Source organism: Sorex araneus, chromosome 6, assembly GCF_027595985.1.
Source record: "Sorex araneus isolate mSorAra2 chromosome 6, mSorAra2.pri, whole genome shotgun sequence".
NCBI classification, from domain to species: Eukaryota; Metazoa; Chordata; class Mammalia; order Eulipotyphla; family Soricidae; genus Sorex; species Sorex araneus.
In genome coordinates this window covers 37,890,780-37,962,868 of record NC_073307.1, presented here as the reverse complement: position 1 = coordinate 37,962,868, position 72,089 = coordinate 37,890,780, and positions in this window count along the sequence as shown.

The following is a 72,089-nucleotide window of genomic DNA, read 5'->3' as shown; positions in this document are numbered from 1 at the left end:
GGTTCCTCAAACACATGTGGCTCCTACATCTCCCCTCTTAAGATGTGTACTTTCATGCTTCTGTGTCTAATACTAGGATGTGTGTAGGGCTCTCTCCACCCTTGGAAAAGTCATGTTCTCTCTTAAGTGTGTTCTCTCTCTCTCTCTCTCTCTCTCTCTCTCTCTCTCTCTCTCTCTCTCTCTCTCTCTCTCTCTCTCTCTCCTCCTCCTCCTCCTCCTCCTCCTCCTCCTCCTCCTCCTCCTCCTCCTCCTCCTCCTCCTCCTCCTCCTCCTCCTCCTCCTCCTCCTCCATACCTTCAAAAATCCTCCAAATAAAATCTATTTATTTTACTGCTTGTCTGTTCCTGAAATTCCTTTCTGCAAGACGAGACAAGAACCTAGTAACCCTGGGTTCCGGGTGACAGAGGCGGTTGGGGAGAAAGTGACTATCTTTCTCCTCCCTGTTTCACCTGAGTCACTGGTGGTGCTCACTGACATCACTGTGACAAAAGGCAGAGTGTCCTGAGTCTCCTTTTATTGATCATTGTACCTCTAAAGGGCACAATTCAGTGAAGTCATCAGAAGAAGTTACAGAAAGAACGTTGAAGCAGGCATGGCATGTATTGTTTCCTTGTGTCCACAGGCCAGTGAATTTTGGCTTAAGGAAAGAGATCCCAAACCAAAACTGAAACCTTTCTTGGGCTACAAGTATTTGGGTTTGCATCCCAAAGACTGGGTTGGCACCTGAAATCTCTATCCCAAAGACAAACTGGGCAAGCATCTGAAATTTGCATCCCAAAGACTAGGCTAGACCAGAGCCCCTGGAATTTACATGTCAAAGATCAGGCTGGACTTCTGAGAGAAAAGGAAAACTTCCCCTTTCAATATACTGAAATTTATGAAATTATTTACTGAAGGCAGTTTGAAGGAAAAAAAAGTTCAGCTTCATCCAAACTAGTCAGGACACATGAGAAATCTCGCCCGTTTTCATGAGTCCCTATGTTCCTGCCCGTTGTACGGTGGCAGTCTACGGTGGGCTCATCTTGATGGCTCAGTTCTGTCCTAACAATTTAGTACAGATTTCCTGACTAGAAATCCATTGATCAAGTTCACATTAATTTCATATAAAATTATTTAATAAATATCTTTGACAAAACTCAGATTGCTAAAAGTCCATACTAATCAGAAATTAAATACTAGTGAAATTTTAGTAATATGCATGCAGAACAAAATTAATTTAGAAACAAAGCTTAGAGTTTATTTTAGCTTTGTGACTAATTTATATAGGACAATCAACATTCCACTAGTAAACCGATTTTCTAATTTCCGAACTTAATAAAAGTACAAACACTTATCTAGTGTTTGTAAATACTAGTTCCTAATCCTCAAGCAAATTTTGATATTGTCCTTAAATAGGAAAATATCATGAAAATATAAAATAGTTAAATTGACCTAAAACTAAAAAAATCAGAGCAAAGTTAGAAAAGATTTTTAAATATTTCCTCTGACAAATGTAGAAGAGATTTATATATCTTTAGAAGTATAAATGACCCTTCCAGTTAAACTTAAATTATATCATGATGAATGTGAGGAACTGGCCCAGAACTGACCACAGGAATCAATTTAGCTTTCTCAAGACTCTTTTTACAGGAGCCCACATGGCAGAATAACTTGATTTTCTGCCCCTGAGCAAGGAATTCAGATACAAGCACCCCGGGTCGCAAGAAGGGTGGTGGTCAGACCAGATAACCAGATGCTTCTCACAAGACCTATATCACAAGACCCATATCACAAGACCCAGGACTGCCCCCAGAACCGGGACATTCCTGAATATTGGCGTAAATACTGATCTCTAAAACTATAGGCTAAGGAGTGATGTCCTTTTAAATGGAGTGGTTAAGAAAGTTTGTAATATTATGAATCTATTGACTATGAAATGCGCGGGCTCTGCTGTAACAGCCGGGGAAGGCCTATATAAGATCTCTTTTGGAGAAGCTCGGGGTTTTTGCCCCACCTGCTGGACCTGCGTGTCCACGTAGGCGGCTGGACCCTGGCTAGCCAGTCTTAAAATAAACCCTGCTTACTGTTTGCAGTCTCTGGAGTCTCTTTGTCGTTATAGGGAGATCTCGATCTGCGCCCTAACATTGAGTTATAAAATTTATTAGAAAAATTATAGGTTAGTAAATTATTGGAATAGAATCTAAACAATGGAATAACAGGATTGAAAGACTTTTTTAAGATCATAATATTTTAGAACTTTTAAACTCTGAAAGAGTAAGATGGACCATAATATGGAGAATTTTATTTTCTATGGTATTAGTAATTGAAAAAGTGGTAGCTGTTAAAATTGCACTTATAATACATTAGGACTCAATCTAAATGTGTTATTAAAATCAATTTAACGCATTCAACATTAATTATTATTCAAAGTTACTATCAGCAGGCACTGAGCTCTACACGGGGGTAGTGGGCTACAAAAGAGAAGAAGCTCCAACTTGATGGATCTTAAATTGAAATAGAAGATTTAAAATAATAAAACTAATTAATAAAGAAGAGACTAAAATTATAATACAATAGGTTATAATGTAAAAATATATAGAATACTAAATGCATTTTGGGAACAATATAATAAATAATCCATATTAGAAACAAATATGCAACCTCTCTTTTTAAATTGAAAGCTTTAAAAATAATCAAGTTTCTCCAATGAACTAATTTTGTGCTTTTTGTCTTTATGAGATAAAGTGTGACTATACTGAGATTGTCTTATAATAGTAATCATTAATTTTAACAATAAAAAAAATTTTGTTGAACCAATGTATATAGGGTCACTATACCACTTGTAATAAACCTTCCTGGGTTTATCTTAGCATCCATCTCCCTTTTTGTTTACTAAAAAAACTTACAATTATATCAGCGAATACCCCACATCTGACTCTCTGCTTCAGTATGATGTTGTGTATAGTTTAATAAAATCATTTTTCTACCTTATGGCCACAGTGATTAGTACATCCAGAATAAGTTGGGTTTGGGCAGATGTTTCCTTTGAATTAAAAATTATTTTTCTGTATTATCCATAGTACTGGAATGTTTATGTTATTTTCTTCTGGTTCTAAATATCACCTAACAATATCAACTAACCTGTGGCACTTCTGTAACCAATTTTAGGGGTGATAAGAAAGAGTCAAGTTAAGAATGAAATAAGAGGCCAAGATGTGATCCTGGGGGCCGCACGTGTGTGTGGCCTCTCTGCAGCTGCACGAGAGTGACTCCAGACGCCAGCTAAATTACTTTCGGCATGGGCAGCTCCTTGCAGAATGTCTCCAGACTGAGAACTAAGCCTCGGCCCCACGCCCGCCCAGGAGGGGAAAGGTATTTCTCTCTCTCACCTCTTCCTTGCCGGGGGTGAAGGGCGTGGTGGCCGCCATATTATGACGACCACAGATGGGGTTTACAAGCTTGCAATGATCCAATATCTGGAAGAAATCTCCCTGGACTCCAAAACCTCATATCTCTTCACAACAGGTCTGACTCTAGTGGGGTACTCCTAACAATAATAGTGAGGTTTGTGTTAAAATATTGAATGTAACCAAAGTAAATAGAAAGTAAAGTGAAATTTATCAGTTACAAGGCGGGGGGGGTACGAGGGGGGGTACGGGGGGGCGGGATGGGAGGTGTACTGTTTTTTTTTTTGGTGGTGGGATATGGGCACTGGTGAAGGGATGGTTGTTTCAGCATTGTATAACTGAGACTTAAGCCTGAAAGCATTGCAATTTTCCACATGGTGATTCAATAAAATAAAATTCTTAAAAAAAAAAGAATGAAATAAGAAAATCAAGGAAGCAAAGTGTAGAAATGTATTCTGGCTAGATCTTTTGAACTCTAATATAAACTACTCGCTTAATTTCCTTAAACTGCATTGGATCATATTTCCTAAAGAACCCTGATATTAAGGAGCCTAGTACATAGCAAAATTAACATTAGAATATTTTGTTTACTTCAAATCATTGGTACCAAGGTCTTCTGAAACTTTGGTCTAAAAGACATGGTATAAAGGCACTTTCTACCTTGTAATGTTTAAACTGTTCTCTCTCCCACATTTCATTCTATCTCATTCTATCCCAGATTCCTTGTTTCTATAAGAAATAAGCAACTCACAGCAGTTTAAGACTAAACATCTCAAAGAAGTTTATTGGCAAAACCAATTTTTATAACAGTTTATAAAATAACTTTGTTTAAGAATACTTTCAAAACAATAAAGATTCACCTTTAATTATCGTTCTCAGTGCTATTACATCCTAATTGGGCATTAGTAATGTGAAACACAAAATATCTCTAGGTGTGGGTAGAGAAATGGTTGGAAATTGAAGTTTATGTAATGTTATTACACTAAAAATAATCTTTAATGTTTGAATTTTATGTGGTTTACACTTGTAGAATAGCTTTGAATCACCCAACAGAGTCAGGTCCTATTTAAACAATTTTTCAGTTTAGTGGGTGCTTGATTAATGACTTTTCATGTAATATAATTTCATTATAATGATGACAAGTATCACTGTATCACTCTCATCTTGTTGTTTGTCAATTTACTTGAGCGGGCACGAGTAGCATCTCTATTACACTCAGCCCCGAGATTTTAACAGCCTCTCCTTACTAGTCTTTCCCAACAATTGGAGGCTCTTTCAGGGTCAAGGGAATGAGACCTATCGTTACTGTTTTTGGCATATTGATACGTCATGGGTAGCTTGCCAGGTTCTGCCGTATGGGAGGTATACTCTCGGTAGCTTTCCAGGCTCTCCAAGAGGTATGATGATAAGAAGAAGAAAAAATGTCCCAGCAGGGGCCACTATCTGTGTGGTATTTGCAAGTCCCTCTTATGTCTATGGGGTATTCTCCAGGTACTTGGGTTTCCTCCTACATACAAAAGATATCCCCCAAAGGGCAGACTGCTTGGCTAGTCTAAATTGACCCTGATGAGTATGGATGAGCATAAGAGACCTGTGATGGAAAGGTTTTCTGTACATTCATTTTTCTACCTTGCCTCCAATTTTCTAGGACAGGTTACAACCATCTATCATACTGAACTCAGAGAGTGGGATGGAAATGAATGAATGAGTGAGTATATTGAAATTTTTTCTAACACTATAAATGCTTCAAGTATTTATTTAGATGTTCGGAAATGTTTCTCTGACTAGAAATACAACATAAGAATTTATCTTTTTTTTATATTAAGTGGTCTATGGTAAATTATAGACTGGAGCAATATCACAGTGGGTAGGGCGTTTCTGGGTTGAATTCCTCCATCCCTCGTGGAGAGCCCGGCAAGCTACTGAGAGTATCGCTCCTGCATAGCAGAGCCTGGCAAGCTACCCATGGCATATTCAATTGCCAAAACACTAACAGCAAGTCTCACAATGGAGGCGTTACTGGTGCCCACTCGAGGAAATCGATGAACAAGGGGACGACAGTGCTACAGTGCTATGGTAAATTATATTTCTCATGTATTACTTAAAGTCACAATTTTAAAGACCCTAACACTGGCATTAAGTAAGGACTTACTGTAAAATAAAAGATAGTAAACAATTTAATGGACTCAGAATGGAATGTTTTTAATCAAATAATATTATTTTCTTTTTATCTTAAATAAGTACTAGTATAAATATGTTTAGGTTGTCTTCTCATTTTTCTATACATATATTTTTTACTGTTGTTATATTTCATATTTCCTACTGTTTATTTTTGCTTTAGTGTTTTAGTATTGTATTTTTCATACTGGTACATAGTATGGATCATCACATTTATGACTTTATAACATTTTATGTGATAAAATATATTTAACTCTATTTCCTCCTTTTACCTTACAGAAACATATTGACTAATTTTCTGCAAAACATAATTTTATAATGCAAAGATGGACAAATTCATTTTTACCAGAACACTTACACTGATCATGTATTGAAAGAATGCAAAATAATAAAACTCTAATGATATCATTATTATGATACATGAGTGAATATACTAGACAAAAATTAACCTAAAGACAGTGGTGATAGGTACTGACTCTGGTTGTGGGTGTGGTACTGTTGTTCTGTAAACCTAAGACATTGATATTAATTCTACTAGTGAATCATGATACTTCAATAATATTTTTTTTAATTCACCTTATTACCACTACTCTTCAGAAAACATAAGAGAACACAGGGAAATAGGAGTATATTCCCAATTTATTGTCATTCATGTACCTACTCATCCAATGCTTTCAATAAACACTTGACTATTTACTCTGTACCCAAGATCTTTGCTTCATGAACATCCTTTAAAAATTCAACTTTTGCTTTTACTGTACGAGGAGAGACAGAAATAAAAACAACTGATGATACTAAAACTTTTTTAGGCACTTTATATAGGTAATGTAAAAAGTTTTGGAAGTATAGCAAGAGTTAGCCTGAGACATAAATATTGATCTAAAACATAAATGTCGTGCTTATTTTTTTTTAATCAGTAGACTCAGCTATCATTTTAAAGTTTATTATTCCAAAGACCGGATCAATAATACAGTGAGTAGGGCACTTGTCTTGCATGCAGCCGATTCAAATTCGGTGCTTGGCACACTGTACGTCCCTTGAGCCCTGTCAGAAATGATCCCTGAGCACAGAGCCAAGAGTAAGCCTTAAGCATAGCCAGGTGTGGTCCCTAAGCAAACCAAATAAAGTTAAAGTGTTATGTTCCTTCTAATTTTAGTAAAAAATTTTATTTTACTTCTTTATTTTTTTCCTGCTTTTAAACGCAAAAAGTACACCATTGTATCCTTATTATACTTAAATATATGCACAGTACATATTTGGTAGGTGTGGGAAATGACTCAGTAGGACACAACTATCACTAATCCAACCATATATTCTCTGGAGGTACATTGTAATTCAAAGTTGACTCTGGGAATGCCTCGCAGTCTTAATTTAATTAGTATGGTTCTGATCTTCTTATAGTATTAACATCTAATCTTTTGTCCCTATGGACCAGCCGGTTCATTATGTTTTCTGCCTGAAGCTTAGTGCACATTGATTTCCAATTACCAGTTTATAAAACTGCCAAGTCATCTTTCTCAAATGACTGTTTTCAACCAAGGAGTTTTAAAATTGTGCTAGTCAATTCAAGTAACTGAAGCATTAATTAAAAACTGTAGATTTTATAAATGGATAGATTTGAAGACTATCATGCTGAGTGAAATGAGTTAGAAAGAGAAGGGCAGATATAGAATGCCCAGTATGAAACTAATATCCAAGGCCAGGGAAAATAGGTCAGGAAGACTGGTTAATGGTTGGTCAATGGTATGGGAGATGGAACGTAGATAATATTGAGGAGGGTCCATTATGACAATAATAGTTGGAAATGATAATTCTGGATAAGAACTGAGTCTTAAAAGCGGGTAAAGGATATAGATGATGACCTTTCAGCATCTGTAGTGCAAACCACAGTGCCTAAAGTGAGAGAGAGAGGAGAGAGGTGCCTGCCATAGAGGCAGGCTGGGGTGGGGAGTGACTTGAAAGAGTGGGAGGGACACTGGGGACCCTGGTGCTGGGAAATTACACTGCTGAAGGGATGGGTCTTGGAACATTATATGACTGAAACACAATCATGAACAATTTGGCAATGCTCTATCTCACGATGATTCAAAATAAATAAACAAATAATAATAAAATAATGAAATAGACTTGTAGATTCTAAATAAGGGCTCAGGGATATGAAAGCATTGTTACAGGATTGCAAAAGAGATCATGAGAACGAGGAAAACAGACTCTTGGTTCTAAAATGATCTGACACTATAACAGATATGCCCTGCTCCTGTTGTATTGTGCTGAACTTCAGACTTTGTCATTAATAATATTCTATAAATTTGAGTAAACTACTAATGATAAATGGTTATTTCATGAAAAGCCTATTTTTATTAAGTAACTTACTTGGGAAACTAAAGAGCTTGTGTGATAATTCAGACATTTTACTCATTAACGTAGGTACCTATCTGAATAGAAACATCTGAGAACACAAAGGACCTAAAATAATATTGGTTAAAGCAAGAGAGAATTTTTTTTCTTTTGGGAGCCTTTAGGGGGCCCACAGTGTTTTGGGGTGTCAAGAATTGAATCTGGGTCAGCTGCATGCAAAGCAAGTACCCTACCTCTCCACCCCTGAAAACTTTGTTTCTTAAAAGCTCGAAGGAGGTGGTGGTTCAAGTCCATGAGGTATTCAGGAACTGTGATTTGTTCAAGCCTTTTGTTTAACCCTATGTCTATAGGATCCTTGTCTTTATGGTTCAAAAGATAGTTGGTCTTTATGGAAGTTAGTGCTCTAGGGGTAAGATCTGTGTTTCAGCAGCTAAAATAAAGGGGAAGTTATTTTGTTTTGTTTGTTTTTTAATAGAGGTAAAGTAGGCTATGATAAGTAAAGATTTGCAGATGCATGCACATAGGCCTATTTTTTTTCTGACAGATTTAGTCACACAGCCATGCCTGGCTGCAGTACGAGCAAACCACTGTTCTTTGTATTCTGGCAGTACTCTGCTTCTTCTGGAATGTAGACATCCTCTCCCCAGGGGAAGACAGCACATCAGAAGGCCCACCAGTCTCTGCCTCACGATTTGATGTAAGAGCTATTTGAAAATATTTTGGCAATATAAAAATATGGAAAAAGTGAAAAATTAAAATCAACCTTCCCAATATTAGATCAGAGAGAATGCTTGGGGAGAAAATAATATACTTTTAGTATATGAATAGAAAGGGGGGGAAAAGGCTATATAGATATTTATCAGCTGAGGAAACAAACAGAAACCAAAAAACAAAAATCAAACTAAAGAAAGGAATATTGATCAGAAAAGTGACCAAGAACTTCAGCACTGAAGAAATTATTCAAGGGATCAGGGAGATAGAATTGTAGCACTGCCGTCCCATTGTTCATCCATTTGCTCGAGCAGGCACCAATAACGTCTCCATTGTGAGACTTGTTACTGTCTTTGGCTATCAAATATTCCACGGGTAGCTTACCAGGCTCTGTCATGCAAGCAGGATACTCTCAGTAGCTTGCCTGGCTCTCCAAGAGGGACGGTGGAATCAAACCCAGGTCGGCTGTGTGCAAGGCAAATGCCCTATCCTCTGGCTATCACTCCAGTCCAAACTGTACTATCTTCAGAGAGATAGTACAGAATTTAAGGTGTTTGCCTTGCACACTGCTAACCTTGGTTTGTTCCTGTGTACTGCATAAGGTCTACCAGAGTAACCTCTGATCAGAGCCAGGAGAAAACCCCAAGCATCATCAGTTGTCAGAGCTAAAAGAAAAAGGTAATAAAGAATCTTGCATGGTTACGTTAAGATGTAATTTTCCAAAATCAACTTAATATTTACAAAAATATTATTTGGCCCTTGGCAATGGTCAAAAAGACACCTCATTGATACTTAGTTCTTAGTCAAGGGAAATGCAGATTGTCCTTGGAAGATAAATTGTTATGAATAATAGTGGGAAAGAGTATACTAGATCTTGGCCTTGTTTGGAAATAAAGACATCAATAGGGAACCTATAATGTTGAGATGAGGAGTAAATGGAAAAAAACATCTGTAGAAGTCACTGAACAGCCTCTAATAGGTCTAAAGTATAATCATTTGTGTGGGAAAATGCTATATAACTTCCAAACTAGTCTAAACTACCACTCTCTCTATACTCATATGTCCAAAAAGCTAAGAAAGAAATCATCACTGTTTCGTAACTGAACATCATTCACCGTGGTTTATACCACATTTCCTTTGTAAACATCTTTCAACTGCTGTAAGCTTTCATAAATAATCATAACATAACATGTAAGGACAAATTCAGACCAAACACTCAGATCAGAAGTAGCATAATCCTTAGATCTTTAAAGTCCTTTATATAGACACTGTTTTAAACTATAAAACAGGACATCGACATCCTACTGGGACTAAGAACACTAAAATGTCACCTATCCCCAGTATCCTAAGGTAGGGAATCAGCTCACAAAATTAATATTAAGCATATGAAACTAGTTTAATGGCTTTTGAAATCTAGCAATAGTAAAGGCATAATAGAAATATCATCATCATTATCATTATCATCATCATCATCCCTTTGATCGCCAAATTTCTCGAGCGGTCTCAGTAACGTCTCCATTCATCCTAGCCCTGAGATTTTAGAAGCCTCTCTTTACTCATCCTTCTCAACGATGCCGCATTGAAGTCTCTTTCAGGGTCAGGGGAATGAGACACAGCATTGTTACTGGTTTTGGCATATGAATACACCATGAGGAGTTTGAGAGGCTCTCCCATGTGGGCAGAAAACTCTCACTAGCTTGCCAGGTTCTCCCAGAGGAAGAACTAGGCTATAAGATGTCGAGGAGCTTGATTTTAAGTCTCTGGATATTGGCCATTAGTGGGATTACACGGCGCTGGGAGCAGTCCTGGGCATGACCACCTACCTACTGGAAAATGGGAAATCTGGGCGGAAGAGACCCAGTCTGAATCTGAGCAGGCTTGGAGGTCTCAGACCCATGTCCCACACATCTGGGTTCCTCTGCCAGTACATTCATGTGTGAGGCTCATCCGAACGTTTGGAGAGGGGCCTTGAGCATTGCCCCTCTTATAAAATTAAGAATTTTTATTCTTATAATATAAATATATCTTCAACAAATAAGCATGCATACAAAACAGAATACTATTCAGCTATGACAATGACATCTTGTATTTTGCTACAACTTTGATGAAGCTAGAATTGCCATGCTAAGTATAGTGAGTCAGAAGGCAGAAAACAAATCCTAGTACAAATGAGTGTCTTACTCACACATGGAATATGAAGAAACAAAACAAGAGAACAGATAATGTCCAATAAAAATAAACCCTGAGATACCACCAATAGAACTGAGGCTGCCAATAGGTTAGGAAGTGTTGATGGATGAGAAAGTACTTAAGAACATGGGTGAAAGGATATTGGTACACACGTACTGAGTGTAATGCAATACCATAGTATGCCTAAATCATCAATGTTGATAATATTATAAAATATCTTATATCAATTTATTTTTTAATTTTTACGAAGTAAAGAAGTTACTAAGGTTGTTTTTGGGGTTTTTTTGGGGGGGGGGTGTTGGGGCCACACCCAGCGATGCTCAGGGGTTCCTCCTGGCTCTACACTCAGGAATCACTCCTGGGGGTGCTCAGGGGACCATATAGGATGCTGGGGATTGATTGAACCCAGGTCGGCCACGTGCAAGGCAAATGCCCTCCCCACTGGACTATTGCTCCGGCCCAAAGAAGCTACTAAGATTTTAAAGCAAAAAAGTTTTTGTACAGTTACTTTAAAACTTAGAGACAGCAATAGGATAAATTGGTGCTAATAAACTGGCAATAATCAACCATCTGATTTTTTCATGCTTCTATCAAATAAGTATAAGATATAATCAGTCAAAAAGATGCTTTTAATCATTCTTAGCTGAAATATTTGCTATAAAAACATGTTTTTGTTCTGAAAACCAAATACTATGGAGAATAAAAGAGTAAGATTACAACCACATTAGAAATCAGTTAACTACACGGTGGTTTCAGATACGACATTAGCTTCTAGGGTTAGACTGATTACAAAGCTCCAGATCAGGATGCATACTTCACCAGAACTGTGCAATAAAATCAATCAAGTATGGAGAGAAAACCAAAACTTCATATTTACAAAAAAATTAAAAATAGTTTAGTAAAAAGGAGAAGGAATTTGCTTTGCACATGACTTACTAGAGTTCTACCTCCAGCACTCCGTATAGACCTCTGAGCATGGCCAGGAATCATCCCTGAGCACAGAGCCAGGAGGAAAATCGAGTACAACCAGGTGTGGCCCCAAAACAAAACAAAACAAAATGAAATGCATTTTACATTACTATAGCTAGAAAGAAACGAAGCTTTATCAAGATTTAGCCCATGAACCGAAAATTTGCATGCATAAGATAGGCATATGCTTAACAACAATTAAAACAATTTTTGTGAGAGCTATGCAATAAGAAATTATTTAGAGGCCACCAAACAAAATAGCGGGAGAGCTTTTCCTAGTTTGAGGTTTTATAACTTATTCTTCAGAGGGAGTCATTAAACTTCTCTGATAGAAATAAACCTGAGAGGCATTACTAAAACAAAATTCTACTACTGCCTAGGGAAGCAGTAGATAATGGAATGAAGAAAGTGAGCCCAGCAGAAGGCAATATGGTGGAGTGAAGATGAACTGGAGAAACTCTCCTCATCTAAGTGTAACTATCAACTCTTTAGCCTTAGTTATTGCTGCCTGTAGCCCCAGAGTCCTCGAGAGAATCCAGAAATGTAATGCTCAAGTTAACTTTTCTTTTAAGAGACATTTATGGAAATAAAGACAAAACAATAACCAAACAAAATACTGTACTCTTGACACAACTTTAGGTGGCCTGTGGTTCCAGGACAGAAATTAAGGAGCATGTATGAGAGAGAGCCAGAGGGAAATTAAGTCTCAGCTCTAGTGCCCAAAGTTCCCTTCTCCTGGTTTATTTCCCACTTACTTCCTCACTTGTAAAATAAAATTAAAACTAGAGAAAATCTCATCTGCATTATTGTGTGGATTAAATGACAAAAGGCAGGTAAAAAAATTCTTTGTATTAATTATGCCTAAAAATAAGGTATTTACTAGTGATAATAAATAGGTGATTAATATTGTATCATTGGTTTTAGTAACTGGTTTCTATTATATCCTGAGCACTATGAATTATAGCACCTCCCTTTAAATCCTTTCAGAACATGAGAGAAAAATAGAATCTGTTACAGATGAGAATATTCAAAAAAGAATAAAATGTGTTCAAAGTATATGCTCATAGAAATCTAGCATTTGTTCATAATAAATATGCCCATAACATATTGTAGGATTCCAAACCTAAACATATGCCCCAAAGCTAAAGGTTACAGATTTTTACATCAATTTATTGTCTTACTGTCTTATCTGAAGAACTGGCATCTTCTATAAAGTAGAACAATTGAGTAGTTTCTGCCTATGATTTCTTAGTTCTATTTGGAAATAAAATCAAGGTATTATGTTTTTCTCTGACAGTTTAAAATTTGAAAGTCTAATATAAGGAAAACATTTCTTTAAAATTTTATGCCTTACATTGAGCCTGAAACTTTAAATCATAAAAGAAAATTAAAACAAGACTTTGTAAAAGAAGCAGAGTGTGTGACATAATTATCAGCATTCTTTAGTTAATTTAAAACTTTACTATCCTCTTTTACTATAATAATATTTTAATCTAAGAATGTTGTAATTTATTTTTAGCCTTATTTTATGTAAATTCCATAAAGTAAAATACAAAAATTTATTTGTACAAGTATGAGGAAAGATTTTGATTTGCTTATTTATAAAACTAAGGGCTATATGTTTTATAAGGCTTACCAGTTTTCATTATGTTTGAAATAATTCCTTATATTTTCACTTTAGTCTCAATGCAAGGAAATAAAGATTAAAGCAAGGTTATCCATTCAATGGAATTCAACATCCAAATAACCAAATTCAATTTTTCATCGCATACTCTAGGTTAGAAGTTTTCAGACTATTCTCTGCCAATCATATCTAATCTAATCTTTCATCTGTTTTTATGCATAAAACTTTATTGAAACACAATTATGCTCACTCATTTGTGCATTATCAATTACTATCTTTGCACTGGAGTGGCAAAACTAGGTTGATGGAACTGAAAGAATTTAATGTACAGTGCCAAAAATATTTACATTCCAGTTCTTTCCTTGCAGAAAGAAAAATGGCTTAGGATTCAGCATAGCTGGAGTTTCAAATCTCTGTATCTTTCAAAGAAAGTTCTGGCCCTTCACTCCCTCCTTTGAGATAATCTTTAGGCCCTTGGAACATCCTGCCTGATGAGAGTCTTGTGACAGATAGTTTATGCTAACACTGGTTTATGGTGGTATCTTGGCTTGTCACTTCTCCAGCACATGGAGACCAACTCCAATAAAAACTCAGAATGTCATAACTTGAGTGAACTTCAGTGGGTAGCAAGACTTCAAACAGTATTACACATTATTGCTGTGAGAAATACATACTACCCAAACAACTCCACCAAGAGAGGATAACTGGAAGCTTGGGCTTGATTTCTCTTGGACTCTATACACACTTTATCTTTGTACAATAACTATGAGTTCTTTCACTATAAAAAAACATACTTATGAATAAAGCAGCTTTTTCTGACTTATAAGTGTTCTAGTAAACCCGTTAGCCTGAGATGGTCTTCAGGGTCCATAAACATAAATTATTCATCTCAGTAAAAGCTTGTCAATCCCTGCAAGGGCCATTTTTGACAATTAAAATGTCAAAAGGGAAAAAATGACTATAATGTAAGTAAACTATACCCATACAATTTAAAAAATAAATTCTTGTTTTCTAACAGTATCAAATGATCCAACAAAATCTGTATCTTTTTAGAAATTTTAATCCATGAAAAAAGCCAATACATAATTAATTAAATTCAAGTCTATTTTCTTTAACCTATAGAAATCCTGTTATAAATATTTTCAGCAGAAAGTACTTATTTGGAAAAATCACAAGGAAAAAAGTGTTGTGTTCCAAAATGCAGGTACAGTTCCCTATGGTCGCCAGTCATGACAACTTAAAACAAAAATTTATCAAAAACAGGATGAAATGTTCCTGTCCTTTTAGTGACCTTTTGTTTCCTAGTTTTAGCTAACACAAAGGTCAAAGCAGATTATAGGAAGCCAAGTTGACATACTGCATATTCTTGACTTTCAATAATATAAAAATAAATTTTCAATAATGCATTTCTAAAAACTAAATTAAACTCATACTTAAGGAGATATTTTGTTTCAAAATTCTAAAGTATTATTGCACTAAGTAGAGAGACAACTCTAATGGGGAGAAAGCCGGAGTTCTGCAAGGCTTTCACAGATAAGACAGAATGTCTGCTCTTTTATAGGAAGAAGCAAAGAAGCCCACAGTGTATAAGATGTACATCCTGGTCAAGTTCACAAAAGCCTAAGAAACAGAAGTATCTAAGTTCAAAGGCAGTAGAAGATGAATGTCTCCAATCAGAGAGTGATTCATCCACCCTATGGCTTCTTATTCTACTCAGGAGTTTGATGGATTAGATGACTCCCACTGCATTGGTCTAAAGGCAATCATCTATCTTAGTCCCTTTAATCAAATGCTAATGTCTGCTAATGTCTGGAGTCAGAGCTATAGTACAGCAGGTAGGTGCTTGCCTTGCAGTCTGACAATGTTGATTCCATCCCTGTCATCCCATATGTTCTCCTGAGATTACCAGGAGTGAACCCTGAGCTCAGAGCCACGTGTAAGCCCAGAAGCAAAGCAAAACAAAACAAATATATTGGGACCCTGAGAGATAATACAGTGGGTAGTGCACTTGCTTTGCACATGGCTGACCCAGCTTCACATATGGTCCCTGAATCACAGGAGTGATTCATGAGTGTAGAGCACCATGGACACCACTGGTTGGGGCCCCAAAACAAGCCCAATAAATACAAATCTCTTCCATAATTTCTCTTCTAGAAATTATGTTTTACTATCCTTAACCCAGTCAACTTAATGCATAAAATGATCCATCCATCACTTGTAGCAAAGTGGAATGCAAGAGGCTGGCATGCCAGAGTAAACACGTGCTCTACGCTCAGCCTATTCTCAGAAGAGGCTATGGAGAAGCCTCTTTGTAGTATGAGCCAGAGTAGGCTAAGACTGGTTTAAACTAGCTCAAGCTAGGACAGATGGGGAACAGAGGCTAAAACAGAGGGGTGAATTTAAATAAGTCTACTTAAGAAATATTTTGTTGCTAGTGATCCAAGGGGGCAAAATTGTTCTGATAATCATTATCTTGCTTGCCATAATAAAGAAGAGGGTATCTATGAGTCTTAGCAAAGTCATCTGGGGTCACATGTTTTCTGTAGTAAACTATTTCACAGATATAAAAATGGGGCAAAAGTTTCTTAATCTTTGCTGTGTTCCAGAAATTTGAGGCAAAACTCAATATTGCAAAATGATATAATTACTAATGGCAACAAAATGATTTAGCTCATATGGTGCATATCATCAGGAGCATAGCCAATGAATGCAGTGAAATAATTAAATTCATTTTGGATAAAGCTTAAATATGATAACATATTGATAACACAAATACCTGAAGAGTGACTACAAAGAAAGATATATTAGTAGTAAAGATATTTCAGTCGTAGAAATATCTGTTAAAGGGGAAAATAAAATTGAGATTTTAGTGATGCTGCAAGAAAATCTGAGTTGTGTCTGTAAACCCGTAATAGTATCAAATCCTACAGAAGAGACTGTCAGCAGAGAGTAAAGGGAGAAATTTCCTGAGGTCTGTTTACTTCTTTCAAGCCATGAGTTTAGAACAAGAAATCTGTCAATGGTACCTCAGTTTGTTATGTATGTTCATATATTTTCAAAGCAACATAGAAAAAAACATAGCAACTTAGCAACACAGCAACAGGGCAGTAGAATTTTAGAAATTCAGCAAATCCTCAGAATTTTAGGGAAATGAAATTTTGAATTTCTATGCAGTTATGAAGGTAACTAAAAAATGTATGTTGTAGAGATTGAATTGAAAATCAGACAGCCATCTTGGTGGTGGTGATAGTACAGCATGATAAAAGACAGTCAAATCTCTCACTTTCTGGTCCTTATTTCTATTGGAGAAATAAAGACATATACAAATAGAAGTGATTTATTGCTGTAGAGTTGTTTCTCATGATCAAGCTGATTAATAGTGTCCCTCCCAATGTATATGTTATCTCATGACCTCAAAAGTGACTGTATTCAGGGATAAGATCTTAAGGAGGCAATTAGGCTAAAATAAGGACATTCAGGTGGTTTCTCATACAATTAGATTCTATTATCCTTGCAATAGTAGCCAACTTGGACACTGAGAAACAGAAAGGAATGAGGGGAAAGCACAGTGAGAAGATGTCTATTTGCAAATCAAAAAAGAGCTTAGGAAAAACTCTTAGACTTCTAAGTCTTTAGAATTGGGAATGTAAATTTACGATGCCCAAGCTGTCCAGTGTGTGGTACTTTGCTATGATAGAGTTAGCAAATAATAGTGAAAGATAACATTAAAATAAACCTAATGTGTTTAAAGAATGATTGATTTTGAAAAGTGGAGATAGACACAGTCTGGTTTGGAAGTCAAAAGATATATGTGTGAAGAAATGATACCTTAAATTTTGTTTTATTTGAGGCACTGTTATTTACTTTTTGTAATTAACAATTTGTAATATGTAATTAAAACTGTTAATTACAATGTTAATTGTAGGATAATGCTGGTTTGTTCTTTCTCCCTTGCCACAGGGAGCTTAGGTTTATTGGGTTACACCCATTACAGTGCTCCAGAGTCACTCCCATTCCTTTGTGTTTATCTCTAACTTCTTTGTGCTCTCTTCCTCAACCGGTCTATCATCCTTTTCCCCTAATCAGACTCTGTTAACTTGTAAGGTCAGCTCTTTCTAAGGACACTGAACTTGTAAGTTAATATTGCCTTTCTCCTCTCCTTATATCTTTTGAATAGTTTACTCTAAAGCAATGTCCTTTTTGTATGAATGAAGGAAGACAGTTAATATTATGCTTTCACAACTTAGGAGTTAATTGACTCCAAATAATATTCACTCCCGGGCATCTGCTTTTTGTACTTAAGCCTCAGTTGCCCTTAGTTCCTAGCACCACAAAAGCAGGAGCCCAACGAGGGACTGAATGGACCCAGGGCAAGCTGTGAGCTACCCTGGAATCAAAATGGGCCAGGCCAAAGCGCCACAATACTCAACTATAAGTTAAGAGCATGGTCATGGACAAATGCAGTAGTGATCCGAAAGTAATGACGAGATTAGGACCCTGCTAAGGATAGAAAAGACTAATCTGGACTGAGCACTGTAGTCTGAGATCGAGATGTCCCAGGAGAGCAATTCTATAAGCTTAATGTAGCTCTGTGTCCATACAAAATGATTAATACTATGAATGTATGTTTGTTGGACTAAGGAAGAGAGAAACATGCCCATAATTGGAATTTCAGTCTTGGGAGAATCCTCTTGCTGGATGAGTATCTGTCCCAGAAGAAGCTTCCTCTAAGGGAAGGACTTTACCCCTATTGATTGTGACCACACCTATGTGTAAGCCCCGGCCCCTCGTGCTTTGGGATTTAATTAGGCTGTAAGGGTGGACTGGGGGGGGGTCCAGAGTGAAAAGGAGAATAAAGGGGGATCCATAAAGAGAATGAAGTAGAATGGGGAGGCAGAGGCCATAAGGTGAAGTATGAAGGAGCAGGATCCAAGAGGAGGATGAGGGGATCGGGGAAGGCGGATCCGGAGGAGGAAGAGAATGGAGATGGGAATGGAATAAACAGCAGTTGAGACCAACCAGCCTGGCCCTTGTTTTCTTCTTCATCCTCCCTTCTCCATTGACCTCCCCAGGGTGGGGGAAGTGGCGTGAGATTACCGAACGCTGATGGCAAGAGAGAGAGAGAGACCCACCGTGAGGCCCCTTAGTAAATACACATCTAATGATAGGGTTTTATGCATACAATACTTCAATACCACACCCACCAAGTTTGTTTGCTTCCCTCTGCCACTATCCTAGCCTCTCCCTCTCCATTCCGCTCCCATTCTTTGGGGTCACAGTTCTGTAGAATGACATTTGATCGCGACAAATTGCATCAAAACCCAGGATAATCATATATCTGTCAGAGAAGACAGAATTGCAAAAATCTCAAGAACAGCACTGAGGGAACTGGCTGAGGGAAGAAAGGAAATGGGAGTGTGGTCTGAGATGATCTTGGAGAGGGCTCACCTGCCTTTGGCTACTTGATAAACTGAAACCATAAAAAAACGGGAGAATGGGGCTACAGTTATATTAAAGTCAGTAGGGCACTTGCCTTGCATACGGCTGGCCCAGGTTGATCCCTGGCATCTCATATGGTTCTGTGAGCACTGCCAGGAGTAATTCCTGAGTGCGGAGACAGAAGTAACCCCTGAGTATTGCTGTGTGAGCCCCCCCCACACACACACACATAGAAAAAGCCAAAAATGTAATCTGAAGTAAATGCCAATGCCTAGAGAATACAATTCTACTCCTTTCTTACATTTACTAGAAGGCTCAGGGGTTAGATGCACATGTGTTTTCTTCCAAAATCAGTCCCTGGTTACTAAAAGTCCTCCCAAACAGAACAGGGTTTAGCTCTGCAGGTTCCCAGAGTTTCTAGTTCAGAGTAGCATTGACGTACTAGCCCAAGCATTAAATGACCCAGTGTGGTTACCTGAGTATTGATGGGAGTGGCACTGGTTCAACTCAGAATGTTGCTTGAGAGCCCAATCCTCCCAGAAAAGCAAAAACAAAAAGCAAATACATTCAGCTGAGAGAGCTTGAGAGTTGGAACTGGGATTCTGAAACATATTTTGCATTCTAAAATGTAAACTGACCCTGGTTCACTCTCCAGCGTTGCATATGAGCACCTCTGGGAGCCACCCTGGAACACAGAGTAAGCTAGAGCCTCTGTGCACCTCTGGGTGTGGTACAAACACACAAACACCCTCCTTCCCACCCCTGCACCTCCCCTGAAAAGAAAAAAACTTAGCTGACAGCAGAGAATCAACACTTTGCTCTCAAACTGCAGATAATAATAACTTTTATTTTAAAAGACACCATGGGAATTTGATAGGCTTCATGGTTCAAATAGTATATTCTATTGTCCAGCACAAGCTGAGTACCTCGAAAGCTATAGAAAATAGAGTGCCTTATGGCATCAGAGTTGCAGTGATTCGGGGAAGTGTAGGAACAGAGTCATTTAAACACCAAATTGGGTTATTTGTGCTGAAAGGCATGCTTTCAAAATTGTTTCTGATCTCAAGTAGCATAAGGAGCTAATGGTTAAAAGAAGAAAAAGAAAATCACAACATAAAAATGCCTTCCCATCACCTCAATTCCCACAATACACAGAATTACACAGAGCATAAAAACTCAACTCAATTGTATGCCTAGGAAATGTTTCAATTTTAAAATATATTTTTTCAGAGCAGACATATCAAAACTTTCTTAATTGTAAGGAGAAATTAAGTTTATATTGATTATATGTGTATTCATAGATAGATAATATATCTATCTATGAATAGATAGATATTCTATTTATAGAACGGATGGAAAATTGATAGTCATCTTCTCCCTTGTTTGAGAAACAGATCTTAGCCTACTTCAGTTCTCTCAATGGGATATAATGTTCTTATCCCAACATAGATGCAAAGTGGTAGATTGTTTGTGCTTTTCTCTTTGCATCTCCATCTATGTGATATTTTCAAGACCTCTCTCTCCCTTAATGGGATTATAGAATGGTTATCAATGCTTATCATACCAGAAATATACAAATATAGAAAATAGATAATCCACTTCTTCGTTCTATAAAACAATGTTTCAAAGTCTGAGTTTGTCATGGGAAAAATGTGTTCATATATCTTTATCAGCCACTTTGAGATTAAAATGCAGTCTGGGGGCTAGAGAGATAGCATAGCAGATAGGGCATTTGCCTTGCACATGGCCAACCCAGGTTAGATTCCCAGCATTCCATATGGTCCCCTGAGAACCACCAGGGGTAGTTCCCTAGTGCAGAGCTAGGAGTGACCCCTGTGCATCACTGGTGTGATCAAAAGAAAAAAGAAAAAATATGCAGGCTGGGTGACCCAGACATGAAGTTTTATTTTTGGGAGATAAAGATCACATCAGAAGTTGAACTGTAAGGTGTCAGTCCTTATTGAATCAGATGTTCAGACACATGCATATAAATATCATGTAAAGTAAAATTCCAGAAAATGAAGATATTTTAAAAACTTTGAGTGAAAGGTGGGATTCTAGCAGGCAGTTGTTTTTATAGACTATACTCCAGGAAAGCTAGAAGGGACCCTATCAAAGTAAACTACACAATGAACACAAAGACCCAAACTCCTTCAGTTTCTATATAGCATGATGCATAGGGGTTCACATATGCCACAGGAATTCACACAAGGAAGATAACTGGATTAGAGTTTATGAGCCTGTAGCAGAACAGGAAGAGATCCAAAGTTAAAAATTATTTAAAGGAGGCGCATATTAGTATAGGGAGTCATTTATGATACCAGTAGCCAAGGTTAACTGAACAAATCTTGTTCAGTTAATACAACATATAGTCACTATCTCATTAGTGTCATAAGTGTCATTAGTCACAGGTAACCCAGACTAACTATGTTCAGCAAAGCTCACCAAGATTCCAGGTGCTCCATATAAAATTTGAAGACCTCTTTTCCTCTTCATCACCAAGGGACATATGTACTTTCTTCTTCCACATGATCAAATGTCAACTGGAAAAGGAATGAGGAATTAAAAGTCTTAGGAAATTTATCTAGAAGATGATTTAAATTAGGTTGAATTACATGTTTGGAGTAAAATATTTAGTTGTTCTCTCCATATATTTTTTTGTGATTCCTTTTTGTTTGTAGGCCACACCTGGCAGTGCTCAGAGCTTATTCCTGGCTCTTTGCTCAGGGATCACTCCTGGAAATGCTGAGGAATTATAAATAGTCCCAGGGATTGAACCTGGATGTGTCATGTGCAAGGCAAGCTCCCTACCCACTGTACTTTCTCTCTGTTGCTCACATGCATACCTTTTAGCAATATATACATGTGTGTATATAAAGCTTCAAGAGGAAAATATAAACAATTAAAAAAATTAAAAGATGCTATATTTGCTTTGCTCTTCTCAGTAAATTTGTTAATCCACTATGTAATAAACTGGAAATATTAAAGTTAAGGGGCCAAATATTATTCTTCTTTAGGAGTTTGGGGTTGGATCCACACCCAGGGATGTGCAAGGTTTACTCCTTGCTCTACTCAGGAAATACTGCTGGCAGTGCTCAGGGAGCCATATGGGATTCGCTGGGATCAAACCCTGCCTGGGGTGTTGTATACAAGGCAAATGCCCTACCCACTGTACTATCACTCCACACCCCAACTCTAAGTCTTACTCCTCTTGAACAATACTAATTTGAGTGCTGAACACATCTTTTCATTCTTGGTATTCAAATACCCACAGATGACTCATCTCAAACCATTTCAGATTGATAGATTCTGTTATTCATAAATTATTCAGATATCACTATCAACAAGTAATATAAGGTATTTCAGTTTGGGAAACATATAATTTTGTTTGGATGTTATTTTCTTCATATCCGAGTAGTTTATTAGAAGTTTACTTCACAAAAACCATGTTCCTCTATATCAAATCTCATCAGAAAGTCTATGGAGGATGGGGGTGAGGGCAAGTGCAATGATAGTCTCAAACTATAACAAAATTTAATACATTAATCTTTCATTTAGTTAAATCACATCTATATTAGTAATTTTTGTGATACAAATACTTTATTTTTTTCCTGAGACCTAATTCATAATGCTTCTGCTTCTCCTCTCTTCATCTTTCCCTCTCTTGCCTTGAACCTTCCCTACACTATTGACAGTCTTTCCAGTCTTTTTCCTAATTGGGTCTGCTTTTTATCTTGAGGATATCAGATTCCTCCCATGAGTAAACAGACGCACTTTTACTTCCACTTTTCACTTGTGACCTCAAAAGAAGTTGTCATGATGAGAAAAGACAACTATATAAAATCATCCATTCAAATAACTCTGAGTATAGAGGATATAATCTAAAATATAAAAAGGGAAGTTTTGTTCAGACATTTATAGTTTTTCTGAGTATTGCCATTCTTCAAAAGCAATTTAGATTAATATTCTAGTCCATAAAAGACCTTACAAAGGGTAAAAACAAAATCTATCTAAGCATGTGTTCATTTTTCAAAGTAATGGTGCTTTTTGAAGTTATACTGTGAACGCCTGACAGGAGAAAATAACTAAATCTAGAAATGACAAGTGCAAAAATAAATGTCATAGAAATGTTTGCTTAGTACACCCTCCATAGAGAAAATGCTATAATTTCACCTGAAATTTTATTTACTCTTCCACATCTATATTTTTGCTATTGTTCTGAACTATTACTATTTACTTGCTGTTATTACATTTTAAGACCACCTCCATGAGATTTCCAAAGAGAAAATTCAAAACAAAAAACAGATCTAGTTTCAAATACATAAACAATGTACTGGAGTGTAGAGCATTAATAACAACACTGCCACAGAAGACTGTGAGCGCTTCACTATTCCTAAGGAATGAGCTTGGTTTCTCTTCCTATAGGGAGGCTCTCAGGTTGAAATTATTGCTTCTGCTCTTTGATATTTTACGTTTAAGATAATGGACTCTGAAAACAATGTCTGCAGTTAATATAGGCCATAACAAATCCAAGGTCAATGCTAATGGTTCATCATCATCATCATCATCATCATCATCATCCCATTGATCGTCGATTTTCTCAAGCGCTCTCAGTACCGTCTCCATTCATCCTAGCCCTGAGATTTTAGAAGTCTCTCTTTACTCCTCCTTTCCAATGGTGCCGCATTGGAGGCTCTTTCAGGCTTATGGAAAGAGAACCATCATAATCACCCAAGCTAATGGTTAAATGTTCACTATTACATCCACCATGCACAGGTTCAATTCCTGCCATGCTCTAAATAAGTAGTTTTCAAGTAGGAGCTATATGGTCCTCATGTGGGAATCCAGGATATTCCCAGGGAACCATTGGTGAAAATAATGTAACTGGACATCCACAGCTCAAGATTAGCAAGTCAACTATAAGACAGGTTAGAAAACACTGCTCTAAGTGAATCTGCAGAAAACCAAGGTTTGTGGGACTTTGTGACTGAAAATTCTAGGTTCAATGGAACTGGGAATGGGGATCCTTCACCTATATACTCCTGTTTCTGTCAACTCAGCGGTCACACCCAAAAACCACCTCTGGATGGTGCCAGATAATCTCATAATCGACCATGGTCCGGAGTCACATGTACTTCTCCCTTGGAAGGAAGCTCAACATGACACACACAATAACCATACCGTTGGATCCCACTCCAGGCTGTTTCATCTGGGGCACCCTGAAGGGGGGCAGATGAGACCCCTTCCCTCCAAGGGACCCAGCCCCAGAAGCCGAAAACCTCTAGTACTCCACCACCATCATGTTCCCAGCTGCTCTCCACATGCTCGGGCTGAGCCTTACCCACAAGTGAACCTATTCCTGGACAACACAAACATCACACCACCTATACTCCAAGAGGACCGCACCACATTTGATAGGGTTTAAAGTAAGAGGCAACCTTAGAGTTGGATCACCCAGGTTCTAGGCCAGACCTACAAGTAAATTTCCTTAAGCACAAATATACCAGATTTGTTGGCACTACTGATAATTTATTTCAAAAGAAACTTGATGGAGCAGTTTTCAAGAATGAATTTTAGCAACCAACTATGTAATCATGGCGAGGTATTTCACCTTGATGAAGCAGAGCAAAAGACTAAGGTCTTAAGTTGTAGTTGCATTACTTCATACAATCATGTCATCTTTGTCACTAACATCAAGTAACTTTATTGTCTGGCAACTGGGACAGTTAAACATTACCTCCACAAATTATTGAATATCAAAATAGCAATAAAGTAGGTAAAAATGCAAAGCAGAAAAATGGGACTTTCTTTTTTTAATTTTTTATTAGTGAAACACCATGAGGTACAGTTGTAGACTTACAAACTTTCATGCCTGCATTTCAGTAGTACAACAATCAAGTACCCATCCCTCCACCAGTACCTATTATCCACCACCAATGATCCCTTATCTCTCCCACCAACCCCACTCCATCCACACCCCCACCCCACCTCTGTGGCAGTGCATTCCTTTTGCTTTCTCTCTCTCCTTTGGGGTGTTGTGGTTTGCAATAGAGGTACTGAGTGGCCATCGAGTTCAGTCTATAGTCTACTTTCAGCGCACATCTCCCATCCTGAGTGGATCCTCCAGACCCCTTTACTTGGTTTTCCCTTCTCTATTTGGGCTGCCCTTTCCTCCAGCATGTGCAACTGGCTTCCCAGCCATGGAACAAACCTCCTGGTACTTATCTCGGATATTCTTGGGTGTTAGTCTCCCATTCTGTTGCTTTATATTCCAAAGATAAGTGCAATCTTTCTATGTCTGTCCCTCTCTTTCTGACTCATTTCACTTAGCATGATACTTTCCATGTTGATCCATTTGCATGCAAATTTCATGACTTCATCTTTTCTAACAGCTGCATAGTATTCCATTGTGTAGATATACCAAAGTTTCTTTAATCAGTCATCTGTTCTCAGGCACTCCAGTTTATTTCAAATTCTGGCTATTGTAAATAGTGCTGCGATGAACATACAAGTGCATGTCATTTTGATTATGCTTTTTTGCCTCTTCAGGATATATTCCCAGAAGAGGTATTGCTGGGTCAAATGGGAGCTCAATTTCTAATTTTTTTGAGAAGCGTCCATATTGTTTTCCAAAAGAGCTTAACCAGTCAGCATTCCCACCAGCAGTGAAGGAGGGTTCCTTCCTCCCCACATTCACACCAACATCGGTTACATTTGTTCTTTTGGATGTGTGCCAGTTTCTGTGATGTGAGGTGATATCTCATACTTATTTTGATCTGCATCTCCCTGATTAGTGATGAAGAGCATTTTTTCATGTGCCTTTTAGCCATTTGTATTTCTTCCTTGAGAAAGTTTCTGTTCATTTCTTCACCCCATTTTCTGGTGGGATTGGATGTTTTCTTCTTGTAGAGTTCAACCAATGCCTTATTTATCCTTGATATCAACCCCTTATCAGATGGATATTGGGGGAATATCCTTTCCCATTCTGTGGATTGTCTTTGTACTTTGGTCACTGTATCTTTTGCAGTGCAGAAGCTTCTTAGTTTAATATAGTCCCATTTGTTTATCTCTTTTTTTTAAAAATTTTTATTTTTTAAAAAAATTTATCACCATGTGGAAAGTTACAGAGTTCTCAGGTTTATGTCTCAGTTATACCGTATTCAAACACCATCCCTTCACCAGTGCCCATATTCCACCACCAAAATCCCCGGTATGCCCCCCACCCCCCACCCCAACTGTATAACTGATGAATTTCACTTTATTTTCTCTTCACCTTGATTACGTTCCATATTTCAACACAAAATTCACTATTGTTGTGGGAGTTATATCCCCAAACAAGATAACCCTAATAAGGAGGCATTTGATAATTAGTTTTCCATTAAAAGATTGTATGTTTTCAGGTTTTAGAAAAGGTCGTGCGGCTCGGATGTGTCCCAGTCCCGAATCCTGGAGCCGTGTTACTTGCTGCTCAGTGTCGCCAGGGCTCCATCTGGAGAAGGTATGCTGGCGGCACCTCCTCCTTCAGCCCCCCGGTGTTGCTGGCCCTGATTCGGGTCCGGAGCATTGTCCGAGCCGCGTTGCTCACCAGAATGCCTGCCGCTTCTCTGTGGATTCTGTTTATCTCTTTTTTCACTTGGTTAATCAGTTGTGTGTCATCTTTGAAGATACCTTTAGCTTCAATATCGTGGAGAGTTTTGCTGACCTTCTCTTCAATGTACCTTATGGGTTCTGGTTTGATGTTGAGGTTTTAATTCATTTTGATATAACTTTTGTGCACAGTGTAAGGTCGAACCCTAAACCCATTTTTTTTACACGTGGCTGTCCAGTTATGCCAGCACCATTTGTTAAAGAGGATTTCCTTGCTCCACTTCAATTTTCTTGCTCCCTTATCAAAGATTAGATGTTCATACATTTGAGGTTGTGTGTAAGTATATTCCACCCTGTTCCATTGGTCTGCAGCTCTGCCTTTGTTCCAGTACCATGCTGTTTTTAACTGCTACTGCTTTGTAGTAGAGTTAAAGTTGGGGAGGGTGATGCCTCCAATCTTCTTTTTCCTAAGAATTGTTTTTAGCTATTCATGGGGGTTTGTTGTTCCATATGAATTTCAGGAGTGTTTGATCTATTTCTTTGAAGAATGTCATGGGTATGCTCATAGGGATTGCATTAAATCTGTATAATACTTTGGGGAGTATTGCCATTTTGACAATGTTAATTCTCCCAATCCATGAGCAGGGGATATGTTTCCAATTCCTCATGAACTCGTTTATTTCTTGGAGTAGCATTTTGTAGTTTTCTTTGTACAGGTCTTTTACCTCCTTAGTTAAGCTGATTCAGAGGTACTTGATTTTCTGTGGTATGGTTGTGAATGGGATTACTTTTTTCATGTCACTTTCCTCTGTCTCATTAGTTGCATATAGGAAAGCCATGGGCTTTGGGGTATTGATTTTATAGCCCACGACTTTACTGTACAAGTCTATTTTTTCTAGGAGTTCTTGGTATAGGATTTAGGATTCTCTAGATATAGTATCATATCATCAGCAAATAGTGAGAGCTTGATTTATTCCTTTCTTATTTGGATGCCCTTAATATCTTTTTCTTGCCTAACCACTAGTGCAAGTACTTCCAGTACTATATTGAACAAAAGTGGTGTGAGTGGGCAACCTTGTCTTGTCCCTGATCTTAGTGGAAAGGCCTTTAGTTTTTCCCCATTGAGTATAATGCTTTCCATGGGTTTGTGGTAGATGGCTTTGACTATTTTGAGAAAGGTACCTTCAAAACCATTTTGGTGAGAGTTTTCATCAAAAGGGGTGCTGGATCTAGTCAAATGCTTTCTCTGCATCTATTTATATGATCAGATGGCTTTTATATTTTCTTTTGTTGATATGATGAATTATGTTGATTGATTTCTGAATGTTAAACCATCCTTCCATTTCCAGGATGAATCCCACTTGGTCATGGTATATAATCTTTTTGATGAGTTGTTGGATTCTATTTGCTAATATTTTGTTGAGGATCTTCGCATCTATGTTCATCAGGGACATTGGCCTATAGTTTTCTTTGTTAGTGGTGTCATTTTTTGCTTTTGGTTTTAGGGAGATATGAGCCTCAAAGAAACTGTTTAGGAAGTTTCTGTTTCTTCAATTTCCTGGAAAAGCTTAAGAAGAATTGGCAACAGATCCTCTTTAAAAGTTTGGAAGAATTCACTAGTAAATCCACCTGGACCTGGGCTTTTGTTTTTGGGAAGACTTTTGATTACAGTTTCAATTTCCTTGATAATTAGAGATCTATTCAGGTATTCCAAGTCTTCTTGGTTCAATCTTGAGAGATTATAGGAATGCAGGAATTTGTCCATTTCTTCTAAGTTCTCTTGTTTCATGGCATACAGACTTTCCAAGTAGTCTCTAATGATCTTTGGAATTTCATTGGTTTCTCTTGTGATATCCTCCTTTTCATTTCTGATTCGGTTTATTAGGGTTCTTTCTCTCTTTTTCTTTGTGAGTCTTGCTAGTGGTTTATCAATCTCGCTTATTTTCTCAAAGAACCAGCTTTTGGTTTCACTAATCTTTCGGATTGTTTTTTGGGTTTCCATGTCATTAATTTCTGATCTAAGCTCTGTTATTTCTTTCCTTCTGCTTGGTTTGGGCTCTTTTTGTTGGTCCTTTTCTAAGATCTTGAGTTGTGAAGTCAAGTTATTTAAGTTGGCCCTTTCCTCCTTCCTGAGAAATGCTTGCAGCGCTATAAATTTTCCCCTTAACATGGTTTTAGTTCGTGTCTTCATTCTCACTTGTTTTCAAGTATCTTTTGATTTCTTCCTTGATTTGCTTCCTGAGCCATTCGTTGTTCAACATTGCGTTGTTCAGTTTCCAGGCATTTGATTGATTTTTTGCGTCTGTGTGTAATTAACATCTATCTTCAATGCATCATGGTCTGAGAAGATAGTTGATACAATTTCTATCTTCCTGATTCTATCGAGATGTGTTTTATGACCCAGCACGCGGTCTATTTTGGAAAATGTTCCGTGTGCACTGGAGAAAAATGTGTATTCTTTCTTTTTGGGATGTAAAGCCCTCTATAGATCTATTAGTCCTCTCTCTTCTATCTCTTCCTTCAAAGTCAGTGTTTCCTTGGTGAGTTTTGTTCTCATTGATCTTTCGATGGCTGATAGGCCAGTGTTGAAGTCTCCGACTACTATTGTGTTGCTAATAATGTCCTCTTTAAAATCTGTTAGCAGTTGTTTTAGGTATTTAGCTTGCTTGTCCCTCATTGGGTGCATATACGTTTAGGAGTGTGATTTTGTCCTGTTGTACATATCCTTTGATAAATAGAAAATGGCCTTTTAATCTTTTTCAACCTGAAATCTTTGTTGATGGGTACTAGTATGGCCACCCCACCTATTTTAAGGGGGTTGTTTGCTTCCAGGATTATTTTTTATCCTTTGACTTTGAGTCTGTGTTTGCTCTGACTGTTCAGATGTGTTTCTTATTGGCAGCAGAATGTTGGCTTCAGTTTCTGAATCCATTTTGCCACTCTGTGTCTCTTAATTGGTGCATTTAGACCATAGACATTGAGAGAGATTATTGTCATGGTGTTTTTTTGCCATCTTTCTGTAGGGGGTTTTGTGCTTGTCGATGTTTTTCTTGTCTTACAGGAGCTCTTTAATCCGTCTTTTAGGTTTGATTTTGAGCCTATGAATTTCCTGAGCTGCTGTTTATTTTCAAAATGGTGTATTGTTCCTTAGAATTTGAGTGAGAGTTTAGCTGAATAAAGTATTCTTGGTGAGGTGTTCATTTCATTTAGGTTTTTCACTATGTTCCACCATTGCCTTTGGGCTTGGAGGGATTCCTCTGATAGGTCTGCTGTAAACCTTAGGGGTGCTCCTTTGTATGTGATTTCCTTCTTTGATCTTGCTGCTTGCAGTATTGTGTCTCTATCTGTGGCATCCATCATTCTGACTATGATATGCCTTGGAGTGTTTCTTTAGGGTGTCTTTTAGCTGGCACCCTTCTGGCTCCTTGGATCTGGATGCTTGCATTCTCTAGCTCTGGGAATTTTTCAGTAATGATTTCTTTAACTGTGGCTTTTTCATTGGGATTGCCTTCCTTTACTTCTGGTACTTCGATGATTCTACTGTTGTTCCTCTTGGAATCATCCCCTAGGTCTCTGATTCACCTTAGAGATATTTTGAGGTCTTTTCCCATTGCTTGTTGTTGCCTGTAGGCTTCCTGCAGCTCATCTTCCAGCTCACTTATTCTGTCTTCAGCTGTATCCATTCTACTGCTCAGGGTACTCACTGAGTTTTTTATTTCATCTAGCGAGACTTTTATTAGTGACACTTCTGATTGTAGCTTTCTTACTTCTGCTCTCATTTCTTCCTGTATCTTATTGGCTGTCCGTTCCACTGTTTCTTCAATGTCCTTCTTTAATTTACTGGATGTCTGCTCTATTGTTTCTTTGAGTTCCTTAAACATCCTCAGCATTTCATCTCAGAATTCTTTATCCGAGAGCTCATATTTGTGGGTAACCCCTGTTGAGGTTTCCGGATTTTTTTTCTTCATCCTCTTCTCTTAGTGCAGATTTGCGCTCTTTCTTCATGTTCTTTTGGTTTATAGAGATGGAACCGTCCAGTTCACTAGCACTGTTCTCTCTTATTGCGGGAAATGGTTCTGGATGGGCTCAGTCTATGGTGTTCACCTTTCTCCATTTCTAGGATATGTCCTTCCTCTCAGACCTCTCTCTGTGACTTATGATAGGCCTCTAGTGAAGCTTTGGAGGATGTGTTCTTTTATGCTGGGCTTGTACAGCTTCTTGTGTACGCTGGTCCTTTGGTGAGATTGGAGTAGGCCAGTAGACTATTGTCCTGTTGTGCTTGAGGTGGCCAGGATGTTTTGCACAGTATTAGGTGATGGAGGTTGATATGTGAATCTAGAGTGCTGGGGAGGGGGAATATAACTGAGGCCACGTGAGCAGCCATGAAATGGGACTTTCTTATTTGGTTTCTAAATTTGAAGCAACATTGTTTTAAATGTTTGAAAACAGATTTGACTGAATGCTGGTCTAAAGTTATATAGGTTTCATAATCCCTGGAACCTGTGAGTGATTCCTGATTTGGCAAAAGGACATTTACCACTGACATTTACCATAAGGATTTTAAGAGAAATTTATTCCAGATGATCCAAATAAACACTAAATATGATTACATAAATAGAAGTAGAGAAAATATAAACAAAGACATAATGGAAAGGTGAAATAAAATAAAGGAAAAGAAAGGAGTCAGAGAGAGAGGGAGAGAGAGAGAAAGCTAGAGAGAGAGAGAGGGAGAGAGAGGGGGGATTGGGGGGGAAGGGAGTGGGTAGGGCACTTGATTTGTGCACAGCCAACCCAGGTTCAGTCCCTGGCACTCCATGTGGTTCCTCAAGCCCTGCCATGAGTGATCCCTGTACTCATAGCCGGGTGTAAGCCTGAACATTGCCAGCGGTGACAAAAAAAAAATAGGATAAGGGAATGCAACAAAGATGGAGATTGGAGTGGGCATGATAATCTAATGTCAAAGTTTCCAAAACTATATATAATTAATTGGCATTATTTTAAGCCACCTTCATTTTAGTAATTTTTTATAGTTAGCCTCAAAAAACCAAGATAGAGATTACCTGAGAATTATTCCTGATTGGGCAACAACCTGTGATTAAAATCCCTCTTTTGTCTAATCTCCAGTGTCGTTGAAACACTGCACTACTTGGGAGGCAAGAAGAAGACCCCTCCAAACTTCCATGGCAGAACCATTGGACATCCCTATTTTTTCCTCAGTATTATCTCTTTATTTCTGCACCCATCCATTTCGTCTCTGTTTTATTCAGAATTGCAGTAGTTATTAGCTACCTATAGTGGTTTATCACATGAGGATGTCTGACAGAGCAGAAGGGCATCTTTTCAAGCTTTTTAGAAAAAGGTTTCAGAAAATGATTAGGTGAATATTATCAAGTATAGCAGTTCATACATAACACTTTGAAAAAAATGGGATATTTCCTAAGTTTCTAATAAAAAGTTTTCATATATTGAGAAATAGGTCTCAGACTTATTATTTCCTATTAGTCCCCACCCAACCCATTTGAAAAGATAACATTACTATTTTATCCTAACAATATATATTACTCATAGTTTGTCCCAATCATGAATTGGTTCCTTTTATATGTTTAAATATTTATATTGAGCATATACAACAATTTTCTTTCATAGTGTCCTAAACTTCATCAATTAAGATATAGTCAAATAAAATGCAATATGGTCCTTCAGGTTTTTTTTTCAGAAGGTTTCATATAATTCAGGTGTAAACACAGTGGTTGTTTCAAGCAGAAAGAACCACAAAAACAAAAATATTTAGACAAGGAAGGTGCCTGGGAAAAGTTATTTGCAAGAAAAGAGTTTAGAACCACATATATTGTTTCTTTCCTAGGAACTGTTATAAGTTTTTCCATTAATAAATTCAGTAATTCATCTCCAAATAACTTCCAATTCACCCACCCTCAAGTAAGTTTTTCTTTTAATGTCTTCGACATGGTATACATTTTGAAAAGGATTTAAGCTTACTTTCTTCCTAGAAATAGGATAATATCTTTTGAACACATCAGATATGAATTGTTTCTCAATTATGTAGCTTATATTTGATTTGGATTTGGAATAAGAGAGCAATTTTCACCAATCTAATCTCATTAATCTCCAACTTATCTATCTGAGGAAGAAAGAAGCTACATATCAAGCTATTCATTTTCTGTTCAATGAATTCTTGTGTCATTCTTGCTGTTTAATGAACAGTTTCTCTAAATCCTCAGAGCAAGGGAAGTGTTTATTTCAGCAAATAATATATTTGCAGAAGCACACATCATTATGAAAGTCTATCTTGAGAAATTTCCCTTCTGACATACTGTGGCCTCTTATTCCACTGTGCAAAGAAAGGTCATAATAAAGCACATTTGTACTTTGTCTGAGTTTATACTTTGCAGTTCTCTTCACAAACAGTAAAGTATTAGAATCCAGCAAAGAATGTATACATTTTAATTAATGGATTTTTAAATAAATATTAGTTTTCTTTTCAATTTCAACTTAATTTTTTACTTACCATTGAAGTATACTGTACATATTTTTAAAGCATAGTGAACAGATACATTTTCAGAAATTGTATGCCTTCATGTTACCAGTGCTTAAATCAGAAAACAAACCATAACTCAAATTCAGAAGATTCCCTCTCAGGCCTCCCTTCCAAATTTCCACCTGTCTGTTCACTATTATTCTGACTTCTATCAACAGAGTATATAAAGAGTATATACACAATTGTGTTGTGCTAATAGTTCAAGTCATATTTCAAGTTAATATTTCAAGTCAATATTTCAAGTAATGCTATAATCATATAGTATATGCCTTTTTCACAGTATTTCATTCAATATTATTTTACGTATTCATTCACATATTGTATATCCTTATAGATCATTACTTCTTGTTCTAAAAATAATGTCCCATTGTATGATTATTGCATGATTTATTTTTCCATTATTCTACTAATCAAAATTCAATCAGCTACAGACTTGGGATAATTACAACAGTTCTTTGATGCACATTTCAGTGTATCTTTTTTACTTGTATTTGGGTCAAATCTGGCTATGCCCAGGGTTTACCTCTAGCTCTGGCTCAAAGATAAGTCTTGGCGATGCTCAGGAAACCACATGGGGTGCCAGTGCCAGAGACTGAAACCTGGTTGGCTGTGTACCAGACAAGGATCTTACCTAATATACTATTGCTCCAGATCCAATTTTTTTATATATTTTTCAGTGAAAATTAGTGAAATTTTCCAAAGTGTGAAATTATTGAATCTTACTGTATAATGTATCACTGTATCACTGTCATCCTGTTGTTCATCGATTTACTGAAGCAGGAACCACTAATGTCTCTATTCCTCCCAGTCCTGAGATTTTAGCAGCCTATCCTTATTCATCTTCCAAAACGATTGGAGGCTCTTTCAGGGGGGGGCAAAAGTTTTTGGATCACATTGGTACTAATGTAAAAATCTTAGACTAGGACTTAAGATTCTGCAGATTCCTCACATCAATACCTAATCTTACATAGTGGCTTCCTAGGTTAACTGTACAATGAATACATAGAAAAAAAACTAATAGAAGTATCCTGTGTGTGTCTCTTTGAAGAAATCTTTGACTATAAGGAATCAACTGCTTGTTTAAAACAAACAAAAAATCTTCAGTGGCTGGCTCTTTTCATTTTCCTTGCTCTTCTTCCCTTTACTGTTGTAGAGATGACTGGAATTTGCAAATCTGGTTGTGGTGAGAGCCACGGACTGCACTCTAGGTACAATACTTCCACACACTTGTTTGGATTTTAGCCACAGTAGTGTCAGGATCGCACTTGGTTTTGGGTTAGAGACTGAATATGAGGCATTCTGCCTGCAAGACAGGCCCTCTGCCACTGAATCCCATATCAGACCCTGCTTTTTGCCATTTAATTTCAGACTACTCAAAGCAGCTTTTTGTGTTTGTGTGAAATTAAACTGTATAGAAACAAGATACATTGTTTCTTATGGATATGCGATTTCATCAGCATTATTTCTTTTAAATATACTTTATTTTTCTTGATAATATTCCTTTTTAGTAGTGAAAATCACAAGGTATTCTCTATTATTTGCAGGGGCCATGGGAGGAGAAGGGGTAAAGGGTCCCAGCTGGTACTCAGGTGATCTGCAATCCACTCCCACTGGTGCTTAGCTAATCTGGCATGCAGTTCTATGACAGGGTCTTAGTATGTGCAGTGCCCAGGATTAACTGGCAACCCCAGCAGTGCTCAGAAGTTTCAAGGGCCATAATTGGTGATTTGGGCAAACATTGTGATTTTCAGGGATCAAACCAAAGTCTGTCACATGCAAGGCATGTACCTTAAACTCTATACTATCTATCTACACCCCATCCCGCCCCAGACACACACACACACACACACACACACACACACACATACACACACACTATCTTTTTTGTTTGTTTTTGTTGTTTGGCTTGTGAGGTATATCCCGCTATGGTCAGATCTAACTCCTAACTTTGTTCATTGATCACTTCAGGCAGTGCTCAAGAAATTATATGTGGTACCAGGTACAAAGGCCCTTAAGAACCTTTGAGCACTGCTGGAGTTGCCAGATAATCCTGGGCACTGCACATACTCAGACCCTGTTATAGAACTGCATGCCAGATTAGCTAAGCACCAGTGGGAGTGGATTGCAGATAACCTGAGTACCAGTTGGGACCCTATCCCCTTTACCCCTTCTCCTCCCATGGCCCCTTCAAATAATAGAGAATACCTTGTGTTTTCACTACTAAAAAAGAATATTGTCAACTATTATTAACTATATCCTGGTACCAGGTACCAGGATCAAACCAGGATTGGCCGCAAGTAAGGCCAGTGTCCTAACCATCATTACTATCTCTCTGGTCTCCAATTTACCTTTATTTTTAACTTTAAAATATTTATGCATAATTCATTATATTATTTTATGTATTGTTTCATATGGACTGGAGCGATAGCACAGCGGGCAGGCGTTTACCTTGCACACAGCAGATTGGGTTCGATTCCTCCATCCCTCAGAGAGCCCAGCAAGCTACTGAGAGTATCCTTCCCGCACGGCAGAGCCTGGCAAGCCACCCGTGGCATATTCAATATGCCAAAAACAGTAATGTCTCACAACAGAGACATTACTGGTGCCCGCTCAAGCAAATGGATAAACAACGGGACAACAGTGCTACAGTGTTACATTGTTTTATATAATTAATATGTAATTTATTTTTATATATTATGTTAGGTATTGCAAATTGATGAACAACGGGACGACATTGCTACAGTGCTGTGTTAGGCATTAATTAAGGAATATGCCTTAATGCCCTTCCTATCTCTGACCTTCATCTATTATATTTTTAATTGAAGTATTGACATTATAATATAATGTTACATAGGCTGAAAACATGCATCACTGAAAACCGATATGCTTGTCTCCTTTATCCTGCCTCATATGTACCTTCCCTTCTAGTAATTATCAGTTGGTCTTACAGTCTAACAGTTTACTCTTGGGTAGTTTTGTTTGTTTCCCTGTTTTTTCTCTATATATCACATATCTGTGAAATAAAACTATTTGCTTCTATTTGGCTACTTTCAATAAGCATCTACATGCCTCTATATCCTCTAAATCCTCCCTCCATTCTTTCTCTCGCTCTCTTTCTCTATCTCTGTATATCTATAGATATAGATATATCCATCCCAGTTGAGAAAATGTCAGAAGTTCGTCTTTTTGACCAAATAGCATTCAGATGTATCTATGTATTTTCTTCATTCATCAGATAATAAGTACTTAGGGTGCTCCAAGCTCATGATTATTGTAAACAGTGCTGCACTGTATAGAAGTGTGATTCCAACTCTTTAAATTAGAGTTGTAGTCACTGTCACTGTCATCCCGTTGCTCATCGATTTGCCCGAGCTGGCACCAGTAATGTCTCCATTGTGAGACTTGTTGTTACTGTTTTTGGCATATTGAATACGCCACGGATAGCTTGCCAGGCTCTGCTGTGCGGGCGATATACTCTCGGAAGCTTACCGGGCTCTCTGAGAGGGGTAGAGGAATCGAACTTGGGTAGGCCGCGTGCAAGTCAAACGCCCTTTCCACTCTACTATGGCTTCAGCCCAGAGTTGTAGTACAGCTCTTTAAGTTAGAGGAATTGGCTCAATAGGGCTCTAAGTTGGAAACTTGGTAGTGTGTGGCCTCCTACTACTGCTGGGAGCAACCCTTGAGCCTATTAAAAAAATAACCCCTGTTAATATTCTTCTCTCCACTTTGTCTTAAGTATCCAAAAAATATAGTATGCTGAGAATACCATGCATCCAGATATTCAACTTGAGCTTCATAGCAGGGTATTTGTGGCAACTATCATTCTTTTGATGGGTACTCATTTTCCATTCTCTTTCTTTCCCTTATCTATAGCAATCCTTACTTCTTTCCTCTTATTTTCAATGATATACCCTTACACTTTTTCAAAATGACCTTTAGTTAGTTTTCATTTAACCTTGACAGAGTAATTAAAAAAATCATTAACTTAACATCTATTGTGTTATAAATACTGGTATTTTTTTCCCAAAATAATATTTCTAATTTGCAGACTTAAGTTGCCTCCAAGGAAGTCAATTCTTAGTTCTACAACTATTAGTTATGATTATTTTTTAAAAGATTAAGTATTCACTGAGAATCTAAGAATTTTTAGGAGCTCTCTATAAAAATGCACATATAGGGACCTGAGAAATAGTACAGTGGGCATGGCACTTGTTTTGCACCTAGCTGACCCAGGCTCATTCCTCAGCACCACATCAGGTTCCCCAAGCGCCACCCAAAGTGACTCCGAGTACAGACTCAGGAGTGACCCCTAAGCATTGCCAGGGGTAGCTCCCAAAATATACACATGTTGGAAGTTAAAAAAGTGGGGCTGGAGAGATAGTGCAGTGGATAAAGCACTTGCCTTGCATGAGATTAATTTTAGATCCCCTCCATCGCATATGGTCCTCGGAGCACCACCAGGAACAATTCCTGAGTGCAGAACCAGGAGTAAACCATGAGCATAGCCAATTGGAACCAAAAAGCAGAAGTTTAAATTGTAAAATTATGTAGGTTTTAGGCCACAAGAGACCACAGTCTGAGAAATTTTCCACAAAAGAAATGGTTAAAAACATCCAATTATTATATATTATGAGGATAATTTCCATGATTATCTCTGATGTTAATTTTCATAAAAGTCAACATGCTGCTTCACTGAGGATAATTTTGTGATTTCCTTAAGCATGAAAAAACTGATTTCAATGTAAAAATATACTAAAGTGATGTAACAGTTAGGATATAGTTATTTGATATAGAAAAGTTCATGAGAAGAAAAAAAGAATCATTTAAAAGAAAGGCCTATAGGAATAGGCATTTCCTTCAACTAAATAATAAAACACTTAGTGACTGCCTCTTCTTTCTATTCCCAACTCACTAAAATACAGAATGCCTTATTACCAGTTTTCTTCAAGTAGCTACAAAAGCAAAGTATCATTTGGTTTTGCATAATTATAAAGAGGACAGCGGCTGGTCCATTCTTTAAGGAATTAAATGTATTATAATAATTTGTAACAAAGCATGCCAATCTGTTATGACAGGTAGAAATTCCTTTTAGAGAGCTTGGCAGAATCCTATTTGAGCACAGACACACACAGAGCTTCACACATCTGAACACTAGACCAGAAAATGAAGCCTACACATGGTGTCACAGATTCCTGCTGTGTGTTACAATGAACTGCAACTTCGGTGCCTCATGCTCAAAACTCCTCTCAACCCCCAAACTGCTGTTTTTATTTCTTCTTACCGCTACACAGATGGTAGCACTGTTAATTTTGAGTTTTAGCAAGTAGGGGCATTCTTTGCTTCATCAAATGAAAATCAAGCTCCAGGAAATAACACCCTGCTAAGATGTGACACAAAAGAACCAGTGAATTGATCTCCTTGAGCTAGTAATTTTTTTTCACATGCCCAAGTCGCCTTCAACAGTCAAGATAAAAAAAATTAAATTTCCAGTCTAAAAATTTCACTCCTTGCAGCTCTTAAAGCAATCTTGTGTTATGGAACATCTTCATAATTTTTATACATGACTGAATAGGCAAATTAGGCAATCTCTAATTCCCTAGTGACCTTGTCACCACATATTAGAATCCTGGTCTACCAGAAAAGGGAAAAGGAGATTGAACTACTTATTGAACTGCTCCTTTGCTAGTGAAACTAGTGAATACTTTTGTTTGCAGAGGGCATCTCTGATAACTAAAATAATTGGAAGGAAGTTAATGAGAGGCCATAAACTCATTTGTTGTGACTTCTAATGTGATTCAAGTGGTAGAACACACACTACCATGTTCAAGATCCTGAGTTAAGTATCTGGCACTCACCTCTAATCACCCTGGATCTCTAAGCATTGCGAGGTACAGGCCTTATAAATATAGTAGTCAAATAAATAATTTATAATTCATCAAAGAAATACCACTAATTATATAATTGTTCTCTTTTTGCCAAATAGGTTTCACCCTGGTCCATTATTCTATTATTTGCTCTTTCACTCCAACTCCCCAATATCTCTCTTATATTTTAAACTCATTGCATAAACACCTAGAGATAAGATAAAACCTGAATATCTTATTATTTTTAATCTGTTCCTGAAATGCTGAATATGGGTCTAACAGGACCACCTCAAAATTTTGGCTTTAATTATTTAATTATAAGAGTTTGAGAACTACACCTGGCAATGCTCAGTGTTTTACTTCTGACTCTGTGCTCAGGAATAACCCCTGTAGATGCTAGGGGGACCAAATGTAGCTGCTAAAATAAAATTTGAGTCAGCCACATGTAGGGCAAGCACCATAACTCCTAGAATATCTCTCTGGACCCAAAATTCTAACTTTAAACGAGAGACCATGAGCCTTGAATAGGTTATTAACACAAGCATGTCATCCTTCTATTTTACTTAGGCAATATTGAGCAAATACTGTCATACTACCATGACTGATTAATTGCTTCTTCTTTTATGTCTTTTTCCTTTTAAACTCTCCTCATTTTTAATCAATTGCACATTCAATATTTCAAAGAGAAATGTAAATAATAGGAACCGAACTTCATATTCTCCCAGTTCTAAAACTAACAATTCCAACAAATGCTCTCACATATTTGGTCACACTCCTTAAAAAAGATAACCTCACAACTTCAATTATGGGTTTAGCCATTGCTTGCTCATGCAAGAACTTCACTTTCACAATTGAACCCCCTTTCTCTTGCAACTACATCTTTTGTCCTGATGTTTTTATTCTTAATCTAAGAATAAACAAACATCCTTACAAATTTTATTTAGGTATCATAATTTACAATGTTCTTGATAATAGAGCAAGTCGAATAATTTCATTTTTTTATGGCTGCATAATATTTTATTATATATGGATATCACAATTTCCTTTTCGTTTCATCTGTTGTTGGACATTTGGGTTGATTAAAAAGCCTGGCTATTGCATAAAAAAACATAGACATGCATATATAATTTCAAATCAATGTTTTTGTGTTTGGGGGTAGATTCTAAGAAGTGGATCATATGGAAGCTCTATTGTTACTTTTTTGATACTTCTCCATTACTGTTTTCCATAAAGGCTAAATCAACCAACCAACAGTGAATCAGGGCTTTTCACCTTATACATACAATAATTTTTTTTTTAATTTTATTTTATTGAATCGCCATGTGGAAAATTACAATGCTTTCAGGCTTAAGTCTTAGTCATACAATGCTGAAACAACCATCCCTTCACCAGTGCCCATATCCCACCACCAAAAAAAAAAGAAAAACAAAAAAAAAAAAAACCACAGTACGCCTCCCATCCCACCCACCCCTGCACCCCCCTTGTAACTGATAAATTTCACTTTACTTTCTATTTACTTTGGTTACATTCAATATTTCAACATAATCCTCACCATTATTGTTAGGAGCACCCCACTAGAGCCAGACCTGTTGTGAAGGGAAACTGCGGCTGCGCGGTTTTGGATTTCTATACTTTAACAACTAAGTCGAGGGAGATTTTTTCTGGATATTGGATCATTGCAAGCTTGTAAACCCCATCTGTGGTCGTCATAATATGGCGTCCCCACGCCCTTCATCCCCGGGAAGGGACAGACGAGAGAGAGAAATACCTTTCCCCTCCTGGGCGGGCATGGGGTCGCGGCTTGGTTCTCAGGCTGGAGACATTCTGCAAGTAGCTGCCCGTGTTGAATTTGGTTCAGCTGAATCTGGATTCACACTCGTGCAGCTGCGGAGGAGCCGCATGTGCGTGCGGCCCCTGGGGGTCACATCTCAGCAGCGGTATACATACAATAATTATTGTTTCCAGCAGTTTTGATATATGAATTCTCATTTGCACTGATATGATATAACATTATTTTGATTTATGGTTCCTTGATAGTAAGTAATAATAAACACTTTTTCATTTGCCTATTATCTCCATATGTCATTTTCATGCTATACTTATTTTCTTTCTGCCTTGTTTAATGGAGCTAGTAATTTTTTACTTCTGAGATTTCTGAGCTCTTTGTATATTCTAGATATGTGACATTTATGTAATGTATCATATGAAAAGTCTTTCTCGCGCTTGGTAGGTTGTAGTAGCACATTCTCAGGTCCATATCCTTGAGAGTTCTGCCTATATTTTCTTCAACACATTTTATGAATTCTTGTCCAATATCATATTTTTATTCATTTATCTCTTCTTAAATATTAATTTTTAATAGCAACATGTGTTTGTTGTACTTCTCCTACTATGCAGAATAAATAGGTCTTCATCTTTAACACTTCACAGAAAGCACTAAAGTCACTAGTGATCTCTCTGTTCCAAAATTTAGAATTACAAATCTCCTCTCATCTTACTCCATCACTCAGTGATGGAGTGTAACTTATATTTTTAGATAAGCTAGACATTTTTTTCCTTCCAGAAATGATTTCTCCAAATGACTTTGTAGACAGTTTAGCGCACTCTCCTGATTGTTCTATTACTTTAGTAACTGTTTCTTTATGGTTTCCTGGACTTCCCCAAGAATTTACCTGTCAACCTTAATCTCTTTCTAACCTATAGTTAGTCCTTCATGCTCTCATCCACTCTAGTGGTTTTTAAATACAATCTCTACACTAGTAACTCAAGTAATATTTATCTTTAAACTATGTCCTTTGATATCCAAGTTAAATTGGTATCTACTTTTTTATGATAAATAGACATAAAAAACCTAACATCCCAAATTAAACTCTTTGTTTCCCTAAAGTCTTCTTTATTTATTTATTTTTATTTCTCTTGCTTTTTGGGTCACACCCAGCACTGCACAGGGGTTACTCCTGGCTCTGCATTCAGGAATTACTCCTGGCGATATTGGGGAACCATATGGGATGCCGGGGATCGAACCTTGGTCGGTCACGTGCAAAGCAAACACCCTACCCACTGTGCTATCACTCTGGCCCTAGAGTCTTTTGTAGACTCTCCAATTTTTTCAGTTTTCATAAATCAAACCAATATTTCTCCATGTGTCCAGGTAAAAAATACTAGAGTAAACTTTGATGTTTCTCTTTCTTGTTTACATTATACAATCCAACAGCAGATATTTTCATTGATCTCTTCAAGGTGTATCCAGAATCAAATTCATTTCAACTTCTCTATTAGTAATATCCCATTTCCTAACTGTAGCACTGTCATCCCGTTGTTCATCTATTTGCTCAAGCAGGCGCCAGTAACATCTCCATTGTGAGATTTGTTACTGTTTTGGGCCTATCGAATACACCACGGGTAGCTTGCCAGGCTCTGCTGTGCGGGTGGGATACTCTAGATAGCTTGCCAGACTCTCTGAGAGGGATGGAGGAATTGAACCCGGGTTGGTCATGTACAAGGCAAACACCCTACTCACAGTGCTACCGCTCCAGCCCTTCACACTTCATATCTTTATTAATTATCATGTGTACTAGTGTTGTAAAATATTACCCATCTTCAGTTTATATTTCATACAAGAGTCAGAATGATCAAATGTAATCATTTAAAATTAAGATTCCATCATTTCTCAGAATAAAATCTCCCAACATCTTCCCTTCACACTTAAAATCTAAACTTGAGACAAAGAAATAGTACAGAGTGGGGTCAGTGGTGGGGAGGGAGGTTGTTTTGTATGAAACTGATGTTAGTTTTATCCCGGGAACTACACGTGGTCTCCCAGGCACTGTCAGGACTAGTCCCTTTGCAAAAAAGCAGAAGTAATCCCTGAGCACCAGAGTGTGGTCTAAAATGTCCAAACTTTTAACCATGACTAGAAATCTATAAATTATCTATTCCACTAATACCACTCTGTCCTAGTCATAGACAATTCTCTCTTTTGCTTGTAATACTCTATTCAATCTCTTGTTCAAGAAACCAAAGCACATTCCACACGCACTTTGCATTTTCTATTCCTTACGCCTGGAATATTCTTCACCATATAAACACACAAGAATACATATATTCCCCCACATGATTTATTCTTTTAGTTCATCAGATCTTTGTTCACATTGTACCTAGCTAAAGTCACTTTCAAAAGCCACAGACAGCTTCTATCCTTCATTCTTGTCTTCTATTTTACTTATTTCGTATCATTTACTACTCGCTGGCATTATTTCACATTACTTTTTTAACCACATTTAGTATGTACACTTCATAAGGACAAGCTTTATGCTAATTCTTCACTGCTATGCTTTCAGTGTCTAGGATTGTGTCTGATACATAGCAGATATCCAATAAGCACTTGTTAATTCTGTTTCCAAAAAACCTAACATGATGAATTGCTAATTATATACAGAACAAAGACTGTATCATCATAAACAGACTAGCAATGCAATAATTTTACCAATTTTTGCAAATGAAACAGATATTAAATGAGTATTAAACAAGAGGGAATTAACTGCATTCATGAAATTTAATTCATTCCAATTACAGAAAGGACATGTTACAAAAGCAAATTAATTCAAATAACAATTTTTCTCATTCTGAAATTATTTTCTACAAATCAAAGTAATTCCTGTCCTTAAAACTACAGTAATAACCTATTTTCAAAATCAGAATAACATTACCAAAATGTACTTAATAATTACCTTAAAAAATTAACTCCATGTCTGATAGGGTTCATTGTTAAAGTAAAGTAGATAAGATATTTCTTACTAGATGGATTGTCTACTTGGAACTGGAGTTACATGGTCCATATTACACAACAGTGCTTAAACACCCATTTGGTGAACTGTAGGTGCCAGTGGAATAACATTACAAGGAAGGAATCTAACTCTTTCTGAAATTTTTCATTTTATTGTTAGCATGCTATTAATATGTAATAATAAGTTAATAATTACTTAATGACTTTAATTCATTCTTGTGGCAACAACATATATTTTGAGTATAGCTTAAAGTTAGGTCTCCCTGTACGAGAATCTCAATTTGGAGCAATAGCAAAGCGGTAGGGCATTTGCCTTGCATGCCGCCAACTGGGGTTGGATTCCTCTGTCCCTCTGGGAAAGCCCCCAGCAAGCTAACAAGAATATCCTGCCTGAATGGCAGAGCCTAGCAAACTACCATGGAGTATTCAATATGCCAAAAACAGTAACAAGTCTCACAATGGAGACATTACTGGTGTCTGCTCGAGCAAATCGATGAACAACGGGACAACAGTGCTACGGTGCTACAGTCTTCAAAAAACAGAAATTAAAATTAAGTTAAGTGACCACATCTTAGCTTATTTTTGCAGTGCTGATTAGGTAAAGATCAAATTAGACAGACATAAAGTTATGTCTGTCTAGGAATTCAAAGATATAGTCTATGACCTTTAAAAACAACACTTGTTCTACCAATTATGTATAGCACTAGATTTATATTTGGAGTTAGTTAGAATTCCCAGAAACAAATTTCTGAGGTCCAGAACACATATGACATATTGTTAGAACACAACTTACATATTGCAGTTACTTTAAAATTAAATTAACTGTATTTGGAAATAACTTGCTTCTACTTTTACTCCCAATTTTTAAGCACTATGGCTCTTTTTTCTCCAATATTCAGCTGTTCTTAAGGCAAATTTCTGGATCTTTGCTCAGAAATCACTTCTAGAGGACTCAAGCAAGCATTTGGGGATATGAATGGTCAAACGTGGGCCAGCCGCATAGAGGGCACGCACCTAATCCTATGGCTTTTGTAAGTAGGAAATCTCTTCATTTGACTAGCTTTTCCAGGAAATTGAAGAAACAGAAACCCTCCCAAACAGTTTCTATGAGGCTCACATCTCCCTAATACCAAAAGCAAACAAGGACACCACAAAAAAAGAAAACTACAGGCCAATATCCCTGATGAACACAGATGCGAAGATTCTCAACAAAATATTAGCAAACAGAATTCAACAACTCATCAAAAAGATCATATACCACGACCAAGTGGGATTCATCCCGGGGATGCGAGGATGGTTTAACATTCGGAAATCAATCAACATAATCCATCATATCAACAAAAGAAAAGATAAAAATCATATAATCGTATCAATAGATGCAGAGAAAGCATTTGACAAGATCCAGCACCCCTTTATGATGAAAACTCTCACCAAAATGGGTATAGAAGGGACCTTCCTCAATATAGTCAAAGCCATCTACCACAAGCCTACGGCAAGCATCATCCTCAATGGGGAAAAACTAAGACCCTTCCCTCTGAGAACAGGGACAAGAAAAGGATGCCCACTCTCTCCTCTTCTGTTCAATATAGTACTGGAAGTACTTGCAATAGCGATTAGGCAAGAAAAAGATATTAAGGGCATTCAGGTAGGAAAGGAAGAAATCAAGGTCTCACTATTCGCTGATGATATGATATTATACTTAGAAAACCCTAAAACGTCTACCAAGAAACTCCTAGAAACAATAGACTCGTATAGTAAAGTTGCAGGCTATAAAATCAATACCCAAAAGTCCATGGCTTTCTTATATGCAAATAGTGAGAGAGAAGAAAGCGACATGATAAAAGCTATCCCGTTCACAATTGTGCCTCAAAAAATCAAATACCTCGGAATCAGCTTAACTAAGGAGGTAAAGGACTTGTATAATGAAAACTACAAAACGCTACTTCAGGAAATAAAAGAAGACATGAGGAAATGGAAAAATATGCCCTGCTCATGGATTGGAAGAATTAATATTGTCAAAATGGCAATTCTCCCCAAAGCATTGTACAAATTCAATGTGATCCCTATAGGGATACCCTTGTCATTCTTCAAAGAAATGGAGCAAGCGCTCCTGAAATTCATATGGAACAATAAGCCCCCACGGATAGCTAAAGCAATTCTTGGGAAAAAGAAAATGGGAGGAATCAATCTCCCCAACTTCCAACTCTACTACAAAGCGGTAGTCATTAAAACAGCATGGTATTGGAACAAAGGCAGAGCGGCAGACCAATGGAACAGGGTTGAATACTCTGACACATCCCCCCAAATATATGACCATCTAATTTTTGATAAGGGAGCAAAAAAGGCGAAGTGGAGCAAGGAAAGCATGTTTAACAAATTGTGCTGGCAAAACTGGACAGCTACATGCAAAAAAATGGGCTTAAACCTCCACCTATCACCATGTACAAAAGTCAGATCAAAATGGATTAAGGACCTCAACATCAGACCAGAATCCCTAAGGTACATTGAAGACAAGGTCGGCAAAACCCTCCACGACATTGAAGCCAAAGGTATCTTCAAAGCTGACACGCCACTGGCCAAGCAAGTGAAAACAGAGATAAATAAATGGGACTATCTCAAACTAAGAAGCTTCTGCACCTCAAGAGAAACAGTGACCAAAGTACAAAGACAATCTACAGAATGGGAAAGGATATTTATGCAGTACCCATCCGATAAAGGGTTGATAACAAGGATATACAATGCACTGGTTGAACTCCACAAGAAGAAAACTGCCAACCCGATCAAAAAATGGGGTGATGAAATGAACAGAAACTTTCCTAAAGAAGAAATCCGAATGGCTCAGAGGCACATGAGAAAATGTTCCACATCACTAATCATCAGGGAAATGCAGATCAAAACAACCATGAAATATCATCTTCATTTGACTAAATGTTGTAATAGAAATTAAAGAACAAAATGTTAGTGATGAGTAGGCATCAAGAAAAACAGTATTTTAAAAAGAGAAAGGCATTTACAGGTGTTGGAGAAAATGTCTCTTTGGGATTTAAACAATCATCAATTCATAGATGGAGTGGAAGGAAATATTAATTTTTGAACTAAATACTCTAATTTAACTAGCCTTTACTTCCAGATTACCAATATGTACTTTTACCAAAAGGCAATATTGTTCACCAACAAATATCCTTAGAAAATTTTGCATATTACATAAAAAACTCAGTAATTATACTAGTAGACTGTTAATTAAGAAATTATACCCAGATGTCAATTTTGTCTTTTAGAAAATGAACTTAGATTTTTTTTACATTTTGTTTAATAAAGACAATAGTTGTTAATATATACATATTATGAGTATTATGAGTTGTAAGCTATCTTTTCTCCATTAGGGAAACAAATTAATTCCATGTCCAAAGCCCTTATAAATATAAGAGAATTCTTTCTTCTCTTTCATACTATTTGTTTTAATTAAGATTCACCACACAGATAAAAATCACACCAATCCTCTTCCCCTTGTGCTGGCTTTGTGAGTTGCTAAGAGGTCTCCAATTCATGACAGTTGTGTCTTTACCATAGGCATAATAGCATACATGGGAAAACCATATGACTCATAATAGAACATCTCCATTATCCTTCCCACAACTAACTGCCTCCAACTTTATTCAAATCAAAAAGGTAATTTTAATCATTCAGCCCCAATTAAATAAATAGGCTTTTCATAAATGCTAAAAGTGTCACACACACACAGAAGCTGACAGTCCTATCAACAAAAAAGATGTAGAGAAGCACAATCATCTCTAAAGTTGTGCTTTCTGAAAATGAGATTTATCACATATAAATGCAGCTGTTGAGAGTAAAATAAAATAAGAAGTTCTAAAGGACAACTTTTGGTTTGCCTGTCTATAAGAAAGATTGTTCATAACACAACCTAAATGCAACAGAGTTTAGGGAAAAGTACTTGGGAGAGAAGAGCAGAACATAAAGTTAATAGGAAGTTACTGAAATAGTCATTTAAAATCCATTCATAGGAAAAAAGTTTAGGGAGTGAAACTAAAAATTACAGAAGTCAAATGTAAAAGCAAGGGTAGTATATTTCAAAGGAAAACTCACCATCCAGCTACATTACATGGAAAGAAATTATTGCTCTCTTAATATTGGACTTAAGATTTATATTTTTAAAATATTTTAATTCCTCAATTCAATAATTTTTCTATTAATTGTCACATGACTTTTTATGATATATCTTCCCTGCTTTCCTTTCTCTAAAAGTTATTCCAAATAAATGAAGAAAACCAAAGAGAAGAAAACTATAGTCAATAGAGATCACGATATTGAATATTTTAACACAATTTCTTAAAATATACAGAAATAGAACCATTATTTTTACTAATCTCCATGTTTTACATAGGAGAACATTTCTATTATATACTTAAATTTTGATCATTGAATTTTTCGAGCGGTGTTAGTAACCTCTCCATTCGTCCTATCCCTGAGATTTTAGAAGCCTCTCTCTCTATTTGGCCTTCCCAATGATGCCTCATTGGAGGCTCTTTCAGGGTCAGGGGAATGAGATCCAGCTTGTTACTGGCTTTGGCATATGGATACACCATAAGAAGCTTGCAACGCTCTCCCATGTGAGCAGGAAACTCTCAGTAGCTTGCTAGTTTCTTCCAGAGGGAGAAGTAGGTTATAAGACATTGCGCAGCCACAAAGCGGCCACACGTTTCTGGGAACTTGCTTTTAAGTCTCTGGATGTTGGCCGTTGATTTAAATTTTATTACAGATAACTGCCATGTTTCATAGGAAGCAGAGTTTATAATTACTGCAATGGGGATGCAAAAGGAAGAATAAAACAAATTTTAGGTGAATAATTTATTTCTCCTATTGAAGTAAAGTGAATTCTGCTGACTTTTAATAGTTTTTTATGGCCAGCTTCTATTCTTTTATGAAACAATACTTTAGGCACACCAATATATAAATATAGACTAAAAATCTTATTCAAATTTTTTTAATTAAAAGACCCTATCAAAGTATTTTCCTAGGTATGTTTTATGCAATTCTTCTGTGATATGTCGTAGATATTTCAAAGAGAAAAGCAGCTTACTGAAGTAAATTTGACACCACTGTATTAACAGATTCTTTTTTACTTCAGAATATTTGACATTTATAAGCACTTCCAGGGGTCATTCTAGAGCACAAAGCCAGAAATAGCCCCTGAGCATGGTCAGCTATGTCCGGTCTCACATGCATAACCAGCCTAAATAAAAAGTAGGTAGTGAATTTAAGGGCAAGAGATTCGTGAGAGTTTTGCACATTATTTTATCAGTAATCTATTGCACTATGCATCCATTCTTTGATATTAGTGTTGTGAAATATGCTTTCATAAATGCTATTCTATTAACTTATGAAACAGATAAATCTGTCACAAGCAAATGTGAAATGGCAAGTATATGGACTTTTTATTCTTCAAATGCTGCATTTTAGAGATCATTCAATTAGAGACTTTTAAATATCACACACAAAAATGATGTATATGGAAATGGAGCTATGTCCTGCAAGTTGATAGCAGACTCTTTCCAATGAAGACATATCTTTAGTTTGCCCGACACTCTATACAGACAAATACCAAAAGAGGTTTTATGTACTGTAATCCAGAACTTTGTAAGATAGAAAGAAATTTAGTAGAATTTCAGGACATGAAATTGTATTCTAGATTACAGTGTTATATAGACAGAAGGCTTATTTGAAAAAAAAGCATTATGATATGCTATTTGTCACTGGGAAAAAAATCCATAACATAAGTCAGGCATTTCAGTGTTAATTTTCATTTATCTTTTTCATTTTTGCTTCTTTACATCTTCCACTGTTTATCACTCCCTCTTCTCCCCCATTTTTCTCTTCTTACCCCTGAAATATTTGTAGTTATTAATATGCTGATCATAAATTATCATTAAATATTAATTATTATTTTAGAAAAATTAAGTATATGTGCTCTTTCTCATGAGAAATAACTGTTTCAAATAACTAACTCAAAATATATGATTTAAATTAATTCTAGGTATAGTATAATCTTTCATACTATAAGTTCCCTAATTTTTTATGAACTATATCTGTATTGGGAATGTTAATTTATGTCTCAGTATTTTTTACCACAAAAGATATTAGATATACATTTCATATGTCCTATTTCCAATGCTAGTTATTTTAATTCATGATATAAATGAATTAAATTAATATATATTCCTAGGTCTGTATCACTGTATCACTGTCATCCCGTTGCTCATCGATTTGCTTGAGCAGGCACCAGTAATGTCTCCATTGTGAGACTTGTTGTTACTGTTTTTGGTATATTGAAAACGCCATGGGTAGCTTGCCAGGCTCTGCAGTGCGGGCGGGATACTCTCAGTAGCTTGCCGGGCTCTCTGAGAGGGATGAAGGAATCGAACCCGGGTCAACCACATGCAAGGCAAAAGCCCTACCCACTGTACAATCACTCCAGCCCATTTCTAGGTCAAAATACAAGATTTTTAAATAAATATTTCTAGTCTATCCCCAAAATATGATGAAAAAACTTGCATTTCCATCAAAAGTATATGAACATTACTTTTTTCTCACATTTCTATAGATGATTGTTTTTTAACTTAATTTTAATTTAACTGAGATTTTTCCATGTGCAGGGATCATAATATGGTCAGCTAACAAGGCACATTTTTCTACTCAACTAATTACCATTTCTTTCTCAATTTGTAATATGCTTTTAAAGTGTTATCTGCAATACAAAAAAAAAATTCCAACTAAAACAATTTTCTTTATAGTATATTTTGTTGCAGTTTTATAAGAAATGTCTATTTTCACGTTAATACCTCTCTCTCGTCAGAAGAACCAACAACTTCAAATATCACCATAAAATATTCCATAAAGTTTCTGACAACAATTGTTCTATTCCATTTCCTATACTAGTTTTATGCTTCCAAATTCTCAGTATTCCTCAGGGGGAAATAAAATAATTATCACATAAGAAAATAAGATTAAAAGGAGCAAAATCCTACCGTAAGGGGCTGGAGCGATAGCACAGCGGGTAGGGCGTTTGCCTTGCACTCGGCCGACCCGGGTTCTAATCCCAGCATCCCATATGGTCCCCTGAGCACCGCCAGGAGTAATTCCTGAGTGTAGAACCAGGAGTAACCCCTGTGCATCGCCGGGTGTGACCCAGAAAGCAAAAAAAAAAAAAAAAAAAAAATCCTACCTTAAGAGATAAAAAGAAGGGCATCACTGACCACTCATGGGAGAAAAAAATAAAACAAAATGAGCATGGAATGAATCAACGTAGACTATCAACTGATAAATCTTACCCCAATAATTTATTTTTATCTCTTCTTTGGTTTATACATTTTTATATTCTTAGTATTAATTCTTGATTTTTTCTAAATTCACCACCCTCAGCACTACCCAAAATACCTATAAATCTAACTATTTTTAAACAACGTTTTAGGTTTCTGATAAAAAATATTCCCTAATTGTGAATTTATTACCCAAATCCTTTTGCCATTTAAAGAACCATTTGGCTTCTAACATTCTTATGAATTTTAATATTGAAATAATTTAAAAGGTAAGTTCTTAAATCAAGAAGTAGAGCTAAGCGGCAAAGGCACTAAGAAATCCAGGCAAGGTTATATTTAAAATTTTTTCATTAAAATATAAGATCAGGGGCTGGAGCGATAGCACAGAGGGTAGGGCGTTTGCCTTGCATTTGGCCAACCTGGGTTTGATTCCCAACATCCCATATGGTCCCCTGAGCACAGCCAGGAGTAATTCCTGAGTGCAGAGCTAGCAGTAACCCCTGTGCATTGCCAGGTGAGACCCAAAAAAGAAAAAAAAAACCAAATTAATAAAATAAAATATAAAATCTACTATAAGCTTAGATTTGTGAAATAAGATTAATAAAACTCGAAATTTTACTTGTAATGCTTCGTTTTTTATTTTAAATTGTGCAAATGCCTTTATGGACATTATTATAATTAATGTTTACATTGTTCTTTGGGAATGGGTGTGTAAGTTGTTCTCTCTACTATGCTACCTGGGGCTTGAGGTACCCACTCAAGTAATTAGTTGTTAGTCCTAAGAAATTAGGACATGAGTTTCTACACTATATATTAAACCAAACACTCTTGTGTTTTACTTAGATATCATAGTTCAGAATAGTATTAGGTCATGTTTTGTACTGGTAGTGTTGCCACATAAGTTCCTTCACAGTATATCAAGGTCCCTGAAAGATTGTCTTATAGTCCCTCTGTCTCCAACCTTCTTAACTTCAGTTCCTAATTCTACTGATTAGATTTTAAGATTTGTTCCAATTAGGAATATTCCAATCCTTTTCTAAGCATTAAGATGGAATATTAGTACTGAAACAGTTGGTACCTACTCCCTTGCTTTAAGAACTTATATCTAAGGGGTAGATGGAATACCGTAGTCTCTGGTTGAAATGGCAGTCCAATCATTAAAATCTTTGGAATATTATAAAAATGGAGGAAAATAATTGCCTGGTGCCTAATGTTAAACACATAAGAAATATGAGTGAGGTAGAAACTATGAACAGGATGATATAGTTGAGTGGTTATTACCCAAAACAGCTGAACATAAGTATGCATATATCTTTTAGAGTTAATGTTTGTGTGTGCTTGGGATAGGTACTAAGGAGTGAAATAGTTGGGCATAATGAAATGTTCTTTCTATCTTAATTGAATCACTGTGTTTTATTCCCTAAAATTTTGGAGTCAAATTTAAGGCACAACTTGACATATTTGTTGATACACATTGTTAACATAAATGGTTTTTTTAAAAAATAGGATTATGACATTTAACAATTAGGCATTTTCCTCATTTCTAATATCTCATTTAAACTCTTATTATTTTATTTACTTATTTTGGGGAGGAGTGTCACACCCGACAGTACTCAGGAGTAACTTCTGACTCTGTACTCAGGAATTAATCTGAGAGTAGTTTAGGGGATAATATGGAATGCCAGAGATCAAATGTGCATGTAAGGCAAAGGCCAGACATTGAACTATCTCTTGAGTTCGGATATTTAAAAACTGTTTTGTCTTGGTTTCTGTTTTGGGGACACACCCAAGGACCACACTCAGGCATTATTCCTGACTCTGCACTGAGGAACTACTCCTGATGGTGCTCGGGGACCATCTGGAATGCTGGAATCCAACACAGGTCTGCCACGCGCAAGGAAATTGCTCTAATTGCTGTACTATCGCTCCTGCGCCTAATTTTTTTTAATTATATGATGCTTTGTTCTGTTTTCAAGGGTACTTTATTGAGAAGAAACTAGATTGACAGACCTGTATTGATATGGTTTCCTCTTAAGTAAACTCTGTGAGACTGAGCCTAAGGCGAAATCGTTAGTACAGATTACATCTCTTGGACATTTTCCTAGTTCAGTGCAGTTTCCACTCTGCTCTTCACCCATTATTCACCTTATTATTATTACTGCTCATTTATACCATATCTTCTAGTCACAGAATTATTCATCCAACTGGGGTTAGAATAGATATTATTTAATAAGGTCTTGAGAAGTTACCCTACTAAAGATTACCAAAAATCTATTAATAACAAATAGTCTCAGAGCCCAAAGGAATGATTTTTGGATGAGTCAATTTGACTCAAAATGAGAGAGATTTGGTCATTTAATATTATTTGGCATCATCTTTTATATCTGGAACTTGAATATTTTGTTACTAATAAAGGTCTGAAAATTTCCACCGCTAGCTGGAATATCAAGTTTTGTTTTGAAGATCTCAGGAGAAAAGTGAAAATGGAAAATTTTATGGTATATCTGTCAATTTTTTCCGCTAAATTACTATAGCAGAAAATGGTAAAGCTGTCAAGATATACAGATATGGTATATATGTCAATTTTTTGCTAAATTACTATAATGACATCAAAGAATCTTTTGAGAAAGAAAATAACTGTATAAGTGGTAACATTGATATACTATTTCACTTTTGCAGTTATTTATGCCTCTATATACATAAAACTGCTCTATAACTTACCTTTAAAATCCTGCTTTTTAGATTTTGTTTAGCTCTTCTTTTTAATTGCTGAATAATTGTCTATTAACTTCATAAAATTTTATTTATTTTATATTAAAATTAAGGCTTTTATAATAGTCTTTAGCCCTTCGTGCTAATGGTGGAAGTACTGCTAGTGGTGGAGATATATTAACTTTGCACACCATAAGCAGAAACATTGATACTATTTTAACCATTAAATCTCAATTCAAAAATACTTTTTTTAAATGAATCACCGTGGGGTACAGTTACAAACTTACAAACTTTTGTGCTTACGTTTCAGTCGTACAATGATCAAGTATCCATCCCTTCACCAGTGCCCATTCTCCACTACCAATGATCCCAGTATCCCTCCCACCACTCCCAACCCACCTCCCCCTCCCCCGACTCTCTGGCAAGGCATTTCCTTTTTCTCTCTCTCCTTTCGGTGGTGTTGTAGTTTGCAATAGAGGTATTGAATGGCCATCATTCGGTCTGTAGTCTACTTTCAGCATGCATCTCCCATCCCAAGTGGGCCCTCCAAGCACCCCCATACTTGGTGGTCCCTTCTCTATCTGAGCTGCTTTTTCCCCCCTGCATGTGAGGCTAGCTTCCAAGCCATGAAGCAATCCTCCTGGTACTCATCTCTACTATTCTTGGCTGTAAGTATCCCATTCTGTTACTTTATATTCCACCAATGAGTGCAATCTTTCCATGTCTGTCCCTCTCTTTCTGACTCATTTCACTTAACACGATACTCTCCATGTTTAGGCCAAAGAAATAAAAGAGCAGGTGTGTTTGCCTGATGTGACTGATCCCGGTTAAAATGCCCTGCCCCACATATGGGTCCCCTGAGCACCACCGGGGGTCACTCCTAAGCATATTGTCAGAAATAACCCCTATGCACCAGTGGCTGTGCGCCCCAGTCCCCTGCCAATAATAATGCAATTAAACTAACTTTTATGGTTTTTAGCTATTATGCATAATATTTCAATGAGCATTTGTCACAAGGAGTATTTGTCACATACATATATGGCTTTGCGGTTCACACCTGGCAATGCTCAGGGTTACTCCTGACTCTGCACCCAGGAATTGCTCCTGGTGGTGTTCAGGGGACCAGATAGAATGATCAAACTCCGGTCCAAGGCAAATACCCGAGGTGCTGTGCTATTACTCTGGCCCCTTATAATATTTTTGAATTACATTTATTTAGATGCAATTAGTAGTAGAGTGTTTTAGGAAAACATAGGAACATTACTATATCTCTCAATTGTTATTATCTCCTATTATGTCTGCTATTCAAATTTTATGATAATTATAGTATTTAAACCACTTTAATTGGACATCATATCTTTGAGATAAAATACCTGTCCACACCCAAAAAAGCCTCATTAATTCCAGAACAGATGTAATAATTTCTTCCCTTGACTTCTAACATTAATTTATTTAGTACACAGTTATAAAAGTTAATAGAATAAAAAAATCTGATTTGGTTGTACCAAGAAAACTGTGAAATTCATTAAATCTACAAGAACTACAGGGAATTCCATTATAACTGCTTCTTCAGCATAATACTTTTTCCTGAACTGTCACTGTCATCCCGTTGTTTATCGATTTGATCGACCGGGTGCCAGTAATGTCTCTATTCATCCCTGCTGTGTGCTAGTGTAGCCCAAAGGTCCTTATTCCAGATCCTAAACTAATCATTAAAAATTTCCTCTTAAGCGGCCCCGCGCGAGATCGATCCCGGAGGCAACTGAACCACTTTGGACACGAGCGGCGCCCCCAAAATGCCTCCAAACTGTGTGCTGGGAGCTTCTGGCCCAGGCGCTGCCGGCAGGGTATGCTCTTTTCTCTCTCAACTCTTTCTGTTTGAACGCAGCGAGGCTATAGCCGGTTTTTAGACTCTACAGGAAGTCCGGGATAGCCGATGGGCGGGACTCCCGGATCCGCCCTGTGCCGGCCGACATTTAAGCAGAGAGCCATGTGGGGACGCTCCTTTGCGGCCCCGCGCGAGATCGACCCCGGAGGCAACTGAACCACTTTGGACACGAGCGGCGCCCCCAAAATGCCTCCAAACTGTGTGCTGGGAGCTTCTGGCCCAGGTGCTGCCGGCAGGGTATGCTCTTTTCTCTCTCAACTCTTTCTGTTTGAACGCAGCGAGGCTATAGCCGGTTTTTAGACTCTACAGGAAGTCCGGGATAGCCGATGGGCGGGACTCCCGGATCCGCCCTGTGCCGGCCGACATTTAAGCAGAGAGCCATGTGGGGACGCTCCTTTGCGGCCCCGCGCGAGATCGATCCCGGAGGCAACTGAACCACTTTGGACACGAGCGGCGCCCCCAAAATGCCTCCAAACTGTGTGCTGGGAGCTTCTGGCCCAGGCGCTGCCGGCAGGGTATGCTCTTTTCTCTCTCAACTCTTTCTGTTTGAACGCAGCGAGGCTATAGCCGGTTTTTAGACTCTACAGGAAGTCCGGGATAGCCGATGGGCGGGACTCCCGGATCCGCCCTGTGCCGGCCGACATTTAAGCAGAGAGCCATGTGGGGACGCTCCAAACTGTGTGCTGGGAACTTCTGGCCCAGGCGTTGCCAGCGAGTGATGCAATTACCAAAAGAATCTTCCTTGGACTTCATATAGAAATCCAAAACCGCGGGGCTGCTATCGCAGCCGTGCGACCTAATATCTTTTGATTGTTTGATTGTCAGCAACGTGTAAATGTTCCTTTTTGGCAGGGCTTAACGTGGGGGGAAACTCCAAACAATAGTACTAAGTTTTTTGTTAAAGGGTAAAAGATTGTAGCGATAGAATTTTAGGCAGAATTTTCCCTGGACTTTAACGGGTCGGACTTTGGTGGGAAATCCTAACAAGAATAATAAGTCTTTTGCTGAAATATTGAAGGCCACCAAAGTGGTAGCCATCTCTATAGACTGAACTAAGCCATATCCCCACGCCGGCTGAGAAGAAATATCCTTCTTTCTCGGGAAAAAACGCGGCGTGGCGTTAACCATAGTATGATGTCCATTAAGCTGACACGGACCTGGTGGCGTGGGAATGGGATGCAAGGGAATAAATTATTATGTACTTGGAACAGCGGGACGCTGGTGGAACCTTGAGCCGGGGCCGATACCAGCGTATTACTTTTGGTTCCAGAAACTGCTTGCAGACATTGTACCAGACTATCAACTAAGCTAGAGCCCCACGCCGGCTGATGACGAGAAATAACCATCTCTTTTGGTTTGTTTCCCTTTGTCAGGCAGCGTGGTGATTACTAAACAGGCGTGATCTCGGTGGCGCGGGAGGAGGGGGGAAAAAAATAGAATAGTTATGTAACCAACAGCGGGACTTAATATCTCTACATTCTCAGCAATGGAGAGCCATCAAATGCTTCCTTGACAGTGGGACTGTCTTCTCTTTTTTGGGGGGAAACCCTAGCAACAATAGTGAATTATGTGTTGAAACATGGACTGTAACCAAGATAAAGCGTAAACGAAGTGAAACTTATCACTTACAAGGGCGGGGACTGGGGGGGTGGGAGGGGGCGGGAGGTATAATGGGGTGGTTGGTGATGGAATATGGGCACGGGTGAAAGGAAGGGTGTTTGAGTACTGTATAACTGACATAATCATGAGAACTTTGTAACCCTCCACATGGTGATTCAATAAAATTTAAATTAAAAAAAAAAAAAAAAAAAAAAAAAAAGAAAGTCAGGAAGAACAGGAAACCATGAGCTAGTTGGCCCTTTGTAGGTCATTATTGCCTTGACTTAATAAAGTAATAGATGCCTTAAGATTGCTTTGAAGTGGTTGCCAACTTCTTCACAGTACTGTGAAACCTGATACTTCTGCTTTTAAACGTTGTGAGAAAGCAAAAAAAAAAAAAAAAATTTCCTCTTAATCTTTTCTAGAACAGAGCTCATATTTTATCTCACAGAAGATATCTCCCCTCAGCTCCAAATTAGATTACATTCCCTATAAAATACAGTAATCTCAAATTTACTGCTTGTTGCATAATCTACTACAATAGAAATTAAATCGTTAAGAATTGACTAGTTTCTTACTATAATATAATTTATGTCTTATTCTCTATTATATCTACAAAAGCGAAGCAGTTTCTTTATATAGAAAATACTCAATATTTACTGAATAAATAACCAATGAATGGATAAAAGAATGGATAGCCAAATTAATATATTATTTAAGCAGAACTAAATTACATTCAGCAAAATTAGCATAATTTTCTTTCAAATAAATATAGAAGGAAATTTCCACTTAAATTTGAACATTAATTATAAATATTTTCCTTTATAAACTAAAATTAAATCATAGTGAAATGACAATAAAGATACATTAAAAATAAAATAACATTGAAAATTGTTATTTTGAAAACAAAAAGTCATTGATAAAGTAAATTTTATTTTAGTGAACAGAATTCACAGATTGAATTAGAGAAAATTATAGTCCAATTGGTTAAGAGGAAATTATAGCCCAATTAATTATAGCCCAGGAAAATTCTGATATAGAAATGGTAGTTAATATAGCAATGGTAGCCCAGTGAAGTCATGAAAGGACTCAGCTTCAAGTCACCAGGAATAGAAAATAGGAAAATAGGAATTAATTGTCAAAAGGCACATGTATTAATTGCAGAGAAAATGATAAAATATCTGTTCCCAGTCAGAATCTTGAAAAAGTACTTTATAAAGCAGAAGATTTCCTAGAGGATATGAACTGAGATATTCAACTGAGATATGAATATTAGTACTGGAGATAGAGGCAAACAAAAGCTATTGTCGCTAAATTGTTACAATGGAACATTGAGAGTACAGATGGAGATGAGATAGAAAGAGAACCATTTTCACTTAGAGCTAATAGAGGTTCATGTATTTTCTACCAGAATACAGAATACTTACACTAGTATAAGTCATGGTTCAGAGACATCCTAGATGTTCCTCAACATTGCAAAAAAAAAAAAAAAAGAAAACGAATGGCTTTCTGGGAGACAAAAATTTAAGCATAAATTCTAATGAAAAGGAAATGAAGGATCAAAAAATAATAAGATTAATTAAAAGGAATATTAACAAGAAATTATAGAAAGGCATCTTTTGAGTGAGCTTAAAGAGCTATCTATCTCAGATTAAATAACAGGATTATGATATGTTCACCAGGTAATTTAAATGCCTGTTAAAGTTATTTTTTAACACTTATCATTATCTAAATTGCTAGTTTTCTGTATCAAAAGTCAAGCGATAGACTCAAATATCAATGACTTAACAAATATTGTTGAAGAACTAAGTTTAGGATAAAGTGAGACAGTTTGAACTAAAATAAAGATGACCAATCCTTATTACCACTATAGAAGTAAGACTAAGGATGAAAAAGTGGATTTTTTAAACTTTATTTTATTTTTTAAAACTGTTCACAAAACTGTATTGCATTTAATATTCCAACACCAATCCCAACACCATTACACCACCCATCACCATTATTTTGAATTTTACCACCATATAAACCTAAACCTGCCCCCGAAGCAGGTACTAAATAAGCTATTTTGGATTGCTTGTTATGAATAATCCGCTAAAAATGATTGAAAAGTTTCCTTAGGGGAAAGTGTGTGAAGATTGCTATATCTCACTGTGTATCAATTAAGCCCTTGTATAAGAGAATAATAACATGTTGTTGCAGGCTGATCCTTGTGTGCTAATATATATAGAGAGAGATAAAAATAGATTGCTTTCTACTTTACACCCCATCGAATGTGGTGTACTACTCTTGGTACATCAGTGGCATAGAGTATGAGATGCCACTCCAGGAGTTCTAAAATTTTAAATAAGGTGATACAGCTAAAGTTCAATTTTAACTGGATGGTGACTGTGGGGTACGGAGACATCTCTGCAGTTTGTTGATGTCTTCTGAGGTTTACTTGTTAGTCTCTGGATCATGGCCGAGCTGTTGATAAATTTATATGACACTAGAGTCAGTTCATGGATGTGACTGCCAGGTTCCTGGAAGAATAGGGGGTTGGGGGAAGCTCACCCATTCCCAACTCCATGGATCCTGGAGATTTAAGTCACAGACTCCGCATGCCCAAGTTTTTTAGCAGATTCATTCCCATGGATAAGGATTGTCCTGAACCTATGGAGATCGGCCATGAGCCTGAAAGTGATTGGGTTCTGAAGTTCTCAGGGGCTGGGGCACTGTTGGGGTGGGTGGAGGGACACACCCACCCTCTCTTCTAGGGTGCCCCGGATAAGACAGCCTGGCACAGGATGTGGAGGCATATAATTTGTCAAAAGTTGTAATTTTTTACTTTTCATATATGGTGGGTATAGTTTGTGCATATTTTTAACTATATAAATTCATTTTATACTATTATATAGATCTAAGAATGGGAACCTTATAATTATAAAATATTTTCAGTTTCATAACTATACAAATCAAGATTAACTCTCTGGATTTATTCAATTAAATTTGGTGCAGTAGGCCAGATAATTATCACATAAGAATTATATTTACAAAATGCAAACACTATTAGTATTAAGTTCATAAAAACAGATATTTAAAAGCTGTAGAGTAGCTTACTTTTAAACTACACAATACAATATAATTCATTTTGATTCAACAAAAGTCTGATTCTTTCTTAGATTTGATTGGAATGTAATCAGACTTTAAAATGTTTGCCTTTCAGACTTAAAAGCAAATATTGTTGAAAAAGCAACTATCTATTTTTCATATAATAGCATAATGAAGGTCTAAGTAACATACCATTATTTCTATATGTACATTAATTGGAAGTAGTTTTCTATTGAGTATAAAATAAAGTAGTATTAAGATTAAATGAATCCCACTTCTCTACTCTCACCCCTAAGAAAGTTCACTACTTTGTTTTTAAAACTGAAGAAAATCAATTCCATTTATAATTTAGAGTGAAAAAGTATACATAACCTGTATCAGTTATCTGTGAATCCATAAGTATTAATGTCTTACAATGACATAGGTTTGTCTCTCACTGACATTGGCCGGTATAAATTTTCATATCTTTCAATTCAAAGAAACTAAGTAAGGTGGATATCACCAGTACAAATAATTCTCAAAGTAGAAGGGCATGAATAATGAGAGAATTAGCAAAAACAAATACAATGTTTGTTAAACCTTGTATGCTTGACTGTGATGTATTTAATTTCCAATCATATTCTATTAGTCAAAGTCCAACGTTCATGGGGCAGACTCTCACACAGTAGGCAAAGCAAGTTATGGAGAAATAAATGCTAATAAAAATTATCTACCAAAAATAAAAAGTAAATGTTGGAAACGTTAATATAGTCATCTATAATCCTGTTCTGTTCCTTTTCCTTCACACTCTGTCACACTCACCTTGTGAGATATTCTAAGGTTGTGTGCCAGTGACGAAGTATTCCACAGAGGAACTGGAAAGCTGGAGGATTTGAATTTCTGCCAAAAGCATGGGTGAGTAAATTGAATAATGAAACAGTTTTTATCTTCTTTTCTCCACTAAAGCTGTGCCTTTTAGTTAAATTTATGCCACTTGAAATTATATTTTAAATTATATGTGGCAATCATAGACTTTTGAGCATTTTTTTAATAAAGTTTTAAAAAGGACAAAAAAATTAGGGATATTTCAGATGCATCAATTAATTGCAGGATTAAATTGAGAAACAAATTTGACATTAGATGAGTTCTCAATATTGATTTTTCAGTTGAATAGAAAGAGCTATTTAATTCCAATCAGATCTATGCAAAATAGACAACTCAGGAAAAAAAATGATGTGAAACATCGGGATTTTTCAGACAGATTTTTCTCCATTTGTATGCAGAGTATATGTAAGTCAGACTGTAGACACTGAAACTTTGTCAATATCATTGTGACACACTTATTAGTCACAGTTTGCCTGTACTTTTTATCCAAATAGCTATGGTCTTCAAGCAATAAAAAGCCTGCTGTTAAAACTTGGCACAACTAACCAAGTAATACAAAAGGCAAATGTTTTCACCTTGGTAGAAGAATTGGCATAAAAATATGTTACAATGACGATTTGAATATTTTTGTCATAAAATCAAAGTATCATATATAGTTGTTGTTTTGCTATAAAAACTGCTAAGGAATAATGGCTAGCTTTAGAGTAAGTAAAAATGGTAAGTAAAAATTAAAGATATTATGGTAGTGGGAAGCGTACACTGGTGAAGAGGTGTTGGATCATTGTATGACTGAATCATGAACTGAATCATGAACTGAATATGGCTGAATCATCAACAACTTTGTAACTGTGTATCTCAATGATTTATTTTTAAAAGAAAAGTTTAAAAAATAAGATTAAATTGTACCTTATATACTCACCTCTGTTTGTCATTTTGTTAGAGTATGAACATTCCTTGGGCATGAGCTGGTGTTGTAGACACCTGAAACGCTGACACAGAGAGGCAAATTTCTCAGAACTAAAGGCATCCTGGGTTATTGGATAAGAGAGTGAAAGAATGACCCCATTCCAAGCCATGATTCATATAGATTAATTTGTCCTGTGGGGCAGTATTTGGGAAAGTGCTACAAGCCACTGGGGCTTTAATTCTGAGGAGGATAAGAGTTCCCACCTATAAGTAGTATAGCAGAGGGAAAATTATGAGAATTCCCCAAATGGGAATAAACCAATGGACAGACAAAAATAGCCCTACAATGCTATTTGACAGGGCTACCCACTACTGGGATAACCTTCTCCGAGTATCATTCTGCATATACGATGTCTCTTTCCTTTCTTTTTCTTAATAAAATTTTTATCATTGTTCTGTCATGTGACTGAATTTTCCTCTTGAAGGAGGCATGAAAAGACAAACAAGTTCATCACTTATTTTGAATAACATGTCTATAATCAAAAGAAAAGATGAGCAGGTGAGGGAAGTATTCTTTTATCCTTGAATTTCAAAGAAACATACCAAATTAATTAATAAAAAGTTTCCAATTAATATTCTACATGGTCATATTACTGACCTAATTATTCTTTTCTTTGTAATCATTGGCCTGGAACGATAGCACAGTGGTAGGGTGTTTGCCTTATACACAGCTGATCCGGGTTTCTCCGCCCCTCTCAGAGAGCCCGGCAAGCTACCAAGAATATCCCGCCCGCACAGCAGAGCCTGGCAAGCTACCTGTGATGCATTCAATATGCCAAAAACAGTAACAACAAGTCTCACAAAGGAGACATTACTAGTGCCCGCTCAAGCAAATTGATGAACAATCGGATGACAGTGCTACAGTGCAGTTCTCAAAACTTCTATACAAAAGATTCCTAATTATGAAGAATAATAATAAATAAAAGTAATGAAAATGAGCATGTTACTATTTGTTGTCATAAGCAACTCTATTTAAGTCTATCATCATCATAAACACTGAAAAACTAAATATTAAAAAGAAAATGAAACAAAAAATGTAACACATATTTAATGTATTAATAAGTAAAATAGATATCTTGAGAAAATTAACAATAATATGTCCTGTATAATAAAAACCAACAAGTAAATGGGAACAGATTATTTTAGAGCATTATAAAAAGAAAACAAAATTATACATTAAGTAATAATTAATGTACCTTCTCAAGTATTAAGTCAGCAGAAAGGATGTTAATTTTGGCTATAACAAAAGGATAGCTTGCTAGTTTTTGTTTCAACATGAATAGAACAAAATTTAGAGCACTATATGATGAATGTATTATACCCAGAAATCTGCTTTCAAGAGAAAACACAAAATGTATAGATTGTCCAAGTTTTAAGTTAACTTCGGAAAACAGCCAACTCCCCATAAATTCATAACAAGAGAAATGATGAAATCTTCTCATCTTAATTGCAGAAAAAATTATTTTATTCCCCCTAATGCTACCAATAATTTAATAGGGAAGTGGGGCAACAATTAGAAATAATGAAAAAAAGTAACTCCTATTAGCTGAATTCTCATTCATCACTGCCAGGAAAGTGGTGTTGATTAAAATTTTTCAGAGTGCCATCAGATCCTATCAGGCCAAAGAAGCACTGATTATCAATTCACAGCAATTTCCTGTGAGCATTTCATTGAAAAAGTTCATGACCCACTCCTGAAGAAATATTTTACATATTAATCTAGCTTCAACTCAACTCTCCCTTTTTTTGTTTTGTCTAAGGGTCATGATTTTTAGGACATCTTTCTGAAAAAAATTATCAACCTTTTAATATAACAATAAAGAACTTGACAGTCTAGAAATATTCTATTTAAAGTGTATTGAAATTGGAAACATCAACTGTCTCAAATATGTAATTAACCTTAGGTTTGATAGACAGACCACAAAATAATACACGGGCGAAGCTCTATTCAAGTCAAAAATATGAAAAAATAATTAAATGTACCTAACAATGAGGCATCTGGTATTATTTAACTCAGAACAATGGCTTTGACCTGATAGAAGGCCTATAATAACTTAAGTTAGCCATTATTAAACCATTAAAAACAAGTATATATAGATCAGGCCTGAAGAACAAATTGCCCATAAATTGTATAGTCCATGAAGTTCTGTGATCTGGCCCTGGTACAAGATAGGACAGACACCCCTCTATCCTGTCTTGTTACGGTAGCCTATATGGTATAGTTACAAATGCCCAAGGGATCCTTGAGAGGAAAAAAAAAGATTCCCTATCCTTAGATAGTGAGATATGAACAAGTAACATTAGTTTGCATATGAACAATCAGTGGCAAATTATTTTTAATATTTAAAGTAGAAATAAAACATCATTAATAAAACATCTTTTTAAAAATGGGAAATACCACACTTCTTTAAAACTGAACTTGAACATTAAAGTTTCCAGTTTTATATATTACAGCATATATATATAAACATTACATATTCTGTACTTTGATTCCACTTCTATAAAATGAATGAAGCAATAAATAGCAAAAACAGTTGCTTTAAGGGGCAAGTGCTCCAACACAGGTAAAGTATTTTACTTTGGCATCAATTTAATATTCAAAACAATATATTACTCCAATAGGAAAACTATCATTTACTATGTGCCTCATAGATATATTTTTTGTATAGTCTATTACTTTTTAAAATTTATACTAATTCCCTACCAGTCATAACATCTTATTTCATCCCTGTTTATAGGAATCAAGTTTGCTCAGATTCAATAGCTTTACAGAATCTGTAAATAGTAAATCATCTGTAAATCAGAATTAAAATTAATGTTTGACCCTAAATCCGTCTATTTTCAACAACACCAAATGTTCTTCAATCTTAGTTTGCTTTAGTGTAAGCATCTTGTGGACATCGTGTTAAAATAGAATCAGTTCCCATCACCAGAGAATCTAATACACACATATATATGTATGTATGTATGTATGTATGCATGTATGCACACACATATATATTTCACAACAATGTATGATGATTTCAAATGGGTCTTGGCAAGGATATCTACAGGTTGAGTAATTTATATCTGGTACTTCACCTATGTGAAGGCACTTAGTTATTCTGATATCAAATATTTCAAGAAAACAAACAAAACAGGGTTTTACTTATATGTGGCATTGTGATTGCATCATGTAGTACACCAAAAAAAGTTAAACATATCATTAAAAGGATTTAACAAATCTGCAAAGTAGCAGATGTTATCATTCTGAAATACACCTATGGATGGAGAGCAATGCTGTAATAGATAGGGGAGAGAAGGAAAGAAATAGAATGAAGGGGAGGGGACAGAGGAGAAGCAATGGGGAGCAGGGGTCAAGGAAATCCAGGTACATAAGTGGTGTTAAGAAATGATAGGCCTAAATGTCCAAACGTAGACTCAACAACACTGAAATCATGGGACCCAAACTTTTCCAACTGGACTTAAAAAGGTACCTATCAAGAGATCAGGCTGGTGGGAGGAGGGAACCTGGCAACATTGGTGGAGGGAAGTTGACACTGAAGGTGGGTTTGCTGCTGGAATATTATGCATTTAAAATTCAACTATGAAGCACTTTGTAAATTATGGATCTTTAATAAAATAAAAAAAAATTAAGAAGAAAATACACAAATAATTTTTTTCAGGAAATATAAAATAGGAGAGCATTTATTCACCTTTATTCACCTGACTTCTCTGTTCAGAAGGATTTATCAGGTTGTATATTTAGTCTCTAAACAGTTCTATTGGTTTTATCTTTTGTTACTCTAGAAGTCCCTAATCTGGAGTCAGTAGAAATATGTCCCCCAAAGCAACTGATCTATAAGCCTTAAATTCTAAAAGAAAATACTTGCATATTGTTGAAATGTTCATCCTCCATCAAAACTGATTAAGAATCATTGAATTTCCTTCATGGATACCTGTACAAAAATCATTCATTTAAAAAAATATTTTATGCTTTATTTTTCATTTTCTTTTAAATTCAGAACTGTGATTTCAACTTCAATCCCGCCTGCGTCAACTTCTTTCCACCAGTGTTCCCATTCTCCCTCCCTACACCAAGCCCTCCCCCTTCCTCACCTGTCAACTTCACAGGCACATTACAAAGGTTGCAGCTTAGAGCTCACATTTTCAGTTTTGTTGAGTCTGTGTTTTAGATACATGGCTATACCATTCACTCATATCACCAATGTAACTGAAGCCCTGATGTCTGTTCACCTATTACTTCCTGTTATCTTCTCCCCTGCCCCGCCTTGATTTCTTTTCTTCTCTGTACTTCTCCTCTCTAAACACTAAAGGTCAAGAATGTTTTAAGCATTCACTCTTTTACTACATTTTCTCATACCGCACTCTATTTAGAACAAATTCACGGGACTTTTAGCAGCATTGAAGGAATTAGAGGATATTTGGGACTAAAGATATGCAACGGGGTAGCAACAAAGGGCCAAAGTCAACTCCACAAGAGAACTGATTTGCGTAAATGATAGGTTGGGAGAGAGGTTGAGAGTGTCATTAGGATCCTTGGAAGATGAAGATGGCAACACTGATGATGAGTATGGTGTTAGAATTATGTTCATGAGAAATCATTGTCCCGTCCCGCGGGACCAAGTTATTCCAGGGTCTGAAGAGGCGCTACCTGAAATAGCAAGGGCGAGAAAGAAGAGGGAGACCAAGCAAGAAACTGTTGTCAAGGTCTCGTTTATTGAAGGAAAGTATACAGAATATATAGGCTGAGGGGCAAGGCTTTTGCAAGGGGGCCAGCCAGGGTGGATCACGCGGGGCATTCGCCGGGCATTTGCGTAAGGGGGAACAGTAGACTGGAACATGATATGCCTGTCATCTTTGTGGGTCTCGCCCTTGGTATGGGATGTCTGTTTCATAATACAATATCTTGGTGGGCACAACCTGTCTGGGGAAATGGCTAAGTTCTCCTTTTCCCAGGGTCCCGGTCCCCCACAAATCATCATTAAAATAATTGAAAGTTCTTGGGGCTAGAGTGATAGCATAGCGGGTAGGGCGTTTGCCTTGCACGTGGCCGACCTGGGTTCGATTCCCAGCATCTCATATGGCCCCCTGAGCACCACCAGGGGTAATTCCTGAGTGCAGAGCCAGGAGTGATCCCTGAGCATTGCTGGGTGCGACCCAAAAAGAAAAAAAATTGAACGTTCCAGGATCTTAATCAATAAAAGACTGGAGCGATAGGTAGGGCGTGTGCCTTGCACATGGCTGACCTGAGTTAAATTCCTCCATCCCTAACGGAGAGCCCACAAGCTACCAAGGGTATCCCACCCACGCAGCAGAGCCTGGCAAGCTCCCAGTGGCTATTCGATATGCCAAAAACAGTAACAATAAGTCTCACAATGGAGAGGTTACTTGTTCACTCGAGCAAATCAATGAACAATGGGACTACAGTGCTACAGTGCTTTTTAGTTATGTAAATAATAACTTTGCAGCCTAAAAATGTGATATTTCTTTAGTATATAAATTAATCTATTAATTTAAAGACAGTAATCTTGCACTTCTTAAACTAACAATCTTTCTCTCTTTCAGACTACAGATTTCCACTTACTCCTCACCACAATAATTTAATATGCTTTTTTGGGTGCTAGGAATTTGCCTCTCCTCCATACACAGTAGATATATATATATTTTTGAGGCTTATTTTCTAACCACCACATTTAAATAGCTAATTTTCTGCAACAGAATTTATGCAGTTTTCCCTAATTGTAAATCATCTCAATGAAAATGTAATTTATTGCTTGCCAGTTCTTATAATAAATAAGGACTGCACTTTAAAAGATAAAATTTTGCATATTTTCTAGCAATATCATGATGTTCCACTTGCCAAGTGCTTAATCTAGTGTTTATAAAAATCTTTAAATTATTCCATTTATATTTTACATTTTTTACTTGCTCTGTATAAATGTAAGATGTCTTGCATAATAAAGAATATCATCACAAGATAAAAATTGCATAGGAACAATAATTCATAAACTTATTAATCATTCTATGGTCTGTAGTGAGTTTTTTTTAATCTTGAAAGAACTTTTCAGGATATTATCACAGCGAGTTTTTAATTGTTCCTAAATTGCACATTTCTGCTATAAAGTTAAATCACTTGTATCACTTTTCATCCTGTTGTTCATCAATTTGTTCGAGTGAGTGCCAGTAACATCTCCATTCATCCCTGTTGCATGCTAGTGTAATCCAATGGCATCTACTCGCTCCAGGAACACGAAGAGCCTCAAACCATTCATTCAGGGTCTTGATGAAGAAGTCTGACCATCTTGTATGTAGGTGGGCGGCCATATGGTCTTTTGACGTCCCGTGGAATCCAGTTGGTAACAGCTCTAGTCCAGTGGTCATCTCTAGATTGCATTAGGTGTCCAGCTCAACTGTTGCCACGCTCCAGGCAACTTTCTGGACACATCATAAACACTTCCTACCCATTTTCCATCATTACTGCACCATATTTGATGCTGCTTAAATATGGTATGAACCATTAGAACATCTATAATGATGATTAGAGGTCTTCCTAAAAGCCTCCATCCCTCTTAGAGAGCCCGGCAAGCTACCGTGAGTGTCCCACCCGCATGGCAGAGCCTGGCAAGCTACCCATGGCATATTTGATATGCCAAAAACAGTAACAACAGTAACATGAAGTTAAATACATGAAAAAAATAAATGGATGAGTATCTAAGGATAATACATATTTTCAGAACTTACACAAGTAAAAGAAAATGAAAGATGCAGAGAACAAAGAAAATAGAGATCAGTACAACAGACCCCATAGTGTAGTATTTTCAAGAAAGTGATTCTGGTGCATTGTTTCTTGGAAGAATTGAAAGAAAATCCAGGCAGGGGAGGAGTTGGGGCTCTGGAGCAAACTAGGAAAGAGATCTTTGCCCCCAGGTCAGGAATAAACCCCACCTGCAAAGGCACAGCATCTCAAGCTTCACTCCGCAGCCAACCACACATTTCTTCACCTCTCCATAGCACACCGAAAACATACAAAGACACTCTAACTATAGGTTCCTAAATACACAACAACACACAAGAATCAACTACAAACTACAAAGGTCACAATAGTAAAGCAAAGCAGAAACCCACAAGGTTTAGTAAGTGAAGGCACTAGCCCAGATGACCCAACTAGTAATAAGGATAGCAACACAGTAGTCGTTGAAGATATCAACACCACTTTGTCACCTCTTGATAGATAACTTGACTAAAGCCCAGCAAGGAGGTGGGCGGTACCAGCCCCGCTCATGGCCGAGATGTGATCCTGGGGGGCCGCACATGTGAGCGGCAGCTGCATGAGCATGATTCCAGAGGCCAGCTAAACTACTTTTGATACAAGCAGCTCCTTGCAGAATGTCTCCAGACTGAGAAACTGCCCAGGAGGGGAAAGGATTTTCTCTCTCTCGCCTTTTCCTTGCCGGGAGGGGGGTGGGGGGGAAGGGCGTGGAGACTGCCATATTGTGAGGACCACTAATGAGAGATACAAGCTTGCAATGATCTAATTTCTGGAAGAAATTTCCCTGGACTTAGTTGCTAAAATACAGAAATCCAAAATCGCTCAGTCGCATTAGCAGCCATGCGACCTCATATATCTTCACCGCAGGTCTGACTCTGATGGGGAACTCGTAACAATAATAGTGAGTTTTTTTGTTGAAATGTTGAATGTAACCAAAGTAAAGAGAAAGTAAAGTGAAATTTGTCAGTTACCCAGGCCGGAGGGTGGGGGGTGAGGGTGGGAGGGATGGGAGGTATAATTGTTTTTTTTTAATTATTTTTTTTATTGAATATCCATGAGGAAAGTTACAAAAATGTCTCAGTTATACAATGCTCGAACACCCGTCCCTTCACCAGTGCCCATATTTCACCACCAAAAACCCCAATATACCTCCCACCCCCCAACCTCCCACCCCTGCCTGTGTAACTGATAAATTTCACTTCATTTTCTCTTTACCTTAATTACATTTCATATTTCAACACAAAACTCACTATTGTTGTTGGAGTTTATTCCCCCCAAAAAAGCCCTACTGACAAGAAAGCATTTGATAATTAGTTTTCCATTGCTGAGAATGAAGAGATATGAAGTCGCATGGCCACTACCGCAGTAACAGTTTAGGATTTCTGTATTTTAGTAATTAAATCCAGGGAGATTTATGTTAGAAATTGCATCATTTCCCTTCCTGGGGCAGTATGGGGCAATGGCTTAGTTCACAGTCTAGAGACATGGCTGCAAGCAGTTGCTGTGACCAAAAGTAGTCTAGCTGGCCTCCGGATCATGGTTGATCAGCAGCAAAGCGGCCGCATAAAAGTGTGGCCACCTGGGTTGAATCTCGGTGGAGCGCGCACTGGTATCAGCCCCAGCCCGAAACTGCCCGAGCGTCCCACAGTTTCAAGTTCATAACTCTTTTTTTTCTCCTTCCTGAGCCACCAAGTTCATACCTGCTTAATAGTCCTCATAATATGGCAGACGCCACACTGCTTCTCCCTGAAAAGGGAGAAAAAAACGAGAAAGAGGATATTTCCCCTACTTTTCCGGCGTGGGACTCTGGCTTAGTTCACAGTCTAGAAACATGGCTGCAAGGTGGTGGAATATGGGCACTGGTGAAGGGATGGTTGTTTCAGCATTGTGTATAACTGAGACTTAAGCTTGAAAGCATTGTAATTTTCCACATGGTGATTCAATAAAAAAATTTTTTTAAAAAAAAAGCCCAGCAAGGAAATTTGAGGGAAATTTGAGGGAAGAGGAGTTAGCAGGGCTTTTCATCCCTCAAAAGTTAAATTCACATTCTTTTCCAGTGCACATGGGACATTCTCCAAGATAGACCAAATGCCGGACCACAAAACATACCTCCATAAAATCAAGAAGATAGAAATTATACCAATTTGATCTTTACAGACCACAAGGAAATTAAAATAAAAATTAGTCACACACAGAAATGGAGAATCAAATAAACACCTGGAAATTACACAGCACTCTATCAAACAACTAGTTGCTTAGAGAGGATCAAAGAGGAAATCAAAAGATTCTTCGAAACGAATGAGAATGAGGACACAAGTGAGACACAGCAAAAGCAGTGTTAAGAGGAAAACTTAAGTTTATAGTTCTGCAAGCATTCATTGGGAAGGAATAAAGGGCCTACACAAATAGCTTCAAAGCTTAAGATCTTGGAAAATGACCAGCAACAGGAGCCTAGACCAGACAGGAAACAATAGAACATATAGAAGAAATTAAAGAGCTGGAATCCCCAAAAAATAAACCTAAAGATCAATGAAACCGAGAGCTGATTATTTAAGAAAATAAACAAGATTGATAAATCAGTAGCAAGACTCACAAAGAAACAGAGAGAGGAACCCTAATAAACCGAATCAGAAGTGAAATGGTGGGACCTCACAACAGAACCACAGAAATTCAAAGGATCATTAGAGATTACTTTGAGAATGACTATACCATGAAACAAGTGAACCTTGAAGAAATAAGTAAATGTCTGGATTACTAAAACCTCCCAAGGTTGAACCAAGAAGATTCAAAATTCCTGAAAAGACCTATCCCTACTGATGAAATATGAAATGGTAATCAAAAGTGCTCCCCAGAACAAAAGTCCAGACCCTGATAGATTCACTAGTTACATCTTTAAAACTTTTAAAGAGGAAATACTGCCAATTCTTTTCAAATTTTTCCAGGAAATTGAAGAAACAGAAATATTCCCAACAGTTTCTACAAGGCAAATATTGCCCTGTTACCAAAAGGAGACTGAGATACCACACACCAAAAAAGAGAAATACAAGCCAATATCCCTGAATAACACAAATGCAAAGATTTTCAACAAAATACTAGCAAATAGAATCCAACAACTCATCAAAAATATCATACACCATGACCACTATTGATCTGCTGTTGGATTTTATAAATAAAGTCTCACTGGAACATCCATGATCATTCACTTATATATTGTCATTG